The 70242-nt window shown below is 43.8% G+C and overlaps 7 protein-coding genes across 11 annotated transcripts; 2 read left to right on the forward strand and 5 right to left on the reverse strand.

Moving 5' to 3' along the window:
- Positions 1-3444: 3444 nt before the first annotated feature.
- LOC117149319 (UDP-glucuronosyltransferase 2B1) lies at positions 3445-4949 on the reverse strand. Its single transcript, XM_033316765.1, is given in 3 exon segments — positions 3445-4345; positions 4398-4760; positions 4762-4949. Coding segments are annotated over 3 exon segments (1437 nt in total). The 5' UTR covers positions 4935-4949.
- A 2979-nt stretch (positions 4950-7928) lies between these two features.
- On the reverse strand, positions 7929-13296 carry LOC117150510. The gene is made up of 6 exons (XM_033317417.1): positions 12683-13296; positions 10235-10547; positions 9741-9949; positions 9365-9620; positions 8764-9239; positions 7929-8539 (listed from the first exon to the last, which is right to left on the reverse strand). Exons 1-6 carry the CDS (start codon positions 12900-12902, stop codon positions 8331-8333), a joined length of 1683 nt encoding a protein of 560 aa, XP_033173308.1. The 5' UTR covers positions 12903-13296; the 3' UTR covers positions 7929-8330.
- Positions 13297-16257: 2961 nt separating this feature from the next.
- On the reverse strand, positions 16258-40377 carry LOC117150433 (calmodulin-lysine N-methyltransferase). 3 transcript variants are annotated; one of them, XM_033317314.1, is made up of 2 exons: positions 39944-40377; positions 16258-18500 (listed from the first exon to the last, which is right to left on the reverse strand). In XM_033317314.1, exon 2 carries the CDS (start codon positions 18437-18439, stop codon positions 17225-17227), a length of 1215 nt encoding a protein of 404 aa, XP_033173205.1. In that variant the 5' UTR covers positions 18440-18500; positions 39944-40377; the 3' UTR covers positions 16258-17224. The 3 variants fall into 3 exon arrangements, with proteins under 3 accessions (XP_033173205.1, XP_033173202.1, XP_033173204.1); XM_033317311.1 differs by lacking the exon at positions 39944-40377 and adding an exon at positions 30002-30187; XM_033317313.1 differs by lacking the exon at positions 39944-40377 and adding an exon at positions 29876-30187.
- A 377-nt stretch (positions 40378-40754) lies between these two features.
- LOC117140109 (transcription factor Adf-1) lies at positions 40755-42416 on the reverse strand. Its single transcript, XM_033302875.1, has 2 exons — positions 41786-42416; positions 40755-41728 (listed from the first exon to the last, which is right to left on the reverse strand). The coding sequence occupies exons 1-2, from the start codon at positions 42324-42326 to the stop codon at positions 40890-40892; spliced, it is 1380 nt and encodes a 459-aa protein (XP_033158766.1). The 5' UTR covers positions 42327-42416; the 3' UTR covers positions 40755-40889.
- A 304-nt stretch (positions 42417-42720) lies between these two features.
- Positions 42721-48111, forward strand: LOC117140119 (actin-related protein 2/3 complex subunit 2). The gene is made up of 8 exons (XM_033302886.1): positions 42721-43305; positions 45827-45920; positions 45992-46091; positions 46150-46336; positions 46400-46620; positions 47671-47762; positions 47822-47931; positions 47989-48111. Exons 1-8 carry the CDS (start codon positions 43232-43234, stop codon positions 48014-48016), a joined length of 906 nt encoding a protein of 301 aa, XP_033158777.1. The 5' UTR covers positions 42721-43231; the 3' UTR covers positions 48017-48111.
- Positions 48112-48545: 434 nt separating this feature from the next.
- Positions 48546-50735, reverse strand: LOC117140126 (transmembrane inner ear expressed protein). Of its 3 annotated transcripts, none has more exons than XR_004459402.1 (4): positions 49968-50730; positions 49755-49907; positions 48863-48988; positions 48702-48791 (listed from the first exon to the last, which is right to left on the reverse strand). XR_004459402.1 is itself a non-coding variant. In XM_033302894.1 (3 exons), exons 1-3 carry the CDS (start codon positions 50077-50079, stop codon positions 48703-48705), a joined length of 354 nt encoding a protein of 117 aa, XP_033158785.1. In that variant the 5' UTR covers positions 50080-50735; the 3' UTR covers positions 48546-48702. The 3 variants fall into 3 exon arrangements, 1 of the variants encoding a protein (XP_033158785.1); XR_004459403.1 differs by having other exon boundaries at positions 48718-48808; positions 49968-50731; XM_033302894.1 differs by lacking the exon at positions 48863-48988 and having other exon boundaries at positions 48546-48791; positions 49968-50735.
- Positions 50736-57772: 7037 nt separating this feature from the next.
- LOC117150569 lies at positions 57773-68874 on the forward strand. The gene is given in 4 exon segments (XM_033317520.1): positions 57773-58023; positions 66461-66515; positions 66569-66650; positions 67079-68874. Coding segments are annotated over 4 exon segments (2130 nt in total). The 5' UTR covers positions 57773-57794; the 3' UTR covers positions 68843-68874.
- The last annotated feature ends 1368 nt before the right edge of the window (positions 68875-70242 follow it).

Consider the following 70242-nt stretch of genomic DNA (forward strand, 5'->3'; position numbering starts at 1 on the left):
CTGAGTAGTGCGAGGTGTAGAATTAAGTTAGTAAATCGTTGGCATTGTCTGCTGTCTCTTGACGTCTCTGTTCCATTCCCCCCGCCCTCCCTTTATGGTTAGTTTTTATGGATTTGAGGGCTTTCTGGGGTCAAGGCTCTCGAAAAAAATCAAACGCAGCGGGATACGGCCCAAAGATTTGATAGTGAAATTGTCCGACTTTATGGAGCATTGGTAGTGGGGGAGGTGGCATCGCCCTTCGGGAATGCAAAGTGAAAATTCCGGGAAGAGCCCAGCTTGGGAAAAGTTCGAATTAGTTTGCTCAAATAGCGGTCATAAATGGTGTGGTTCTGGAGTTCGTGTTGGTGCTAAAATGGAATACTTCCATGGTGGGAAAACACCAAATGACCTTTGATGAAAAGGGTCAGAATTGGAATAAATTATTTGATCATTTTAAAAGCTTTAAAACGGAGGGGAAGTATCATTAGTATGATTTAAGTGCCTTTAGAAGTCATTTAAAAAAGGTATTTGCACTTTCAATTTTTATGCAGGAAAGCTTGGCAGTTTAATATCTCTAAGATATTAAATTCTCTATTTAAAGTAAAAACTAAATTATTGAGTTATTAAAATGTAGTTATAGAGACAATGGAAAGTGAAATTCTTAAGTGTAATCGCTTTTTATTAGAAATTCACTCAAGTCGTAGATGCTGAATTCCCTTGCGCGACCGTCACTTTAGTGAATCCGAAATCAGCCCTCTTGGATTTGATCTACTCAAACTCAGGCAATGTTAATTGTGCAGCTTTCGGCGATTATCTTCGGATGGCTCTCACAGAGACCCATTAGGCTATATGTATAGCCTGGTTTATAGAAATCCGGCGAGTGAGGAAAGCAACAAAGCGGCCGAAATGAGTTTCATCGGGCCGCAGATTTAATGGCCCAAACCCATTTAAGGTGGCTTACTACACTTTCGCCCTGCGCCCAATTCCGTTTATTTTGTTAGCTGCTTTTTCGCAATTATTTCGAGAAAGAGTTGGAAATTGCAAGCAAATAAAAATTAGCAAAACCTGGCAGAGTAAATAAACCAAGCAGAGAAGTGCGCGGTTGAAGCCCAAGTGGAGGAGCAATTGTGTGGGAATCTGGAGCAGATTCAATGGGAAAATGACTTAATGCGGAGTGGAGTGTGGTGTCGGGTACAGGGAATACACATAGCCACGAAATGGCACATAGATCTCCCACAATCTGCACAACTCTCTGGTCCGGAGGCCCTGCATCCGAGGAACCTACTTTATGGAGTGCCGGCAATAATATGCCACAACTAACGGGTGTCGCATAAAATCGCAATCAACGCAAGTCCCCCGGAAGATAACTTCTTGTTCATTACCCCCTTTTGGATAGTCACTTTCCGCCCCCACAGCACTGAGAGAAATAGTAGGAAACATATTCAATAAATATATTCTATAAATAATATAATTTATTGAAAACAATCATATAATAAGAATTAATGCACGCAATTTATACGCGTATTATAACATATAACTTACTAGTAAAAATTCAGAATTTCCCGCAGTGCACCACGTCTGGTCCACTCCATTTGGTGTGTGTATATTTTTTTTGACTTTTGCCAACGGTAAATTGAAATACGCAGTTGATTAGCAGGGGGCGGGACCGGGGGGCGTGGCTAGTTGGTTTCTTCTGGCCGTGACCGCCACCGTTGTCACTCAGAATGGGCCAAAACGCACGATGGAATTGGCCAGGCCAGCTAATTTCAAAGGTAAGCGCGTCAAGAACAGTTATGAGCTCCGAGCCGAAATGGAATGGCCATTCTGGGGAACGGGAAATGGGTATGGGGATTGGGATTGGGCCTGGGTTTGGGTTTGGGAATCGGTTGGCCATGGCCGTGGTCGTGGCCGAGAATGGGCCGAGATGGGTTTTGGTGAACTGGGATGGAGTGATGGACCGATGGACCGCCTTGGGATGCCGCCAGCCACTCGCAAAACGAGACGAACCGAAGGAAGAGACCTAAAAATGTGCTTAGAAATGCGCGATGGCCAAGAGCGACGCGTTCTGAAGAAAAACACGACTTGAAACTGGTATTTAAACTAATGGCCTGAAGTGCATAATCGTAGCGGTGCGATTTTCGCATTTCAACATATTACTAAGAAATTTAATTATAAAATTTGTGATATTTTCAGCAGTTAGTACAGATTCATATGATTGCTTATGTGATATTAAATTTATATCTTTAAGTTTAAGTTAAGTTAAGTTAAGTTTAAGTTTAATTTTCAGATATTAAACGAAGTAGTATATCAACAAATTCAAATCAAATTGTAACTACTAATAATTTCAAGTACTTATCTATTCTGTCATTCCCAGTTTTATACGGTATTTATGGGCAGTACAAAGAAGAGACAAAGTTACGCGTGCAACGCATTGCGACACCGAGAATGTTATTCGGGCTGGGATTGAGTTGCGAATGGGCTGGTTACGGTTGCAAAGTTGCTGCTAAAGTGGCTGCCGCAAGTTGCACGTTGCAGGTTGCTGTTGCAGATGTACTTGTACTTGCACTTGCAGTTGCTGCGGCAACCGATGCGCTTCAACTGCGTCCATGCATCAAGTTGGCTGCGAATTCTGCACGCCGCGGCGTCAGATACAAATACTAAACCTGATAGAGACATAACTTGCATGCAGCGATGCAGGAAATCAGCGGAAGGCAACAACAGCAGGTGCATATATCTTGGTGCACTGAAAGGTCATGGGAATAGTTCTAGTAAAATTATTGTTAAGTACCTACAACTTTTGAATCTTTATATTCAGTGTGCCTTGTTTCCATATCTTATATTATGTTTTTATATGTTCTAAATTGTTTTGGGTGCTTTTTGGAAAGTGTCACACTGTTTCTCGCAGTGCAAGGCCATAACCAGACTTGCGTCTTAACTTTGTGGTCATAGCCCAGGCCTTTGGATCTGGGCATGGCACTTCCACTTGTTATTCCACTGCGGTTCTCCTGCGCGCGGTGCGTGAGGGGAATCTCGTCGGGAAATGGAAAAGAAAATTAACCAAACATCAGGTTTTTATTTACGCTAAATTATGTTCGAAGCATCTGTAGTTACACTTTATATAGTCACCGCATAATGGTTATGGCCATGACGACTCACTGCGACTTTGTCGTTCTCGAATTAAAAGGGCATTTCGCCGGTGATGTAATTAAGGAATCACAGAGCTAAAGACCCGTTTTGGTAGAGTAGGTCTGCACATACCCATAACCATTCGGAGTTTATTCGCTTGAACCCGTTTGAACTTGTGGGAGAGGCACGATAATCCAGGATTGTAACTATGAATTTCTCGAACTTGAGCTTATTTTTCTCATTAATTTATATCTAGCTAGTATGTATCTTGAACCATTACTATTAACTAACTCTATATCGAGGAATACTTTTCAGTAGGTAACGATATTATATGTAGTATCATTGTATCTTATCCTTATTTAAATTTGTTCTAAGCCTTCCGCAAATGATTTTAAGTAGTTTCTGCAATATTAATAAAATACCAACTAAAATAGCCCCGATCAAGGCATATATATCCAGGTTATTGGCGGCTATGAAGTCCGTGTGCACCAAGGGACTCTGGAGATGCGCTGCTCCATGGTGCCGAATCACATACTCCGTCCAGAAGATCAACGAATCCCGGGCACTTGCTGGGCGATCTCGATAGAGCGAGGAGAACTTGACCACTTGTTCACTGTATTTTGGGTTTGACAAGATCTCCTGAACGGCAGCTCTAAAGGGTTTCTCCTCCAAGGTGAGTAGGCTGAGTGTGAGGCCGAAGCCACTTTTCACCATGGCATGAGCATTGCCAGGCTGGTCTCCAAAAACCGGCAACGAGAGCATGGGCTTTCCGTGGTACTGAGCCTCTGTAATACCTCCTTTTCCGGCGTGATTTATAAATAGCTTGACGCTCGGATGGGCCAGTATGTCGTCCTGTGGCAGCCAACGGGAGTAGAGAATATTGTCGGACTTTCCGGGCGTCTGATCGAGATCCTCCCACTTCCAGATGACCCGCTGCTTCAGATTCGAGAGAACGCTGAAAATCATTTTCACTGTATCCGGCTTGATGTGGCTCCCCTGAACATTGGAACCCAGACTGAGGAGAATGGCTCCATGGGTAGCATTGCCAAGGAACTCCTCCAGGTTCTTTGGCAGGGGATCCGGCTTATCCTTGATCTGAATGCCACCAATCTCAATGGCAGCTGGCACACTAGGCCGAATGGGTCCCTCGCTGGCTGCATGGGAACAGAAGAAAACTAATGATGTATTCCTAAGGATGTCCGTGTACTCCGGCATGGTGGGGTCATCACCAAAAATCTCCCTGAGAAGCAAATCATTTAGACTATATGGGATTCAACTATAAATCTACTTACTTGTAGTATTGGCGATTTCGCTGGTCGATTTGGCGCATAAATATTCCGTACAAAAGACTGTTTATATAGCTATCCAAACGCTGTCCAAAGGTCATGCCTTTCTCCTTCTCCACTTTATCATGGGGATTGCCAATCAGAGAGTTCAGCATCTGGCTGGGTGGACTGGGGGCCAGGACAACGACCGGAGCACTTACCTTTCTAGCGAATCCAAGTTGGTAGTCGTTCATGAAATAGCCCGATATCACCAAATCGAAGTGGTTGCCTTTGTTTAAATACAGCTCCTTTACTCGTTGGTCCTTCAGGACATCTGACATCTTCCTCAGCATGGAGTCCATTTGACCTGACATGTTAAGAATGGAGAGCATTGGAACTTGTATTCTTCTGTTTGGCGCCAATTGTTTCGCTCCTTTGCTTTATTTCCTCCTTGGTCATTGGCACTGCAACCAGGTTTATATTCTTGTGGTTAATTGTGGGCTCCAAAACCGTAACCACCGTCACATTGTGTCCCTGCTCTGCCAAAATCTTGGCCACTGACATCGAAATGATCAGATGCGAGGGACTTAGGCTAGGAAAGAGTCCTAGGATATTGGCTCCTTGAGCTCCGTAGATCAACGAAGTAAGTGCTAGGATAATCACAAAATAACTTTCCGTACGCCCAACCATTTTGATCGTCGATTTATAATTGACTGCCAGTGAAAATGAACAACAGGTCTGTATATGGGATTATGGGATTGAAATGACACACCACTAAGTACTTTGTAGTGCTAGGTTGCGATAACCCAAGTGCTAATAAAATAGCATCCATGGGAGTTCCTGAAACCTTTCATTATACACGTATTGATAGCACTTGCACTATCGCCTTTAATATATTTTTAATCTTTGGTGCTTTAGGAAGAACAAGTAGAATTCCCATACTAATCTTATCAACAAATTGGTTGACCGAGAATTTTTGTTTTATTCGTAAAATGTACGTCATTTATCAAAAGATTGCAGAGTTATCAATGAATATTAGTAGGATTTATCATGCCAAAGACTTCCAAATCCCAAACTCATCAAATTAAATCTGTCGACGAACTTTGGCCAAAACTGTCTTTAACCTCATAACCGCGAAAATTCACCCATTTTGAGCCGCAAACAATTCCCCAATTCGACACCGATTTCTAGCCCCCTTCAGCCGGATCCCCTCGGAAAACCACACATAATTCATAATAACAATCATTAAAAAGTGCGACTGTCATTAGCCCAGAATCTGGGTTCGGAAACAAAACAGAAACACCAGCACAAATGATGGCTAAAAACAATGAGCCGCTCGAGCCGGCGACTGTTCCATTTTTGTGGTTCTGCCAGATCACGATTGCCCAAAAGATAACCCAGATGTTGGCTAGTTGTTTTGGGCCAAAAAGGGGAGGGCACCAGCATTTGGGTGCAATTTGCCGGCAGAATGCAGATCTGGGGATCTGACACGAATATCGGGTTCAGATCGGAGATAATTAGACGTAAGCTGGAGAAGGAGGTGGCCCAGTAATTACCCCTGGAAAACGAGCCCCTGCTGCGTTCGAACGTTAATAATCCCGGCCAGAAAAATAAAACAAGAAAAATGATCTCTATATTTGGCAAGAAATGGAAACTTTCTCGGGGCAGTTTTACTTTCGTCTTCGTCAGCTGCTCGCATTCTAATCCAAGACAGCGGCGGCTCATTAACTGGTTCGGTTGGCTTCTTGGCCAAGATCGTTGGCCTCATTATGCACGGCTCCACAACTCCACTCGACTCCCCGGCGGCTCCTCAATCGGTGAATGCACCACCACGTCATGCTCGGCCGCCATCTGGAGATCTCGAGATCTGGAGAGTGCGTTCGAAAAGGGAAACGGAAGCCCAATCCCACAGATTTATGTGTGCCACATGCTAATCAACGTCAAAGCGACAGGCCCCACTGTGGGTGAAATTTGAAATTTGAGCAGCCGCCGGTGGTTGCGGTGGTGCAGCTCCAGCACCACAGGCCCATTGAAATGGGTGAAGGTGAAGGCAAGCGCTCGGACTTATCGCGGATTCTTTCAGCCTCAGCCCGCACTTGAAAAAATAAGCAAGTAAGTTATGAGCATTGTCGAGTACCTCAACTATCAGATACCCGTTACTCAGCTGGTGGGAGTTTGACGGTGTTTGGGGCGGTTTGTGGGCGTTATAGTGGGCGTGTCGGTCTTTTGAGCTCCGCCTGCTAAGTCTTAACTTTCTAGCTTTTATGGTTCCCGAGAATTCAGAAGGACACAATAGTGACCCTAATAAATAGTATAAATATTTTAGAGAGTCGAACCGCTTCCCTCTACCTGTTACTTATGAACGACCCTTTAAAATTTTTATTGCCACTAAATAAAAAAATAATAATAATTTAAACTTATATATGTTTTTATACCAATTTTAATTTTATGAACTATTTTCCCAGTGCATTCAAGCTTGCAGATGAGAAAGTTTGTTTATCTAGTATTTTATAGTTTTCCATTTTATTTCTTCGGCTTTTGCGCGCGCGATCTTAACGCTCACTTGGTTTTTGTGTTCTAATAATGCAAACAAAAGGCCAGACGAACCTTTTGTATCTGATGGCGATGATGATGAAAAGCCGAACCTAATGGCTTTTCTATGCAAAATCCGGCGATCCCCAAGTCCAGGCACTTCAATCAGAAAGTTAGCAGAACGCCTTTCGCCGCAGTCTCATCGCGGGCAAGTCCCACCGATTTGGGGTTTTTGTTTTCTGGACTCGGCTTGAACTTGGTATTTGACCGAGCTGGAGTCTTCCCTCCACCGAGTCAACAATAACCAGACGAGCCCGAGCCCACGACTGCAGTTTATGTCTTTTGTCGGTTGCCTTGTTTCATGTTTTATATTTGCCGGCTTCCGTTTGAGCCGGAGAAGCCGCTGAAGTGGAGAACCAAGTGGAGAACTTTGGGTACGTGGAATAACCAAGAACGTGCGGAGTTGACAACACTTTGTGTGCCACTTTCATGCAAATCGCCGTCTGACGAGCCAACATCTTAACATAATTTCGTAATTTTGTTTTACGACCAGAAGCCCAGACACATAACACGTTCGTAACCCTTGATGAAGTCGGTTAGAACGTACTTCCGAAATTATAGTCTGATGATGATGACAGTGGGAACCCACATTTCGACTAGCTGCTTGGGCAGAAGTGGGAACCTCGTGGAGGAGTGCTTCTATATCGGGAATCAACCTATTGACTGACTTTCATTTCCGTAGAATACAAGTCAAATGCTTTGGGAAAGATTCGTTAGCGGAGATCATTCTGGGCCATGTATTTTTATGTATCTCGCTAAACGGCCATTTTCTCTTAACTATCCTATTATTTATAACTCGGCAGTGTCTGGTTGGCCTCCGTTTTTATGAGTCCCATTTGAAATTGTAGGTCAGGTTTCCAATTTGAAGTAGCTTGTATGTAATATGCAGTTAATCATCTTTTGCATTCAGTTGGCTTCTAACACCCCTTCTAATCCGATACAAATGTAATAAAATAAACAATAAAATTTAGTAGCTATAATATGTATGTATTCTCGGGGCATAAATAATTTATACAAAATCTTACATCTAGGAGTCTACAGACTAATCTCGCTCTATGAGAAGAGCCATGCCCGCTCGTCCTCCTCGCGATCGCAGTTAAAGCTTGGCCAGAGCCGAGTCGAGCTTATAATTATGTAAATCGGAGGATGCTTAAACCACTGGCGGATGATGGGGCTTGATTCGGAATCCGTTCTTCCAGGGGTCGGATGGGGCTGGGGGCGTGGCTATGCGCAGTCATCTTCAGCTAAATGCAGTTTTCTTCCTCTCAAAACTTTGACATTCAGCAAGACAAGTGGGCATAGCTGAGTAGCTGGCGGAGGAAGGCGGAGGACGTGGCGGGGCAGTCGGTGGAGCTGGGGCAGGGGCACCTACAAGGTGCACTGGTACTGCTGCTGCTGCAGAGCACGCGGCAGCGTCTTGTGCGGCAGGTGGGCGGCCAGGCAGGGGGAGGGGCTGCGGGGCGGCGAGCGGATCCGCTGGCGCTGCAGCAGAACGATGCAAATGCTGATGATTATCACAGATAGCGAGACGGTTACCAGCACGCTGCTCAGATGAGAGCCAATATAACGCAGAACGGCTGCACAGGAAGAAAAAGGGATATGGAAAAATCTATAGAAATATTTAATTTATTTGTGTCCTTAATATTAATAAAATAGCAATTGCTTTGACCATCAATTAGAGGCTCTAATCTAACAAGAAATTTTAAGAAAGTTATTCCTATAAATCAAAATATATTTTTCTTAATTTTTCAAAAATTTATGGGCATTTAGGAATCACGATTGTCGCTGACAGGCCACTTACCTTCATTCTCGTCGCTACCACCTGGTGGCGAGCCCACCTCCAACGGCATCCAGGAGCTGTGGCTCTGGTCGACAACCAGTTTGGCGTACTTGGTGCCCACCACAGGCTCCAAGTGATGTTCCTCCGCCGGCTCATCCGCCAAGCTGTTGACCTCGTTGAGGTTCAGAGCTCTGCCCTGACCTCTGGGCTGAGACGCCTGCTCGGTGGTGGGCGTCGGGGCCTGCTCCACCACCGCAGCCTGTTCAACGGACTCCGAATCGGATTGGGACTCCCGCAGGGAGTCCGATTCGCGTAGCACCAGCTCCGTCTTGTTGACGTAGCGCATCTGTCGGAGTTCCCTGCCCAGGCGCTGATCCTCGTCTGGCTCAAAGGGGTCGTTGGGCTCGTAGGCGGCGGCCACCCCGTTCTTACCGGGTACAGTGAAGCTTGCGCGGACCGTCTGCATGCCCGAGTGGTAGCTGCAGACCACCACAAAGCTAGGATTTAAACAGGGGTTTGATAAAAATTATAAACCTCTTTAAAGGTGCCACGCTGTACTACATATGTATTATTTGTAGATATTTGTAGAAGAATAATAAATAATGGAGTATGTGTGTATTACCGTCTTGTGCTGTGGGTAAATATGCCAAGGTTTTCCTGAACCGTGATGAAGGTCTCCACCGTGTTGGTCTCCGGTTTCACCAAGCTTCCACACTCTTTGTGATCGATCCTCATCGTGTACTTGTCCGCCGCATCGCTGGCATCGCCCTTGATCCCACAGTTTCCTCCATCCACGACGATGCGTCCTCCGAAGTACGGACCCGTCTCCACCTCGATCTCTGAGGCATGCGGCAAGCATTGGGTGGCATGTGCGGTGACTGGTAGTGTTGGAAAATATATACGTTTTGAATAAGTACTAAGCATGACGTTTTCTGTCCTTCAGCTTTTTACAAGCGTAAGTTGGCTGTAGACTTAAATAATACTTGGAAAGCACTTACAGCCCTTGGTGGGTATGACGATGCTCTGGCCCGCCAGGTGTCCGGATCCACTCTCGATCTCATTCTCATCGTGGAAGTCAGCCCGGGCATTGGAGCTGCGAGTTCTGCCCGCCTGGAAGCGCTTTTGAGCCGCCGGACGAACGTGGAAACTGTATTTGGTGGCCATGCGCAAGTTGTCCACAGCAGCAGCAAAGTGGTGCACCTGGGATCTACAAAGGCATTGAGTAAATGGTCGTAACTTAACTTAATCGTATTCAGCTTTGCACTAAAAATGTGATCAACTATTTCAAGTTGTGCGGATGAATTAGAATTATATCTCTTTTATTACTTTTATTTCATTTAATATTAAGCGAAAGTATTTGTATTTTTAGATATTTGCCTGAAGATATTTTCATTTTCTACTGCTCGTTAAAGGTAAATCCAATTAAATTTCGAATTTAAAGTGCATCAACATTCTTAAGAGCTTGCATTCCCTAAATGGCAGAACCACTTACCCTGAGGGTTCGTGCTCCTCCTGCTGATCCGTCGCCTTCTCACTCTCCTCCTGGGACACCTCGGCGGTGGTGCCATTCACCAATTTGACGCGACACCGCTGTGGGCCGTAGTTCTGCATCTCGCAGTAGAATATCTGGAATGCCAGATCCCGGGGCGGTTCCACATAGCCGCTCATATTTGTCGCGTTCACCTGGTCCGCTCTGGAGCTGGAGTTGGGGCTCGAATCTGTGTCATGGGCCGACGGCACGAATTCAACTTCCCAGGTCAGATTCACCGATTTGTAATTTGGTTCACCGGCAACGCCGCGTATCTCTATCGAAGGTTACAAAAGCATGAGCATGGGCAGCAACGGGAAAACGGGGTTACAGCCAAGATTCGTGGCAGTGGCAATGGCAGTTGGTAGTTGGCAGTTGGTAGCTGTTGGTCTTGCATGCAAATCAGCCACCATGGTTACTGCAAGAGCATAGGTTCGGGGCAAGGAACTCGTTTTCCGCCGCCTGAGTTTCAGACACGCTTTTGGATTAGTTCTGTTTCATTCGGTTGGTTTTTTGTGGACCCCACTAAGTGCTTGTTCCCACTGGCAGATCTGCAGAAGAAGATCTGAAGTGTGCTGCCAGTTGGAGTCCCCAGCTCTGCACTTCCACTCCAACTGCGAGTGATGGAGGATCTGGCTCGGAGTGTGACGTGAATTAGCCAAGGGGGGCAGGCAGTTAAGACGGAATAAGAACTAGACCTGACGATGATGATGCTGGATGTTGCGGCTAAAGGGATGGGGCAACTTGGTACTTGGGCTTTAAAAGCTTTGGTTGAGAGAGCTATAATGTAGTATTAAATTTTCGAATCGCATTGATTCTGCACATTCTAATAAGAACAGAGATTATAGCTTAGTATTAAAAGTCAGCACCACAGCATAAAAGCTGAGAAAATAATGCACTTTACAAATTTAGTTTGCAAAAAACGCTTCCTCGAGATTCGTAACAATAAATCCCTGATCAATTATCCATTAATCACAACGTCGAGTCCCGGTAAATTTCCAATTTTCCGTGCCCACTTAGCCCCGATTTCCAGGCGATTTCCCAAGCCCGCCAGCTTGGGGACTTCTTCTGAGCCAGAACCTTGCATAATCTGCAATTAGAAATGCCAGTTGCCGAAGCTAGCTTGTTTGTGTTTGGCCATGTAGCGAAGTTGCCAATGTTGCAGTTGTTGCAGCTTCGGGTGGCTGTCTTTACCATGCTTTTCCCATGTTGAAATCATTGACACCGATTTTGTGTGTGGCTGTGCATGGCAGCAGCAGCATTTTTAGGCGAATTTCGCACAGAGAACATGGAAAAGTGAAAAGTCTGCGATGGCACAAATTCTGAAATCGGGGCTACGACTAGATGCCATTGCTGAGCCAAAATCCAGCAGAAAATTAATAAAAATGCCACGCAGCAATGACAGACACTTCAATTGCAGCATCGCAATGATTAATGGTGCTCTTCGATCTTGGGAATTCTACTATCTGTGACGGTGCACAAATTTTCGGTTAGGCCATATTTTCGTAAGCCGTCACTGCAGTGTTATGCAAGCCAGGAAGTGGAAGTGCCGATGAGACCCGACCAGAGATTCATTAATTTTCCATTGGCCATTGGCCACAGCCAGCGGGAAGTTCTGTAATAAAAGATCGTCGGACAAATTGCCTTCTATCATCTGGCCAGATCAATCTTGATCTGTCACCGTATGGCGGGTAATTGCACCGCTTTAGCTAATTCGATTAGAGAGAGAACGGCCGAAACGTGTGTTTTGTGGCCAACAATTACTGGCATTTTGTCCCGGCCTAATGACACTTTTGCTCTCCATTGAAAATCTCTTTGCGATTTCCGCTCTGCGGCTCTGGGCGTGGCAGCCGCCCTCATTTGGCGGCCAAAAGGAAATGTCGACACATTTCCCGCGTGCCCACATGATTGGCGCACGGTGCAGAAAAAGCTGGCCGCCGGGCAAGTTCGTTGTCTGAGTCTTTCGTTCGCCACCAAGGGCAGACGTAGGGAAAATACCACAAGGAACCTAACTAGGTTCAGGGAAAAAAGCGCTTGATCGTGACCAAGTGCAATTAGCCAACATTCGACAGAATAGGCAAACAGGAAAATCAACACGGTAAACAATATTATGTTCCAGTTGAAACTTAAAAGGGGTATTTGGAAAAATGTTTATGATTCTAAATAACATTCCACATCAGTTGGGGTTTGCACGTAAGAAATCATATATTTCGTAAAACATAGGAGATTTCTAATTTACCTGATGCTTATGTGGATATATATACCCTTTTGCTAAAAGGCAAATGAGTAACTAATATTTCAAGTTATTTTTTCGTGTGTAGCTGACATGCCTGCAACCGCAGACTTTTAGTAGCTGCAACTTTAACTGGCCCTGCGATTGTCTGAATTTATTCCTCGGCTCATAGGACTCACCATATTTGCTACCAGCCTTGGCATTGGCATTGCGGATTGCAGCAGTTGTTGCTGCTGTTGCGGTTGATTCGGTTGCTGCGGTCGCTGCTGTTGCTGCTGCTGTTGCATTGTTGCTGCTGCTTTTGGGCAAGCGGACGGGGGAGACCGACGGCAGCAGGAGCAGAAGACACAGCAGCAACATGTTGCAGCTGCCGTGGGCTGCCATTGATTTCGTTGACATTATTTTCGGTTGATTTTTTTAAGTTTGCTGTTTGTTCTCATCAAATGTGTGTCAGCCGGGAGTTATATTGGGTGATTGGTCGTGAGGGAAAATGCAAGTGTTGCCAGGGGACCCAAATGTTTGACTTCAGATACTTTATTTACCAGTACCCGTTAACGTATTTTGTATTTATTTTATTTTATTTTATGCACTATTTGGTAGCCAGAACGTACGGCTCTCACAGAACAATACCAGCTGATTGCCAAAAACCACTTTTGTCCGCAAATAAATCGCATTTGTCACAGCACAAAAAATCATAAATAGTCCAAAAGCCGCAGCGCCTGTAGTTTTGTTTACCGAATGTTGCGACACAAGAACCGCTCGCGTTAACCTGTGCGGCACAACTGAATCAGCGGCCCAAAGGCAGCCCAACATCTGGCCAATTCGGATCAGCTGTTGGCCATAAACGAAGCCGAAGTCGTAGTTTAAAAGCGAACCAATGCCAAGGCCGAAAAGAAAAGCTTTCGCCGAAGCTTTCCGCTCTCTAGCGCTCTCTCTCCTAAGAGAGATGGAAAATGTGAAAATGGCTTTTCCCTTATCAGCGGCCGCTTATCAGTTGACAAACAGCCAATTTTGCTGCTGTGCTTTCTTTTGTTACCAAAAGGCTATGTTTAAAACTCATGCATTGGGCCAAGCTTTTTCCATAATTAAGCCAGCCGCGTTCCATAAATTTCATCGGACCGAGATCATCACTTTCCCTTTTCTCCGACTCCCATTGTGGCCCATTGTCTTGTGGCTTTAGTTTGGCGTCTTTGTTGTTGCTTTGCCCAGCTGGCGGCTTTGATTAATGCTTAATCAGCAATATTATTGTTATTAGGTTTCTATAGCGGGCCAGGCAGCATTTTCATAAATAATTTGCCAGTTACTTTGTGCCGAGCGCAGTCAATTATAAGCTCGAACAAAAAGTTTCTCTGCCACAAAAGATGCCACAAAATAAATGAAAAGTGTGTACGCAACGAGTGGCATAATGAAAATATATAATTAATTGCTGGCACTCATTGCATAATTGAGGTCTTTTGATGAAGTCAACAGAAACTTTTAAAGCTATCTACTTTTGTCTTTCAGGTAATTATACAAATAAGGGTTGATCTCTTAAATAATATTATATATGCTCTGAAATGGAAATCATATTGTACTGTAGTTCTGTTGTGGTTGTTTTTACTTAGAACTTCTTTGGAGTATTGTGTATTACAGTAATTTGTCCTTCAAAAAAACACAGAAATCAACATCTTTATTAGAGGTAATTTGCTGCTTATCGCTTGAGCTTTACCCTCACGATAAGGTTAACCATTTTATATGGCATAATTTCCACCGCTTCAGAAAAAGGTTTTAACCCAGCGACACGCATGGTAATTTCCTGTAATATATGTATATAAGACCTTTGGTCCCTGGCCACCCATTAGTATGATAATTATCATTAATTATAATTAGACAGGTTAATATATGCGATGTGACATAAAGCCAGTACGTCTATTTTTAGGATGTCAAGGTTTCGTGGTTTTGGTCCTATATAAAAATGTCCTGGGCACTTGTAACGTCATGCTTCTCTAGGGCGACACGAAGAGGTAGGTATTCCAGGAGCACACTTACCGGACATAAATAATAAAACGGAACGCCCCAAAGCCACCAGAATGCCTCGAGTCCGTCACAGGAGTCGGAATCCCTCGACATTCGTGCGCACTTGGCAACACACATTCCACTAATTCCGTTAATTAAAAATTTAATGAGGCTCTCCGATCTAAATATACCGCCGACACGAAGCCCAAACAATTGGAACACCTGTTGGCCACGTAAAATCCCTTGACGTGTTTCCCATGGGCAAAGGATTTCACCGAGGCATCGGAAAAGGGATTTTGGGTCTCAAACTGAAATGTGTTTTCCATAAAATCAGTTAATCTGCTATCCCCTGGGAAAAATGGGTATCCGAAAATCGAAAGCGTTTTCCTCACACCTTTCATTTCGTTTTTTTATCGTGTGCCTGAAAGTAGGCAGCGAAAGTCTTTCCTGCGCGGCGCATAATTGAGTGGCGGCCATCATTGTCGTCGCCACAGTAAACTGATTTGCATACCGCCGCCGAGTCCAAGTCCCGTTCTCGGATCCATTCTGGCACTCGCTTGGCATGGGGCTCATGTCATTAGGAGTCTTCAAATGGCAGGACGAGAAGCTCGCAGGCCGCTGAATTTTACATGCCAGCGCGTGACACACGCGGCGTATGCGCAACGCCTTTCGCGGCTGGGGGGACAAGAGCTGCCCTTTTGACCTTGTTCGGGTATGTTTGCACTTCCTGGAAGGGACATTCTACACGGATATCGTTTCTCGTGCTGCTTATCAGTTAATTCATTGCACTGTGCTATGAAAAGCGGTTTGGCATATACACCTAAAAGTAAGTTTATATTGCAAATTCTGATTTTATTGTGTGTTGATGTCGTTTGACCCCACTCCCCCCTCTGGAAGCCAATGCCAAATATATTTTACTTTGGAGTCAGCCACTCTTCTGATTCCTACTCAATGTTATGGACCGCCTTTCCAAGTCTTTTTTGGCAGCACTGGTGTCGCCAAGTCCCGTCTTTCCGATTCCTGTCCGACTGCGTTTGTGTGACTTCCCCGCCCATGTCCTGCTGCCCCGCTGCCCGGATTACATGTCTGGGGCACATCAAACAAGCTTACTTACCAATGACCTCGTTAATGACGAACACACACTGCCACACACGCACAAAAAGACTGGCAGGCATTCGCACGAACACACTCGCGCAATCCTCAAAAGCCAAAAGGCAACTTTGTGTGCGCTCGCCATGCTGTTGAGTTTACTTTGTAATTTTCGCTTATCAGATTTATTTTTATTTTTACTTTTGATTTTTTGTCAGCTGCCGCGCAACCCAATTTGGGTTGTGGAAGACTCGTTTCTGATCAACTTTTGGATGCCCTGTAAATGTAATTGTTAAGGACTCTACTCACTTTTAGCTGCTAGTGTTTTACACTTTTGAAATAAAAATCATGCTGAGGGTGTAAAGTATCCCCCTTTCTTTCAGGGTATCATCGGTGGGTACCACCGTCTCATTGCTGACGTGATCCCCTAATTTCTGGACCCCTACACAGTTAAAGTAATTGCCTAGCCACTGTGGCAGTCGCAATAAAAAAGCGCCTGATTGCCGCCGGTTTCCTTGGCTGCCTCCTCGATCCCAAACCACATCGGTTTAATCGGTTTAATGAACAGCTAGCTAATAACGCTGACAATATGTTTGCGGATGACGATTGCCATTGACATCATTGCAATGCGCCATTGCCAGGCCCTTCCGAGGCAGTAAAACAGGGCGCATATGTGGCATTTCGATACTGTATTTATCTCATCATCATCATATAACCATTAGCACATGCTCTAGGTAATTACAGTACACTAAGTTTAGTTAACTATTAATTAATTGGTCGAGCGCTGCTGCTTTGTGTGCGGTTTCCGGGAACCGACGTCCGTTTTCCTTTTTCCAGTTGACGGTGCTCTCTGCCCTTCTACGAAAGCAGCCAAAAAGTATGCTATTCAGCGTACACGTTAAATTTAAATAATACTTGTGTGTGGGTGTGGGTGTGGGTGGTGGGTGGAGGGTGTTGGGTGTGTAACATACATAGAGGTAACTACATATACATAACGAGGAGTATTTGTAAAAAAAACGTTACAAAACTTGTGGAATCAGCGGAAATCAAATTAACATATCAAAGGAATTTTTTGTTACACAACTTAACAGTGAACTACGAGCTAAAGGTGATCACTAGACTGGTGCTTTTAAGCGGTGAATATGTACCATTGTATTCATTAACATTCACATTGAGTATTTTAGATATGGTTGCAGAAGTCCCAAGAGGACTTTCAAACGAACAAGGGATTCACATACGCCCTCAACGAGTGAGTTACAAACAAAACATATTTCAGTAATTAAGAATTATTCATTTTTACGTTGATTAATTTACTTTACTCTCGCAAATAGAAATTAAACTCTTTGTTTGAAAGCTATTGTGTTCATTAAACCGAATACATTTATAATCATATAGATTTTTTCATATATTTCTAGCACCAGTCTAACGAGTTCGACTTGCTACATTTTTCTTCAGTGTGGAAGGAATTTCTTTTTGTCCGGCGAGACCAGCGGTGAATTTCGATTCCCGCTGCTGGCCTCATCATTGTTTAAGGTGTAAACTGGAATTTGCTTGCTATCAACTAAAACATTGACTAAGTATAATTGCACCTACTGCAGCCAAGTGGCTTCCCATTAAGTCCTAACCCCTTCGATCTCCTAGCTGTGGCTCTTGCGCAGCCGCAGGAGCAACGGGTAGTGGAGGTCCTCGTCGTAGAGGGCGGAGTCCGCCTTCAGCTGGAGATGCCGCTGCCAGATGGTCTCGTTATAGCGAGTGGCCAACTCCACGCGGAAGCCCCTGGCCACGCACTCGTCCTGGAAAACGCTCAAGGTGCGCCCGCGACGAGGAGCCATGATCAGGGCCGATCCCTCGGGCGCCAGATAGTACCAGATGGTGTCCACCAGGGCGGATCGGGCCTCGTCGAAGAACAGGCAGTCGGCGCACAGGATGAAGTCGAACTTGGCCTGCTCTGCTGGCGATCGGGCAGACTTTTCCTGCCATTTCAGAACCGAGCACTTGGTATAGCAGCTCAGCTCATTGAGGCAAACGGTTTTCCGCACGTTCTCCACCGATATCTCATTGCCATCGGTCAGGTGAACGGCATACGGAGTGGCATACTTGGCCAGCATGAGGCCAGCCAGGGAGGTGAATCCGCCACCGAGTTCCAGGATCCACTTGCCTCGATATGAAGCCACCTCCGAGAGGACCAGCGCGGTCAACGCCTCCTCCGAGGGCCAAACGCATATGTTGCCCGTGTTATTGAAGCCCATCAGATCACTGGCGGTCAGCTGGCGCTCCATGTGGTGGATGTTCACCGAGTACTCCGACTCGTTCTCCAGCTGCATGCGGTACTTGTACCAGTTCTCCGTCTTGCCCAAGCACTTCAGACTCACGTGATCCTCGAAGCTGTCCTGGCGGAGCAGATCGAAGCTCTTGAAGCGCCGCACGGATGCAGTTTGCTCCTCGGCGAACTCATCGCTGGACGAGGACACCGTCTCCTCGGAGTCCTTGCGCAGCACCTTGGCCAGGATCTTCCAGCGCTTCTGGGCAGTGCTCTGCAGGTTGGGCGTCGCCGGCGGAGTGGGCGGCATGAAGCCGTTCTCGCCGCTCTTGAGACGCAGAACCTCCTCCAGTTCGGTCTGCTCCGGCAGATTCCGGTTGATGTCCTTGTCCTGGTTATTGTTGACTGCGGCGGCCACCTCGCCGCCCAATCGAGCGTCCAGCGTCATCTTCTTGTGCTCCTTGAGCGCATTCAGTGTGTTGTCAATGTCGTACTGCAGTAGCAACGATATGGTTGCCAACTGTGCCACACCCACTTCCGGTGACTGATCGAGTTGAGTTTCCGTCGCCTTCTGTACTAAAGCTGCTGACATCTTACTTCGGGCCTTGTTTGATTCACTCTCGCTGTCACTTCTCAGTTTTCCATTTTCCGCCCTGCAATAGGCAAAGATAAAAGGGAGACAGAGTAACGAAATTAGTCCAAGTTTTCAAAAAGTTTTCCCCCCTCCATTCGATTTTCCACTCTGCTTCGGACCGCCCTCTTTCAGGCCCATTATTTTCCAATTATGAGTTTTTAATGGCATTAAAAATGCAAATTATCCGACCATAAAAATAAAACAAATTATACCTAGCGCGAAAATCCAAAGCAAAATCTTTGCCCACACTGATGTCGGCAAGAAGTCTGTCAGTATATGTATACTTTTGCCAGCACATATATATTTTATGAACAATATTTTTCGTAAAAAAGCAAGGTTTCGACTTTGTTTCACTGTGTTATTATTGGGCAATTTGCAGATGTAGTGCAAAAATATTAGAAGCCAAACGAATTTGCAGGTATTTGTATAAAATTCAGTTAGTTAAATCAGCAACTATATTCATTTAAAATAAAGTTTGTTAGAGTATTAGAACAATATTCAATTACCCTGTCTTTATATAACAATTCCCAAAGTTTCAGATAATACCCAGTATTTTTGCGTATGGGCTGTCTCGGCCTTTATTGCTTTGATTGCTGCACATTTTCACTGTGTGTATTTTAGAATTTTCTGATTGGCCTTGTGTGTATGAATTCACAGAGCTTGGAAAAATTTACAGCCCGTAGAAAATTGTTAATTATGCTGACGTTAAAGTGCAGAACTGACCAGCTGGGAGTTTTTCCAGCAAAAATGGCCAGCGCATCACCCATTTCCCATCTCCCACTTTCCACTTCCCACGGGCATATGGTGTTTATCGGTGATAAGAGAAGGCGTTCGGCTTCCATTCTCCCGCACACCTGGCCATTGGGTTATGGGTTATGGGTGGGTGGTTCTCGCCTGACCAATGACACCTGCCCCGGAATTTATCGTAATCACTGGCTGAGCAACGGGAATTCAAAGAATCTTCGTGTTTGTCTATGGCATTTTGGGGTAATTGGGGTGCAATGGATTCTCCGAAAGAGTCTGGGGTTAAAATCCAGCTATGCGTAAACAAACACAAATTGTATGTGTAGGTCGTTGGCAAACGGAATTAATTGATAAACAGCTTAAACACACATAAGTATGACAGATTGCCGCTATGTGTGTGTTTTTACTTATGCATCCGATTGTAATGGCTAATAATTATTAGCCGCGGGCACTCGCATTAATAATACGCACTGTGTGCCGTGGCTGGCTTTGCCCTGAGCTGTTTCAGAAATTCATTTATTCTGCTGCCACCGCAAAATGCGTTAATAATTGCGAATCCAAATATTGACAGCTTGACAAGTTGATACGCCGGTTGCAGGTGGACAAATACTCGGCGTTTATGTTTCAATTTTAATCAAAATGCACTAGCAGTGCAGCTAATGAGTTTTGTGTGTTTAAATCTCATTTAGGGAGTAAATCATGGGGCGGACTAAAAAAAAAACGTTTTTTAAATACTTTTTTAGTGAAAGGTATATCGTGCTTATTATCCTTTTTTTGTTAGGTTATGAATAATTGATTAAGTAATAATATTGTATAAACTTAAATTTATAAATTTAAGCAAAAATTATCAAATCATGCTATTAATATATTCTAAAATTTAAAATAAAACCACCAAAACGATTCAAATTCCCAAATCCTTGCCATTTCACCCAGTGTTCTGCATTCATTCCTTATCAAACATTAGCAACTTTGAAGAAGTTGCCCCAAACTACAGAGAACCCTTCCGCCAGAAACCTGATTGCTGGCCCAATAAAACTTTTCCGGGCTTAAGAAGTATTGATTTGCATTTGCCGAAAGGGTGGAACATGAATATTGAACAGCATCCATTACAGACATAAGCCCGCATCTTCGCCTATGGCCAAAAGTTTTCCGCTAAAACTCCCAGCGAACTTTAAAGTCCGGCGATAAAAGCCGACAATGTTTACATAATGCTCAAAAACCAAGCTGCCTGGAAAACTTCACACGAGGCTCGCCAGCGATAAGCTTAACATTTTTCGAAATGGGAAAAATCACTTTTCCGTAGTTTAATTGCAAGCACAATATCGACAATGGCGGTTTCTTCAATCATTGTAAATTTAAAGTTTTTACTCTGGCAAATTTATCCAATCCAATTCAATTCAATCACTTGAGAACTGGCAAAAAGTTGACAGAACAATGAGCGAAGAAAAAGGTTTTTCACTTACCACTTGCAGTTGCAGGAGGGAAAAGGCGAGCAGTGGGTTGGAAAACTCGGAGAAACTCAGAAGTAAGCGGAATGACTGACGTGCGTGTTGGCAACGCTTGTGGCAGAAACCTGCGAAGGAGCTGCCCCTTTCCACGGCTGTTGTTCGCTTTTCCTCAGCTTTTCCTCAGCCCCTCCCCCCTGAATTTCCAACAATGTGGCGGATCACGCGAGACCTTATTGGACACACTGCCGTGGTATATAGCCGCATCCATGTGATGGATACGCGACGCTCGCCGCGCTCATTGCTCGCATTAACTCCTATAATTTATTATTTATTGCAATCTACTGTCACCGAAATTTGCTCAGCGTCTCATTTTATGTTCTTGTGCGGGTATTTTTTATGATTATTATTTCGACTCTGACCTTGGGAAGAAGTGTCAACAGACACATGACTTCTGGGCACACAGACAAATAGACAAACAAACGCTCGACAAAGAGCCCAGCTGTGAAAAAAAGAGTTAACAGATAGCACAGTCAAATTAAATTGTGACTGACACCCGGAGAATTTAAAATATCAATTAAGATAAGAGGAATATTTTGTGAGCAGGTGATAAGGTATACTTAAAAGATTTCGTCCAACTGCCTAAATAGATTTTGATATTCATTAATGCAGAACTGAGCATTTCAAAGAGGCTATACATATGTATTGTGCAACTTTCGTTCTGGCCAACACAGCTATTAGCAAAAATCATAAATGAGAACTGCTTTTCAGTCGGCTAGCTCAACCATTAATCATCATCATTAATCCGCTCTGTACGCAGTAATTACCTTCGGCGCACAGGGCGTATGCGTAATCGTCGAAACTTTTCAAACGCCTGCTCCGCGCACATATATGTACATATTTTTCTCGAGCGTCTTAAACTTTTATTAGCGCACATAATCCCCACCGATTTACGAGCAACTAACTGTCTAGCTATCTCTGCTGATATATATGCCCCGATTTGTTTACTGTTTACAAGCGTAAGTTGATTTCGCCTGAGCTTTTTTCGATATTCTCCCAATTTTGACTGCAGGCCAATGCCAACGCATCTCAGCCAGTATGCATGTATGTACATCTTTGTATGCAAAGAGGTTGGGATTTAATTTACGTTCGCATCTGGTTTTATTGTGCACTTCTCCCCCATTCAATGCCCATTCCTCAGTCCCATTCAGAATCCTCGGGCGGGTTCAAGTAAGTGCAAAAATGTAAATAAAAATCCAATTTTCTTCCGCCCGGCCGGTTGTCGGGTGTCCGAATAAAATATTAATTAAATTATTTGCATAGCACACGGCTTCGGCCTTCGGTCCACCCGGCCACCCGGCCACCCCCCAAACCCGCACTCCTGGTGTCCAGAAACATTTCCGGCTCGGCCGGAAGTGGCCTGGCCGAGTGTCGCCTCCCATTTTTTTATTGCCTGTCACTCACTCGCTTTGCCGCTTTCTGGGGTTTGGCTAAAATAATATTTGACGCCGGGGAAAAGGTTGTCAGTGTTCAGTGGGTGGTAATGGCACTTTGGGAATCGGGGGTTCGAGGAGCTGGGAAAGCTGGGGAAACTGGCTGTCGAGGTGAGCGAACCGCACCGCCAGCTCGTGACATTCACGAAAAGTTCAAGGGGAATTCCCGATATGCTGCACTACACTGCACAAATAATGTGATTACGCCGGAAAGTAATGACTGGCTAACACTGTTCGGTGAGTTCCCAGAATGCCGCACCGTGTTTTGGTTGGGAAATTCGATCCAAGTGGTTTATTGATTCGATTTACTGGGAGTTTATGGTGAAATTCATTTAATTTTCCCCAGGACCTGACACAGAAAGGCTCTCGATAAGCCCCTGTATTGTACCTGAGTATATAAATCCTTTTAGAGAGCTAGCTTGGAATGAATAATCCAGCGAACGTATTTCATACTTATTATCCCTTCTTTCCTAAATTTAGGATTTTAGCATCTGGGATTGCCTTCCCGACATTTTTGATGTTTTTTTGAGTATTTGGCATTTTGCAAATTATTCGGAAATTGTGATAACAATTTAAGCCACGTACAGCTGGAAAATTTACATATTTTGCCAAGACCGTATGCTAACTCTCCCAAACCCGCTTTCCCCCTCATATGACAACACAATTTTCTTGTGTGCACATGCAAAAAGCGCAAATATGTAAAACATTTTGTAGAAGCAACCGAAAGGAAAGTCGCCAACTTGCAAATGGGCAAAAGGATCTTTGGAGGGTTCGACTTTCCCAGAGGAGGAAGCAGCCAGCCAGGGATCTGGCGAAAACTATATTATCTACTTGGGAAATTGACCCCCCCGGGGAGTCTGCTAGGGGGGTCAAGTCGATTTAATATCTCTCTCCTTTGTTTTCGGAGCAAGTGCCATAGATGTAATATTTTCCAGCACATTGCCAGGCTCTTAATCATCACAAGCGACGACAGACATTTTTGGCAGGCGCCACATTAAAAAAAAAAAAGAGGACCAACCAACGCCTTGATAACAAGCACCAGAAACAAGAAACAACCTTGTTATCAAGGACCAAGGACACAGTACATCGTTAGCAGCTGGCATTAACATAACAAATCCATGGAAAAATGTAAATGTAAAAGAAAAGACGACTGAGTTTCCAGTTAATCCAGCCAGAAAGGACACCCAAATGGGTAGAAGCCACTGGAGCAATTAGGGAACACAATTTAATAGCGAAAGACAGCAAATCATATTTAGCAAAAGCCCAAAACTGGAAAATTGAATTCCGCCAACGTCTTGTTTCATTCACAAACAAAAATAAATAGACGCATCAATAAATAAACAGACAAATAGTTTGCGCCATAAACATGCACACAAACAGGGCTCACATAAGTTGGCCAACACAGCGAGTACAAACAGACCGTGTATTCCATATGTGTGTATGCTTGTAGCTCTGGCTATATCCGCATGTACAGTGTGCACACATGGCTGTGTGGCAAACGTACACACATTGTCATGGAGACAACTCTCGCTTCAACTGGCAACTCAGTCAAATGTCTGGAGCTCCCTTCTCGCCAAAGGATGAGGCACAGAGATGGCTGGAGTTTGTGGAAGTTCAACTTAATAATAATAATAAGTTTAATCATTTTTTCATTGCATTAGTTAAATGGGATTATATTTTGAAAACACTCTGACTCAGTATGTTACAAATGCTCGATGGATATATATATGAATAATATCTCATTTGAATTGTTGTCAATATTAATCATTTACATGTTTGTATGAGCACTATTTTCGAACTCTAAGAACAGCATTTAAAACTCACACTTTTCTATTTTTTTACCAAATTAAATAAACATTCGGTATACCGATTGTTTTTCAAATAAACTATTACAAATTTTATCAATATTTCGTTGGCGAGTCTTGGCTATAAATCAGCTAAACAAACAACTGCCACGAGCACAGCGACATGGACGTGGCACATGCTAACATGGTACAGGACACTCTGCTCACTCTATAAATAGTTCCCAGAGGGGGCGTGGCTAGTGGGAGGGTTGCCCGCCAGGTATCTGCCTCAGGTGCATCATATGCCGGCAGCCAGGCAAAAATGTGACGTGTGTCTATGCTCAACTGGGGTTGGGAATCTGGTTAAAGTTCTGCATATGTATGTGTGTGTGGCCTGCTCCGAGGAACGGAGAGCATGCTCAGTGTCTGCTGGAAATGGTACCTTCCCTTAATGGGTCAAAGGTAAATACACTAATCACTGTGGACGACAGTCCTCGTAATGACGATTTGTTTACCTTGGAAAAGGAGCTCATTTTGGAGGACTAACTAAACAAGACATTTTAGGTTGACCCAAAAGCCGCAATTTGCTTCAAAATTAAGATTAACAAATCGAAGATTTTAGATATAATTTAAATTTAAATTCGGTTATAACGAAAATGAAAGTATGTTTACAATGAAATGATTAATGATAAACAATTGAAATCGTAAGAAACTTACATACTGGGTTATAAGATATAAGATAAGTTTGTGATAGTTTATTCATCATATTCGCCCATTGCTAGGTATCAGGCATTCGATACCCCATAATTTTGACCCCGCTTAATACTATACTGTCGCACTTGGGTAGGCCAAAGGATGCCAATGTTGAAGCGGGGACTTCCTCTGCGTGCCACATAAGTGGTCCTTTGCCGAATAAAGCTGTGTTTCGACGAGGACCAAGAGCAGCGGCAGGGATGTGTCTGGCGGGGAATGGGAGTGGGAGCATGTGGTAGTGTGTTAGCGAGGCAACCAGAGCCTGCCTAAATGCTTTCATCGCTCAGCTGGAAAGGCACGCACGCTCCACTGGCCGCACGCACAGCCTCCACGAGGAGTGCTCCGCCGTGGAGTGGAATCCGGGGAATTGGCCAAAGTAAACGTCGAACGAGGGGTCGCATTCAGATAACCAATTGACCACTGGAGTGGCATAAACTGTTACTTTAACTGAAAATATGTTTGCCAAGCAAACCTGCTGCTGCTCCGGTTTATTGACAAATGATTGACTGGCCGGGCTTATCTCTGCTGTGAGTGACAGTCAAGTTGGTTAACTCAGTTAACTCATATGTTATGAATGAGTCTTCAATTCGGCTGATTCTGACTTCCATGCTGACATTGTAATTCATTTGCTGGTGGCAGTAATATAAATCACGAAAATTGTCTATTAATAGAAAATCACTTCTGCTGTCAGCGATAATTTGAAGGTAATCGGCTGGCTTAATGGTGATATTAACCATAAATTATTTCTATTGGTTTAGCCTTAATAAGGCAACTGCTTCTACAGACTGGAATAAAATACAGAATTGATTCAAATGACCTTTTTAAAGACGTAAGCACGATCTTTAATTTGTTTAATATTTTCTCTTTGTTAAAAAGGACAAGGTAAAATCAATCATGGTAAGGCAATCATAATGGGTATCTGTATTAGTTCAAATAGTCATCCATCTATGCAGCTTTACGTATTCCATCGGACAAACAACCAACATTGGCCCCTTTTGCCATAAATCTCTCAATTGGAAAAACATATAGGTATTATATATGTGTACATATATATGTGCTGGCAAAAACAAAAGTAAGTGCCTTTTTCATAAATCAAATCACAATTCAGAATCTCTGCCCATTGAGGTTGGCTGCTGAGCCCTTTCATTGCACAATTTCAATTCAATTTATATTCTGCCCGCCTGTTTTTTGTTGTGCAAAATACGTGTAGAATGAAAAATATGAAAATGCATATAAGCGCAGGATGTTTTCTAATGAACTTTGACACATGAGAGTCGGGTGCCCATGCGAAGCCCTGAATCGCGTGTCCATGTCAAAAGTCGCGGGGGGCAGCTGGAAAACACAATGCCCCTAGCTGCAATGAATGAAAAATCAGCTTGACGCATGCAACTTTTTTTTGAATTTGTTTTCTCCGTTTTTTGCCAAGTGCCCTCAGGGCAAAACTTAACTGACTGATGGGTTGACTAACTGAGGGACAAACTGAAGGACTGACGGACTGACAGACTGCTGCATACCCCGAGTCACTCCAAAAGCTAATTCCGACTGAATCGAAGTCCTACTGCTATCTAAATCACTTTCATCTCAGCCTCTCGAGGCTCAAGAAATTTATTTACTCTGCGATTTTCGCCAGATATGTTGATGACACTCTCTTGAGTATGCAAACTCGAGTGGCTCCGCATCGAAAATTGAAAAATATGCATAAGTTCGAGTGGTGGCATCAGAGATTCTGTTTTCCCAAAATGGAAGAATATTTTTCTTTCACCTTTTTTGGTAAGTGAAAATAAGGTTTATGTATTTATAGCAATCTTCGGTGTTCATATTATTTGCTAACAAGCGTTATTTGCTCTTACTATACTTAGTTATACATATGAGCAAAATCTTAGGCTGCAGCTTAAACGTTAACCAATATTTTCTTTATGAATAGAATTTTATGCCAAACTATTACCTGCCTAATATGCCCGTTTCGGCGGAAAGGGTAGCCGCAGAAAAGCGAGCTTATCGCCAAATCACGGCCAACTGCAGCGAAAATAGTTGGTTAGTTCGTTAGTTGATTATTACACGTCCTGCCACCGCTGCGCTCCCCTTTGGCCAGCCCCTCATATTTTTCTGTATTTTTTGTTTTGCGGTCGCCACTGCAGTTGCAGTTGCAGTTGCTGTTGTGGCAGTTGCTTATCACAGCTTAATGGGTCACTGCATTGGGGGAAATTTTCGTGCTGACGCGGCGTGTGCGTAATGCCGCAGGATTACGTATCCGCCAGATTCTCCGGATGTCGGGGCCCTCACGCAGAGAGGCTCACATTATGCAAACTTGGCAATAAAAATTCAATTAAGCTGCAAGGACGCGCTGTCAAGTGGGAAGCGGGTAGGGGAAGGAGGAGGATTGGGCAATAGGGGGGGACTTTTCCGAATTTGCCGATAAATCACAAAATTTTCTAAAAGCCCTGCGGCTGCAACAATAACAAATTGTGACATGCTGTGCTGCCGCTCACGACTTTGATGCACGTTTTAATTATAATTTTGACGCCAACTGTTTAAACACAGCAACTCACACACGCAACGATAACAGCGCAACAACAATCCGCACTAATTGTTTGCCTTCGAATGGCAGGGAGGGGGATGGGTGCGGGGTTGGGGGCTAGGAAAAGCCAAGGGAAACGCAAAGCCCCACATGTGTGCTGCGGCACGGAGGAGGTGGGAGGCAGCCACACAAAGGACTCGTGAGGCAGGACCGTCAGGACAATGGCCAGCTCACATGCACAGACGCTCTCACTCCGCTCAGAAGCGAAACATGGTCAGCCCAAGTCACGAAACCATCTGCCCCAGGCATCGAGCCAAGAAAATGCACTGGGAAATTCCAGGAAATTCGGATTTCAGATGGTAGCCAAACACAAAGTCCGAGTTCATCAGATGAGCCCTTTGGTGCCTCGGAGGGTATGAAGGTTATGATTGTTAGCATTATAAAGTCTTATAGATTTGTTATTGCAATGCAGGCATCATTCATGTATAGTAATATTTAATTTATGAATAGTATTATAATTAAATAATATATGTAACAATTACTCAAAAATGTTTATCGTATGGAAGTGATAAAAATTATGTTTTTGGATACATGACGCACCGAAATCACAAAGGTCAAAATCATTGAATATTATCAAACGCAGAAGATAACCATTTACACGTATGCGATAAAGATTTCGGTTCCACAAAAACAATAGAACTTTGCCAATGAGCCATGTAAAAAAGCACATATACAATCTCTTTAATCGGAAATGTTATGAAAATGCGGTCAGTAGGCATGATAAACCCTTTTTGAACTGCTCACTCGAATGGTTCACTAACTGATTATGTACAAATCGAACAAGTCAGCTCGATAGTGCTTAATTAAAAAGGCAAGCGATTTTTAGTGTAGATAAAATTATGAAGTCCACTTCGATCAAAACGGAGCTTATATAACGTATGCTCTAGAATTTAAGGGCATGAAATTAGTTGGACTTAAAAGTAGGTAAGCCAAAAATTGTGCTATGTTGCGAGTTTGTAGTTCAAATAAATAAATTCTCATTTCTAGACACTAACTTGCTGTGCTACATTTTTTCGCTCAGTGCACTTCGGCGAAAGGCGCAACTTTCGACATGTGACCGTGTGCCATCTGTGTATAAATGAGAGTGTTTTTGGCGACTGCGGCGGCTCTGCCTTGTGCCCCAATCCGTGGACAGGAGTGATGCAGGGGCATCGGGTGTGTGTTAGATTTATGGCCACGAGGCGATGGATACTGGCTACTGTGCCACAAGCCGTGTGTGCGAGTGTGTATAAGCGCTACTCAATTAATACTCATCAGCGTGACATTAGTGCCGTTTGCAGATGAGTGGGAGGATGCAGGATGGCCAAGGCACAAGGACGAGGTATGAGCACGTGCATGTGGATCGGCCCAATTGTTTGGCATTCTGGCAGGACCCTGTCACCCCCTCCCCCATTCAGTCGATTCAGCTCTCAATCACGGCTCATTTGCCAATATCATCATCAATAAATCGGGGCCATAAATCTACTTCAAGTGTTCGCCTCATCGTCAACAGACATTTTTTATGTCGCTCCCGAACTTTAAAGCGAATAAATATCAAACGCTGTCGCATCCCAGCAGCGTTTTTATGGCAAACAGAAAATTTAATGCGACTTTGACTTTAATTAGGCCATAAAGTGGGGAACTACAGACGCAACGCGTGGCCAAACTCAAGTTCAAGGAGTACATAAAGCAAGTAGCCCAGAAAGCGACGGAAAATGGAAAAGCCGAGGAGTTTCAGGGGAAAACTTGACCGAATGGGAAATGCCGGCGAGTCACTGGGCGTAAATTAAATGTAATTGAAAGCGATTGACAAATAGAATTGCGGATTGGCAAGGCGAAAGGGAATTGCAATTGGGATTGATCTAAGCTCAATTAAACTCTGAACCAGCTTAGAATTATTTTCTGAGTATTGCAAACGAATTGAGCGGAAAACATACACTTTTCGGAATTTTGTCATTACCTTTTCTACGAATATAAATTTAATAATACTCAAAACTGATTAAAAACGGAAACAGAAAACTACTCGTGTCCTTTATGAACCTTTTGTCCAAGGTATTAGGGCTTTGCAAAAATATCCTTTCCGCTTTGCTGCTTTTCAATAGCCCCAGAGATCCCTCTCGAAATTCATTTGACTGGCAAGCTCTGACGAAACGAACTTTTGGATGCAACTTTTGGCAAGTATTAACCCTAGCGTTGACCTTTGCGAGGACTTCGGCTAACAGTCAGCAAAACAAAGGCTGGCTAGTTTCCACTTCCGGCAGCTGAGAACTTTGCAGAGAAATAATATTTACTTTTACCACGGCGACCTTCTGTGCAGCTTAGTCAAAAGTCAACGGGCGTTAGATAAGTTATACTATGTTTGGCTTGCGATTGATAGCAGGGCGGAATGCGTGCGATTGAGATAAGATCCAACTTATCTTCGGAAATATTCAAAAATCAAAATCCATTTTTTCGGTTGCCAGGCAGAGAGATTTTTTGCTTTTTCGTTTGTGTATACACATCAAAACAAATCAACTTGCAGTTCGTAAAATATCGAAAACTGAATGAACAACAAAACGCACCGAAACTTACATTTGCATTGAAAAATGTTTACAAAAAAGATTTCAAAAGTCATTTACCAGTCAAAACGCTCTCGGCGAGGCAGTTGAGTCGATGCAAACCTCCAAGTGCTTAAGATATGTGTTCTCTTGATACATTTATTTAATACTCGTCACTTAACACATATTTAATCATTTCTGTTGTACCTTTTCATTCACAAAATGCTTGGCATTTTAGCTATTTTCCTTTGATGATTTCTTCCAACAATATTAAAAGCCACACACAAATATTTTCCCGCAGCACTCGCCGCGAAAGTAGCAACAAACTCAATGAAATTCAATTAAACTCGTGTTTTCCGCCCGGCCAACGTTGCGTATGAGCGACGACGACAAACTGAGCCCAAAATCCATGTCCGAAAATCCAAGTAGCTCGGTCGCATCGAACATGTTCGAGTTGGCTGGCATGACGAATCTCATCGAACGTGTTGCGAGTGTGGGTGGTGGGTGGTGTGTGGATGGGGTGACGGCCTTCAAGGGGAGCGGGAGGTTCCGCTGGCTTATCACTAAAAATTAAGACAAAGATGTAACGCGCTATAAGCGAAATAAAACAAGCAAACAGCCGGGGGTTAAGAGGTTAAGGGGGTCGACGCGGTTACAGCCACGGTGCATGCCATTACAAAGGCTTATAAAACTATTTAAGCCACACACTTGCGGTTGCGACCAGGACTTTGTCTATTTTTCAGCAAATTATAAGAATTAATTTTGGGTAGAAAGTAAACGAAAGCAGAGGATTATAATTTGTAATTTGGGAATTTAATTTTTTTAAACGCTGAAGATAAATTTATCCAAATCAGCTGTGAAACCGTATCATTTTAATTCTGGTTCGGTTCGGGGTTCGAACGTTAACGATTGAAGGATTTCCGGTTTGCGAACCGGTTCGCCAACACGCTTTAAAAAGGGTTTGGTTCGCACCAGGGTCTTTTTTTAAATAACAATAAATCCCTAGTTATTCTCATTCTTCATAATAAGATATAACGTTTATAAGATATTCTAACAGAAGTGTACATAATAATTGCGTTCTATGAAAAGAGAAAAATTAAATTATTTGACTCTTATTCGCTTGTGTTTCTTTAATAAATTTTAATGTACTTAATGCTGTACTTTAATGCTTTAAATTTATTTTCTTTAGCATTCCGCACGCATGTCATTCATAATATAAGTAAATATGGGTGCATTAATTGTACACTGTCAAAAGAGATGGAAGATGTCTACGATAAGGATAAGATATTATTGGTTAAACTTGGGCAAATGAACAGGATTATTAAATGAGCAATAAATATGACCCTTTGCTTAAACAATACAAGATTATATTTTCTTCTCTAAGCAGATTTGCGCTAAATGTTATAGATACACATTACCCAAAATATTTCGAGTTTGTCAACACTAAACAAATAGTTACATAATTTCTTGAACAGAATCCTATTTATTGAAGGACCGGGTTCGGTTCCTATAAACGATCCTATTTGTTTTCTCAACAAATCCGAATCACTCCGGTTAGAAGTGGGTCACCGAACTGGGCTTATTTTCTCTGGTTAATATTTATGTATTTCAAACATATCTCAAACAACTAAGTCGCAGCTCAGCTCTTGGAAAATCAGCTTTTACTTAACCTCATTCCCGCGAAATCCACAGAATCGAGGCTGAAACTGTAGTGATGCACATCTTGTTACCAATTCTAGCTTATCTGCTAATGGCTGTGAGAAAGGCCGGCTCAAATTAGGGAAATGGAAAAGCGAAAGGGGTGGGTCGAGATTGCGTGGGCTTCTTCTGACGTGTTGACGTCTCTCTTTCTTGGCCAAATTCTTGCGCGTTACTTGGCTTTTGTTGCCTTTAAATGATTTTCCATTTGCACATTTCACGCGTCCAAACGGTTGGCTTGTTTTTGTTCTTGCCGCTGGCTAGAAAATTCGCGTTCATTCATAAAAAAGAAGGTGAACACGCTTGTGGGCGTCGGGAAAGCGTCGAGCGATGAGCGTGGAAAACGGAAAACAATAAAACGCCAGGCAGCGACGCGACGCCGACGCCGGCAGACCAGACAACCAGGCGTGCTAAGTGAAAATCGAGGGGGTGCGGAAAAGCGCGGGGATGTGGGCGGAAAATCTTGTGGGTGGCCGAAAGGCATGGCGGAGGGAGGGAGGCACCCAAGTTTTTTGGTCGTTCGCAATTTTCGCTCTCTTTGTTGTTGCGTCTCTTACTTTTCGCTTTATTTATATTAATACACATCGCATTCGTATCAATGAGTGTGTTTGGGCTGGGAAATCTTTGTCTCTGTGTGCGTCTTATTTTTATTTATTTTCTTTTTACCCAACGCGCCTGAAAACAGAAACACGAAGCGAGCAAAAAATGAATGCCGCATATTTGTTACTTTTTACTACAAACACAAACGAGGGAACAAAAAGAAATTTTCAAACAACGGAACCGGAAAAAGGAACAAAACTTCGAACACTGCGGGAAAACTGTTATCTGCACTGCGAGAAATTGTATTTCAATACGATAAGGTACTTTTTCTTGATAAACTATTAGAAACTAGTAGACTTCATAAACAAATATAAACTGTTATTACTAATAACAAGAAATTGTTACATTAGCTCCTGAATAAAAACCACATAATAGTTTTTCCAATCCTTACAGACTGAACTCTTCTTTTTTAATCTGGTATGAATTGATTTCGAAAGAAGTGCAATGTTTTCTTTTGTGTGTTCACCTAAAGCAGGGAAAACCTCCGAGCTCCCATACTCTGGCATTTGATTTTTTTCCGTTTCTGCCAGCAGGAAAAATAAAACAGAAATAAACGGAAAATGTCAACCCAAACAAGACAAAGAACGAGCTGCTAGTCGATAAGGTCGTCCAAATCAAAACACACACAGAATCGGGTTAGGATTGGTTCGAGCACAAAAAGGAAAAAAAGGACATGAATTGGAGGAGGCTGGTAGTGCAGGATAAGCCCTAATTCCTGGTAGGATCTTCTTTCCTTCCTTTCGTTTCGCCGAAACTCTGCATACCAATGCCATGATTTATTGTTCTCATTAGCGGCTTTTGGCGGCTTGCTGCTCCCCAAGGATCATTATTGATAAGGGTCGGATTAGCGTCATCAGAGCTCAAATTTCAGGGGTGACAGAGCGGGGACTTTACATTGGATAACTTGTTGTCGTTCGCTTACGTAATCCAATTTTCGCCATTTGCCTGATGCCAAAAACCTGCGTTTATTTTTAAAAGCAAAGCAGCGAAGAAACCCGCAATTACACTTATCTGTGTGCTGTGCAAATAACTCACGGCTCATTTGCAGCTGCACCTGAAGGCTTATTAAGACCTGGCACAGGAACCCTCCCTCAGTCGGAACCCAAAACACCAACCCATGTGCCACGCTAGCCGAGTTATGAGAACTGCCAGCCGAGTTAAGTCACAAGGGGCCAAATGAAATAATGATACTCGTACACAGCGCACACAGTTGGCATTTTCGATTTGCGTCAACGTCGTCGGCCGCTGTCAGTGTCCGGAACATGGACGAACCCAGTCCGCAGAAGCCCCAATCCCCATGCCCATGCCCACATCCCGACCCTCGCGGCTGAAGGGAAGCTGCCTGCTCATGTAAAATTGATGTACAAGCGGTCCCGTCTGGTCTGCATTCGAAATAATTATTAATAAAAATAATGTGCCATGAAATGTTTTCGTTGTCGTCCTCGCCGATGCACTTCCGCCTCGGCCCCATCTCTCTTCCTCAGCTGGTGGTAATTAACACTCAGCGGGAAAGTTCAGTCAGCTGAAAGACTGATCCGGGACCCATTCTGCAGGCCAAGCTGGGTTTTATGGTTCCTGAGATGTCGCGTGGAGTTTTGCTAAATGGGTTACTTAAAAGTTGAAATGAAGAAAGTGTTGAAAATGCATTGGGATGTCGGGGTATAAACACAAAACATCACAATGTGCCACAAGTTGGGTAATACTTTAAGGTTGCAAGAATGAGTAATACGCATTGCCAGAGAGATTGTTTTGTTAGCATAAAAAAAGTAAATAAAAACCATATTATTATTAGCGTTAATTAACTGCACAGCTATTATTCACGCTAAAGGAAGTACTAATTAGCAATTATCAAGCAGCGCTGAACAAGAAGCGGACATCCTTCTTGAATTGAAATCCAGGTTTACACTTTGCAAAGTTGGTGAGGCACTCGGGTTGCCCTCTTGTTAGCCGTTGCTTTGTCGTACTGTGCCTTTTGCTAATTACGGCATTTTTCTTGCTAACAATTACTGCCAAATGGCTGAGAGCACATTGGGCATTAAGTAGCTGATTACCCAACAACGGCAGACGCCATCGGTTTGCGATTCGCACAGCGCTTTCAATTAGCCGCGGATCCAATTTTGAATTTAATTAAATCGATTATTTTTAAACGGGCAGTATAATTACATTTTATTTTGCATTAATTGCCGCCGCCTTCTGCCGTTCGCCTAGGCAAACATTTCGCTTTCGCATATAACCTTTATTTATATTTGAAAACTTGGCACACACCGTGCCACACAATGTGCAGTGGATGACGCAAGACGTATATTTTCTGCTTTTGGCAGCCGACTGACTGGTAAGCCCAACGCGATTTCAGCTGCATTCAACATAAGATATTCGCTCTTGTTTGCATTGGCATTGCAGTAACTCGCAGGCATTTTAATTACTTTCAAATTAATGGCACATATGCTAGGCGCAGTCGAAGTCCGCGTTGCGCATACGCCGCGTTGCCCGCCCGCAATATTGACACATTAAAGCAGAACAAGCCACAATTATGCGAATGTGGTTCACGAATTTCCCCCTTAGCCATAGGAAAATGGGAAGGCAGAGGTGCACAGCCATTTGTCGTGTGCTCATTGAAAAATACATCACCGAGTATCTTTGCCGCGAACAGGCGATAAATAGATAGATAGATAGAAACCTGAATGACAAAGTCAGAGCAGGGCATTTGAAACGATTTCATTGCACAGAAAATTACACTTTACCATTTCTTAAGTAGTTTATTTTTCATTTAACTAGATAGTTTAGTGACAGATTTGGTATAATAATGACTACTCAATTTAGTAACACAGCTAGCAAATCAGAGCTACTTGATTGTTTCAAATTCGGTCCCCAATCATCGTTATAAATTCGCCTATTCACAATTTTCCCATTTCCGCACCCAGACGCATAAAATAAATAATATAAATGCGCAAAATGGGCGGCGAATCGGCAAATATGTAAAAAATGCTGAGCGCGGCAAGCGGCGGCGGAAAATTAGTGAGCCAGGGGCACTCGAACGCGCACCCAGCGATGCCATCATTTCGATGCCCAGAAAGTTGGCAACAAATTCGCGCGCCGTTCCTCAAGTGCTGTTCGCCGCCACGCCCACCGCCCCGGCCACGCCCACAGTCGCCCCCAGGAGAAGTGAAGTGCTCGAGTGCGGCTCGCACTCTAGAACATTTTGTTGGCGCTGAGCGCCCCATTGAAACTGTTCATGCCATAAACTTTTGCAGCTCGAGTTTTCGCGCACATTTTCCCCTCCAGATTTTTCACTGGTGTGCTGGGCATTGGGCCATTGCATTGTGAAATATTCAATAATAATAATAATAATGGGGGAAATGTTTGCCAAAATATGCGCAGAATAAATAAAGTCTAAAGTAAACATTTGGCAATGTTCCGCGCATTTCCACACTTGAATTACACATGAAACATTCATTTTTATTTCGTTCCCATGTCAGTTTTTAAATTTGTTGCAGCAAGTTTCATTTAGTCTATGTTTTGAGCGAAAGATAAGCATTAATCAAACTCTTTAACAAACTTCTGATTACTTTTCTTCATTGGAAATGAATTGGCAGAACTTAAAACATTAAATTATACACCCATCCAAGTTCATTGGCTTATTTCGGAAAAGTTTCGCCATCAGAATGCAAACACATTTTTGGCTTTTGTTGTCTGCACGAAATTGATTAATTTATTTTTATGTTTATAAGTCCGTGTGGGCCCCTTGTTATCCATTTGCCATTAGCGCCATTGTCAGCGCACTCGAAATGCTTTGTGATATATACTTTTTATATCAGCCAGACAGCATCTAGCCGTGGATTTATGTATCCTCTATTTTCCATCTATACTGTATACATTATTTCGAGATCTCTGGGCCAGCGGACAGTTGGCCATTAAATGGCAGACCCGGGTTCATCATGTTTCATTTTTCTCGGTTTACATTCAATTTGCTTTCGACATTCGCTCGCAATGGTGTTTGAGCCAAAACATTTGGTTTCACTTTGCGCATAATTAACTTTTGCAGTGGCCGCCTGGCGAGCAATTTGCTTATTTATGTACACTTTCGACGATTATGAATTCAGGAACTTTGCTCTCGATTTGGCAATTTACGGGGATTAGAAAAGAGGAAAGAAAGCCTGGGATTATTATGCATAAATAACTTGAATAAATAAATAACAAATTTAATCGCAGCCGTAAATATTAATCACCTAATGTTGCGCAAATGCTAAAGTTCAAACTTACTTATACCGCTCAAAATTTACATCAAATGTGTGAAAATCAGTTTATTTTAACACAGCATAAATTTGGCAATTTGGTGTTTCGCCTGAAATTCAACTTTTGTACGGTTCCCTTCTCCCAAGTGCCACGTTGCGTATGAGTAATGAGCACAAGCATTCGATTTCGCGCTCTTGGAACGATGCCAAGCGTGCTCAGACAATGGACCATCGAGCGGAAAACTGGGCAGGGAAATGGGAGAGGTGTGGGAAAATGGAGCGGGGAAAAGCGGTCGGAGGAGTGAGCAGCGCAGCCAGACACAGACGCAGCGACGGCGAGGAACAAAAGCCATTGCCAAAATAGCCAAGTAATTGCAAATCGCCAAACTCGTGCAGTCAGTGCGAAGGAATGTGAGTACGTGTATAAATAATTCGGGACCTCCTGGCCGAGATGAGTTTCTGGTGCTATTTATATTCGCACGCAGCTTGATATGGCTGCGCCCTATGCTGTCGGTGCTCTTTGATTACGCATACGCCCCGTTCCCCCGGCGGACTTCATTTGTGCACGCGTGTGCGCTTAATTGTCAGCAAAGTGCACTCCACCTTTCACTTGCGTACTTAAATGTAATTGCACACAAGTGCAATTAAACAGCTTGACGCATGCGGCGCGAATTTCCACGCTTGGCAAGCCGCCTCGGAAAACTCCAACTCCCAGCGAGCTGTCAGCTGTCCGTTGCCAGGAGCAACTTAGCTGCCAATTCCATGAGGGAGTATGCTGGCTAATTAGCTTATGAGGGCTTTCTAAATTTGAACTCTTTAAAAGACATCCCTTCGCTGCTTCTTTGCTCAAATTGGGTGTCAGATTATAAGTCTAGCTTTTTTAAATGAAGTAAGAATTATGCCTTTTTGAATTAATCTCCAGCTTTAAAAATTATCTTATGCTGCATAAGTTTACATATAGTCATCTTTTTTATTCGACTCCATAAAGCCGGCATCCTTTTCTTTCGCTTTTCCTTTAACAATTGATTGGCATCGCCCGTAGAATCACCACCTCCTCCTTGGCCATTTCTGCAGTTTGTCTTCATTCATCTCGGGCAGCATCGCCTGAAAAGTCGTAAATTTTAAGTGCTTTTGTAGGTCATTGCTGCCGCGGTGGCAAAGTCCAGGCAATGAGCATTCAAACGAGGCGAAGACGAAAGTTCCAGCTGAACCTGTGCCAAGCGGGTCTTTTGAACTGCAGCCTCTCGGCTTTCCTCCAGCTCACTTTTCCTCTCAGTCGAAAGACGAAGGAAAATTTATGCGCCTCGCTGCGTCGGTCAGCGAAATGGCGCCAAGGTTCAAAGCTCCAAGCAAAGGTTGAGCCAAAGGGGGAGGGGGGCAGGGCCAGTAAGTGGCCCCCTCCACTGGCCACATGATTGGGTTTTGGCCACCGTTGTTCCCTTTCTCGCCGCTCTGCCTTCGCTGGCTTTCTGCATTCAGTTTTATGGCAAATTGTTTGCAACACTGTTTGAACTTTTATTCGGGGCCCTGTTCACTTGTTTTTTCGGCCATGCAAAACATGTCGCAACAGCCGGGGAAAAATTGTAGCTGCACTGCAGCCTACCGAAGGACAAGGGATACGCATAGGCAGGGAAATGGGGGAGGGTCGGAAAAGTGTTGGCCCATCACGTATACGTAATGTGTTACGTTCAAGTAACAACAACGAGGGTTGTGCGAGAAGTACTCAAGCGGAAGTTGGTACAATAGCATGGCTTCATTGATAACAAATTTAGAGTTAGTTAGTTGAAATGAATAAGTGAATGCTTCACTTTAATAATCATCAATATATGTTGATATACTATGTAATTACTACAACTAATCCAATAATATTCAAATATGTATATATTCAATAAAAACACGCTAACTTCTTCAATGAATATTCCCGAATATATCAGTCCAATGAGCCGCCCGTTCTGAGTTCCAATCACTTTATAGCCATCGAGGAGCGGGCTAACAAATACACAGGCACTTATTGCAATTTCAGCCACATACATACATATACATATACATATACTTATACACATGCACAGAGCCAAGGCAAAACTCGCAAATTCGCAGACAACTCAGAAACTCGGTGCTCCAAAGTGCAAAGCGGCGCAAATGTTCAGTTTGGATTTATTGTTATGCGATTCTCTCTAGTCTATATATATAAATACATGCTGTATATATGTATGTGTGTGTATCTGTGTGTGCATGGCACTGCGGCGAAATGTATTACAATTAATTTGGCACACACGGCGTATGCTGAATATTATTTGGTCTCTGCAATCGAGCAAATCCGCGGCAATTGGCAATTACACAAATTCTCTTCGCAGACAATCGCAACTGCGAAGCACACAGCAGACGGGCGGGTGGCGCGGGAGGGGGCGTGGCAAGTCCACCCACGGCCATGGTGATTGATGATTCGACCTCCGATGATGTGACAAAGTGGCAGTTCTGTACACGGTGCCACCCACGATGCCCGAGGTGATGCGAGGTCGGGTCAAAGGTCTGCGGCTGATTTGAACTTTGAATGTTGCAGCGACATTTGCATTTGGTCTTTAAAAATATCACGCACGTGCAGTATGGCTGCACATGCATTAGTAGTTCACTGAGAGAAGGTATTTAACCACGCCAGTTCACTCAGTTATGAATATAGTAAGCTGAATTCATCCAAGATCCTTATATTTTGCATGTATTTGCACTTAATGCCTTAGTTTCCATATTAAGATTTATTTTTATTCCTGTAACTCGTTGAAAAGTGTGTAACAGGCAGAACGAAGCGTTTCCGACCATATAAGGTATATATTATATATATATTCTTAGTCAGGATTAATAGCCGAAACGATCTGACCATGTCTATCTGTCCGTCCGTGTGAACATCGAGATCTCAGGAACTTATAAAAGCTAGAAGCTTGAGATTCAGCATACAGATTCTGGAAACAAAGACGCAGCGCAAGTTTGTTGACCCATGTTGCCACGCCCACAAATCGCACAAAATTGACACATCCCCAAAAATGATTTGATATTTTTTCATATTTTTATTAGTCTTGTAAATTCTATTAATTATTAATGATACAAAAAAACTTTTTGCCCATTTTTTCTCCTTTTATTTTCATTGTCCCAAATATCTGTCGATATTCCAAAAAAAATTATGAAATTTCGCTTTCTCACTTCCAGTAGCTCAGTAACCAGTATCTGATAATCGGGGAAGTATACTATATACATATAGTACTATAGACTATAGCATTCTTTCTAGTTTCGCTTGAATTCTTAGGAAATGAAAAGGAAATCAAGAATTGTCAAGTCGACTATCGACTATCAGATACCTATACTTACATATGAGAGCAAGATAGAGATATTTGAAAATGGAAGAAGACATTCTTTTGCCATATTTCGAAGAAGAATTGGAATTCGTATGCTTAACTAGGATCTGCATGTTTAATCTTAACCTTCTATCTTTTATAGTTCCAGAGATCTTGACTTTTATACGGACAGATAAACGGACTGACGTAACATTCTTTTTAATCTAGTTTACCCTGTAACTCAACAGGTAGTACGAGTAGATTCCAACTAAATCAACTTGTCTGGATGCACTTACCTGTGTGTCAACAAAGAATGTATCTAGTGCGTCTAGAAGCAGTCAAAGGACCACCTGGGTGCGCCTCCAATGCCGATGATCGAGCTAATGGCCCCCAAGGCATGAAGCGGTGATATGGGGTTCGGGCTAACGATGAGGAGGATGGACGGCAGGTGTCGCAGCGACGGGCGCACACTCTTCATCCATCCGCTTGGCCGCACACTCGACGCGGGGAATCCGGGTCCCGGCCAGAACTTCAAACGCTCGCCGGGCACTTCGTTTATTTACACAAGAAACAAGTTTATGCCGAGAAGAACCATTCGCAGGCACTTAGCAGGCGCTCGCGTTTATTATCTTAATAATTTTCAGAGTTCAGGCGGCGCTCTTTGACGCACAACTAGGGATTCCTGCTCGCATGAGAATGGGATTCGGATCGGTGTCTCTGGGTCCCGACCAACTGCACCGTGCGAACCGGAGGCGGCAACTAAGCGAGTCGAGATTCTGTTGGCACTCGCACTTCCCAAGAGGCAAGTGCACGCCGAGCGATTTGTTTATCCATCTGCTGCGTACGCGCGAATTTGTTCGTTATTAATTGCAATAAATGGTGTCGGCGTGGGCGCTTTCATTTATTTATTTTTCCTTTTTTTTTTAGGTATAAAATGTTTGTTTCTAATTTTGACTGCGCGTAACCGAAATATTTGAATAATTCAGCGCCATCTGGCGGCGGGTAGCACTTGATGGCGATGGTTGCTGTTACGCATTTCAGTGCTTTTCAGCACTGGCAATTCAAACGAATATCTACAAATATTCAAACATTTTGTTTTCATTTGTTTTCATGCCTCTTGAGCCGCAACATTTAATTAGTTTCTTTATTTACAGATATTTTCATGCTTACACTTATGTAATAACCCTTCCTCGTAATACTTTTGCAGCTTACCTACATGTTAATATCTACAACATTCTAATGTCAGTTAATAACCTGACAAGGTGCCACATCCTCGATCTCCTCACCATCGAGGGCTTTGATTTGGCACTGGCACAGGAACTGCACGATCTTCCGCTCGGCATTCGCCCGCTCCAACGGACTCAGGCCGTCCAGCAGCATCTGAGCCTTGGCAAGCAGGCTGTTGGCAGGCGGTGTAGTTCGCTTTTCTCGCTCCTGCTCCTGTTCGTGGTGAATCTGGGCCTGGAGCTCCCGCGATTGCTGAAGCACGGTCTCCATGTTGGCAATCACGGTGGTCAAAAGTTTGTCGGAGATTGCGGCAGGCGGTAAAGAGTCCCCAGTGAGAGAGGTGGACTCCTCTACGACGGGATTTACCCTGTCGATTGTGTGAATTATTTCCTCACTGGTGGCCGGCGTGGTGGTGGTCACCTGGAGCTGCTGTGGTGGCTCCAAGTCCTGCGGTGCCGTCGCTTCGCTGAGGATGAAGTCGTAGGGCGTTGCCTGCTCCGCCTCCGATAGGATCTCAATCTCTTCATCGTAGGCCAACTCGAGATCATCCTCCAGCTCGTCGTTGTCCGTGCTGTAGGGGTAATCAGCGCCCCAGATTTGCTCCCCACTGGAGATCACCATTCCCTCCGGCTGCTTGCTGGACTTTCCCGAAGGATTTCCTGCCTTTGGTGGTCGTCCACGACGCTTGATGTTCTCCAAAACCAGGGGCACTCCTTTGCGGAAGTGGCGGCCCAGAAAGAGAAGCTCGTTAAAGTACCTCCACGTGATGGTCGTGGACTGGTTGATCTGATGACTGCGGTATTCACGCGCGAAACGATCACGCAGCTTCTTCCAGCGGTTGTAGCAAAGTTCCTCTATTCAAAATTATGCACATTAAGGGCTGCAGATCAAGAGGGTAACCCCGAGCTCACCCGACACATTTAGGTTTTCAGAGATTTCTCGCCAGGCTTCGTTCTTCGCTGCTAGGTTCTTTGAGACTCTGATCTTGTGACGATCATACAGCACGGGATGAGACTTGACCAGCTCAATGAGCTGCTCGTTCAGCAGGTCATCCTGGGAGTCCTCCTCCTCCTCGTCCTTTCTACGCCTCTCCTGGTCAATGTCCACTTTTGTGCGCTTTTTCCGCTCCCTAGGCTCAAAACGCATCCCGTCGAGGCTCTCGTTCCTAGCCAGTCCCTGTTTGTAGTGATCCTTGAGGAAGAGCAGTCGCGGAAACATGTCCCAGTAGGTGGGTTCATCCGGACGCTCCTGGAAACGGCGAAACTCCTTACCGAAACGATCGCGAATGCTCTTCCAGCGCGTAATGCACGCCCGTTCCGAGGCTCCCAACTTCTGGGAGATAGCCTTCCAGGCCGCGTCCTTTTGCGCAGCATTCTTCACGCTCCTCGCGCAGTCCTTGTCGTACAGGATCGGGTGGTTCTCTATCAATTTAATCAGCTCACCGTCGTCCATTGATTTTCGCTATTATTTGTTTTTATTTATTCTAGACGATCCGGCAGCCTGGCGGGAAATATTGATAGTCGATAGACGAAGGACCTTCGCAAAAAAAGGGCTGCCAGGTTATTCTGTTTAAAAAGTGTGCCACTCTGTTTTATAGCACCGTTATTATTACAATGTTAAAAAACATATTTATGTGTTTGCTTATTTAAGGGATTTTTGCAAATGTCTTAATACATTTTTATAATTTGTACCCACTTCGTTTAAAATATATTTTATTTGATATATTTTAACGAAAATTCACTTTATGTTCGTCCAAAGCAGTTGGTATGAATATCTGTGTAACCTGATAACATTGGTGGTCGATAGCTCGATACTTTAATATTTCCATCGGTGAGTCTGCCCCATCTCTATTGTGCTACCTGGCAACGCTGTGAGCAAGGAAAATACGGCAGCGTGCTCCCCGTTTACCACCCACGTTTTGTTATAATTTAATAAGTATTACGGTCTGAGACCAACTTAGCACTGCATCGGCATCGCTGCAAGTACTGGGCTATTGGAAATTGGAGGTGCGAAAAGAGGATAAGGCGAATTTTCTTTCAACTGCGATTGCGGCTGTGTGCGTGAGCATTGGAATTCGACCGTGTGTGTGGCGAGAGTGCGTCCGTGTGTGTGTGACGGACCAAAAAAGCCGACATCAGCGCCCATTTTTTGTTGTTGATTCATTAATACGCCCGTCATGCACCAGTATTGGTGAGTTGGAGCAGCGCACCGTCTTACTCGCACTCAGCGGAGCGCAGAAAGAGCGCAGGGAGCGGCAGAAGAAGAAGCAGCAAGCAGCAGCACCATTAGCGGCAGTCAACGTCATATAATTTGTCATCGAAATTGGCACACTAAAATAACAGTTAACTTCAGCCGCCATGATCCTGCTGGAAATCAATAATCGGATTATCGAGGAGACGCTGCTGGTCAAATACCGTAATGCCCAGGCTGGGTAAGTCAATGCCTTCCAGTCCCGTTTCCCCAATTTCCATTCCACCATTTTGATTTCTATGCTGCATTCCCCACCGTTCTGTTATCACCAGTCGGCTTTGTTATCAGTTTCGTTGCCCCCTCTCGCTCTCTCTTTCCTCGGGAATAAATTTGGGTGTAGTTCCAGCCTTGGAACACTCATCGCTGCAGCTCTCTCCCTCCCACACACGTACCCAAGTACAGTGCAGCCCCCTTACGTCGACAGCGCATTAGTTAATTCATTACAACTCGCTATTCGCATTATCTGTGCTGAATATCTACAAAACTGACTCATCCATTGACTTGCATTCAAATGCATACGCATCTGATGATCGAAAATATTAGTATTTACTTGTTCTTAATCCTAAAAATGGATATCATTATTGAAGAAACATTATCGAATGAGTCGTGTTTTCTTGTTTAAGCTAAACGCTTTACAAAAAGAATAGGCAAGGCTTTACATTTTTTTAAATTCTTTACATACTAACAAAATTACTTAGTAAAATAGCTTATTGTACGTACTAACAGCACTAACAGCAGAATGAGGTATTTGTGTTTGATAGTGAATGACTAAGATCTCTCATAAATAAATGTTTTTATATACTAATAGTTATTATGCCATTAGTGCATTTCCGATTAGGTGCAAGAAATTAAGACAAGAAGTTATAAATTATGGAACCAAAGTGGCATACTTAGAAAAAATCTCCTCTTGTGTCTCAAATGTTCCAAAATAAACCAAAAAGACGAACGGCATCCTGAATAATTTATCATATTATAGCAGATGACTTGTGTTCGTATACATTTGCCATGCAATCTTGTACTCTTTCTATATTTTGGAGTCAAAGTGGCACATTTTGCGATCTTCCTGTAACTTGTGTCTCAAATGCTCCAATATCAACATAAAGGACGAACGGCATCCTGAATAATCAATCATATTAAAGCAGATGACTTGTGTTCGTATACATTTGCCATGCAATCTTGTACTCTTTCTATATTCTGGAGTCAAAGTGGCACATTTTGCGATCTTCCTGTAACTTGTGTCTCAAATGCTCCAATATCAACATAAAGGACGAACGGCATCCTGAATAATCAATCATATTATAGCAGATGACTTGTGTTCGTGTACATAAGAACTAATAGTTTCAATATTACTCCTTATATCTGAATTCCGCGGAGACAAAGTTTACATGCTAAAGATTCTTAATTTTCCAGTAAGTCTTTGGGAGACAAAGTTTACATGTTAAATATGATGTGGTTCCTTTTTCGTGTCTACAATGCTCAAAAATAAACTGTTCGTTTTAATCGTCTTGTTCGATTTATTTTATTGCCTAGGATGGTTGTCAACTGCACAATAACTAATTAAATATTCGGCTGGAGTTAAAGTGGCATATTTTATAACTTTCCTTTGATCTGTGTCTCTATCGCTCCAATATCAACTTGATAGGCGAACGGCATCCTGTTTAATTACTAATATTAAGGCAGACGACTTGTGTTCGTGCACAACTTCAAAATGCTTCGATAGTTATATGGAGAAAAAGTTTACATGCCAAAGTATTTTTCTTTTCCGTGTCTACAATGCTCCGATATTAATTGAACGTCTAAATCATCTTGGATATAATTATATTTCCACAGATAAATACATTCGTTCACAATGCTCATATGGAAATGGATTGGAGTCAAAGTGGCACACTTAAGCACTTTTTATTTGTGTCTCAAATGCTCCAATATTAAATGCAAAGACGAACGGCATCCTGAATAATTATGTATATTATAACAGATGACTTGTGTTCGTCTACAATAGCTCCTGATAGCTTTACACTCTTTTATAGAACTCCCGTGTCCGGAGACAAAGTTTACATGCTAAGGATAAGATCTTTTTCGTGTCTACAATGCTCCAAGAGCAAATGTTCGTATAAATCATCCTTCGCATTCGACATTTTTGCTGTGGATGCATTTAATTCGTGCACATAACTAAATTTATGTATGTCGTGGAGGTAAAGTGGCATTCTCAGGATATTTAAACCTGCCTGTGTCTCAAACACTCCCAAATCAACTAGGTTGGCGAACGGCATCCTGAGTAATTAATAATATTACATCAGATGACTTGAGTTCGTGCACAAGCCCTTTAAAATCGCAAACTACGAGTTGGGAGCCAAAGTGGCATATTTTGAAACATTGATCAAATTTGTGTCTCTAATGCTCCGATACTAACTATACAGACGAACGGCATCCTGTTTGATCCTTCATATCACAACAGACGACTTGAGTTCGTGTACATTATTCAGAAATTCAGAAAATGAGATATCGGGTTAGTGATCAAATATAGCTACATACGGATGTGTTCATTTATTCGAAAACGCAAAATATTATTTTATTCTTGCTGTTTCTTTTGGAAAAATAATCGGGTATAAACGAGTTTTTGTGATAAGATTCGGTGGAGTGTGGGGAGCATGACTAATAAGCAAGCAAATAAATGAGAATTTACTTTTGAATTCTCTTTCCAGACTGAAGCCTGAATCGATAGACATACGAATAGCAGACTTCGACGGCGTGCTTTATCACATTTCCAATGTGAATGGCGATAAAACAAAAGTTCGGGTGAGTGTACCTACTACTCATTTGGGATAAAACCGATATTAATGATTTCTCTCTCTTGTGCTGCAAAACAGATCAGCATATCGTTGAAGTTCTACAAACAGCTGCAAGAACATGGAGCCGACGAGTTGCTGAAGCGTGAATATGGCAGTCTGCTTACAGACACGGAAGAAGGTATGTTCGTGCCTAAGTGCGGCATTTAAAGAAGTTAATTACTCTCGTCTAATTGCAGGCTACAATGTTTCCGTACTTATCAACCTGGAGGAGATTCCCGAGGACTGCGAACAAATCGCAAAGAGAATCGGACTGCTGAAGCGCAACTGTTTCGCATCCGTTTTTGAGAAGTATTTCGACTATCAGGAGCAGGGCGAAGAGGGCCAAAAGCGTGCCGTAATTAACTACCGCAACGATGAGACTTTGTAAGTCTGAAAAATATGATTTCTGATTCGTCCAAGGGCTGACACTCTACATCCTTTTCGCAGATATGTGGAAGCCAAGCCTGATCGTGTCACCGTCGTCTTCAGTACCATTTTCCGGGACGAGGACGATGTCATTATCGGCAAAGTATTTATGCAGGAATTGAGGGAAGGTCGGCGTGCCTCGCACACCGCGCCACAAGTGCTCTTTTCGCACCGAGAACCGCCATTGGAATTGGCCAACACGGACGCCAGGGTGGGCGACAACATCGGCTATGTCACATTCGGTAGGTTAAAGGTTGAATGGTAAACCATGTGTTATGGAGCCAAAGTTTACATGTTAAAGTGCCTTTGTCTTCTCCATGTCTACAATGCTCCCATAAAAATAGTATCGTTAAAATCATCTTGGACATTATAGTATATAAATATATCCAATGATAAATACTTCCGTGCACAATAATGCATTAAAGTCACCTGTGGAGTCAAAGTGGCATGTTTTAAATTATAATTTGATTTGTGTCTCAAATGCTCCAATATCAACAAGATATCCGAACGGCATCCTGCATAATCATCATATTATAGCAGATGACTTGTGTTTGTGTACAGTAGAACACCAACCCAGAATACCCAAACTGAATTATTTGGTGGAGCCAAAGTTTACATGTTAACAATGATATCGTTTTTGTGTCTACAATTTGGAGCATTGTAGACACAAAAACGATAACAGACTTGTCCGATCCAATTATCCAAAGCAGTCTTATATTCCCTTGGAAGATTTCTTTCGTTACAATAATGTCAGTATATTTCGAATGGAGTTAAAGTGGCACATTTTTAATACTTACCCTAAATCTGTGTCTCTAAAGCTCCAATATTAATTAAGTAGACGAACGGCATCCTGAATAATCAATCATATTATAGCAGATGACTTGTGTTTGTGTACAGTAAAACAATATCTCAGACTGCCTTTTTAAATGGAGACAAAGTTTACATTTTAACAATGCTATCGTTTTCGTGTCTACAATGCTCCAAAATCAATATATCCGATCGAATCATCCGAAGCAGTCTTATATTTCCTTGGATGATTTCTTTGGTCCACATTGCACAGCTAATGTAATCCCAATGGAGTTAAAGTGGCATATTTTATATACCTTCCTTTAATCTGTGTCTCTAATGCTCCAATATTAATTAAGTAGACGAACGGCATCCTGAATAATCACTCATATTATAGCAGATGACTTGTGTTTGTGTACATCACTTCTTAAAATTGAACCTATGTTGCGCTTAGAAATATCCAAAAGAAACCCCAAATAGTAACGACTCACACTTGTTTTTTGCAGTACTCTTCCCTCGACATACCAACAAGGAAACAAGGGACAATACCATTAACTTAATTCACATGTTCCGAGATTACTTGCACTACCACATTAAGGTAAGTGTTGTATGCAGCTCAATCTCTGTCATGTATTTGAAGTATCCATTTTTGAGCAGTGTTCAAAGGCTTACATTCATTCGCGCATGCGGGCAAAAACCTCGGATTTCCTCAAGGTGCTAAATCGTGCAAGGCCCGAGCCCAAAAACACGGAGAAGAAAACTATAACGTGAGCATTGGACCTTCCATAATGATTTCTGTTTACTAACTCGTGCTCTTTTTGCAGGGGGAGAACTTTCAAGCGCATCGATTGATGTGTTCAGTATATTTAGTTGTTTTTATATAAATACAAAAAATAAATTGTGTATTAAAATTCGATATCCGAATGGAGAATCCAACATAAACTAAACCAGATTGCAAGACGAACCCAAGTATTCCAAACAGAACCGTAAGGCTAAATGTAAGCTCAGCAAAATAATGAACAAAGAATTAATAGTTACGCGTTAGTAAATGAATTGTGTGTGTTTGTGTCGAGTCATCGTCAAATCCGTGTCTCCGCCAATTTGTTACAGTCATAGGCCGAATCAGCGCCACAGCTGAGCCGCATTTTAAACCAATAAACGTAGACTTAAGTGCAACATGAGAACTAAAACTACCATGTCAAAGCGAGCAACACGACTAAGGGATGCCACCAACTTGTTATATAGTCGCAATGGAGGATTCATCCCCGCAATTAGCCTGTATGTGTAGAAAGCGCATTTAAAAACGTACTGCAAATATTAACAAACCTTTGATACTGCAATCGGAATTAATAAAAACGAGAAAATCAAACTGCAATGTAAAATACAAAGGGCACTCTTTTAATCTCTAGCTAGCTGCAGGCGCTCGAATACACTTTATTTTCTAGCTTATTAGCTTTTAATTGCATTAATTAAGACATTAGGTTACTAATATTTCGCTTAGGTATACCATCTCCGCTGCACAATACTATAACAGGCACTTAGATCTTAAACTTAACATTCTGCTTCGCGTTCATGCTCTCCATGCTGACCTGGAAGTTGAGATAGTCGCTCTGGATGCGGGCACACACTGAAAGAAAGGGTAAACTAAGTTGGGACTGAGGCGCGCTTCGAAAGTTACGATTGAGATGTGCTACTTACAGTGGCAGTGTTCATTGCGATAGAGAGTTTTCTGCTTAAGTACTTCCGATAGTTTGTACAGGGTGCGGGTGAATTTACAGAGCCCCTAGGGATCATCGTACTGTTCCAATTTGATATAAGCAAGTGCTGTGATAGAGAAGCGGCAGGGCGAGATGGATAGAATAAGTGAGTAATTCGCTTAACACTGGGAAAAATTCGTTCCAAGCCTGGGAACAGTTCTAATACATCTGCAACAAGTCCAAAACTCAAGAAGATACTGATTTGAAAAACCATATTAAACAATATTAAAAAGCTTTTCTGCCAAATTTTTTTTTTTATTACTTGTGTTGGCATAACTGAAGATTGAAGTCTTGTATCGCACAGTATTACTTTGAGCTTGTGTTATTTTAAAAACATGTTTTAAATCAAGATTGGAAAACTGAAAGGATTGGCATACAAGCGAGGTTTACCTGAGTACATATGTATAATCGGAAATTATCTTGAATAGTTGTGCTGCCATAAAATACTACAATTAACATATTATTTAGATACTTAAATTTTCAGCTGACTAGCACATCTCTGTAAGAAATCCCTGTACATTCAAGAACTATATTCCAGACTTCAGATACGATTTTTTCTCAGTGTGAGGTAACTAGCGTGCGACAAGAGGAGTCAGCTGGAGGAGTCGTTTATCATTTTGTATATATACAAATGCGTGAGCTCGTGTGGGAGGTGGGTGGTGGATGGGCGGGATGGTGAGGAAGGGAACGAGGAGCTCCAGACAGGAAAAGGGCTTGGCTCGCATTAGGGTGACAGCGAAAGTGGGGCAGTTGGTACACAGGTCTTCTACGCGGTGTGTATGTGTGTATGTATGTATGAGCGGGGTAATGAGATGGCGGAGCCACTTTCTCACCCTTCTGCAGGTCCATGTCGTCCATTTCGGAGTTCTTGATCTGCTGCAGCTTCTCGCGGAACTTCTTTGTGATCTGCTTGCGCTGGTAGTCCGCCTCGATTTCCTGCTTGGTGCGCGGAATACGGAAGCGAATGCAGCAGCACACCATAATCACTGTGCCAAAGATTCGATTAAACTGGGTCCAGACCGAAGCATCAGCTATGATGTACTCACTTATTAGGAGGAGGACACCCAGCACGGCGGCGATAATGTGCCACACTCGGAAGCCCGCTATGACCACACTTTCCAGCCACATTTCATCGAAGATATCCGAATCGTCATCCATTTTCCGCTTGATTTGTGAGCTCTGTCAGGTGCTGGAACCGCGGAGTTGCTCCCGAAACACGTCCGGCTGCCTGGCCAATCCAGTTCCTACTGCTGGCCCAGGAACTGGTCCGAACTGGCCTGGCCCACCAAATAAGTTGGTAAGGGAGGCGCGGCCCCACACACTCCCTTCTGGAAAAATAATTCGCGGGGTGTAGCCATGTGGCGGCAAAATGGCTAACTTGTAAAATAACAAACAAAGGAGCCATCCCCTCCCGTGGACAAATGAAGCCTGAAACTAGAAAAGGCAATGATAGATATTTTACTAGACACAGGGCAGGATTGCCTCCGATGAAGTAATCTGGAAAACCTTTGTGCTCAGCTACATTAGTTGAGAATCATTTAATGGTTGATCCTTAACAACATAGAATATCATATTCTAAAGAAAGTATATTAGAAAAAACGATGAAATCATTTCCCAATTTTCATAGTAAATTCGATTTTATAGTATAAGTAGTGTACTATTATGGTTTCTTCATATCTGTTAACTATATACAAACTCAACCTCCTTTGTAAAAATCCGTCCCTGGTTCATTGTGGATATGAATGCGAAAATGACAACAAACTCGACTCGAGTCCAAGAAACTGGGTGCGGTGCCGCATGCCTCAGGATAAAGACCCACTCACTTTACATACCGCAAGGATCGGGGGCGCAACTGCGGGGAATCGCGGGGCCAGGACAGTCCTCCCCCAACAAAGGACAACATGCAAGTGGTTAGTTAAACGGGCATGGTCACCTGCTGGTCACACCCAATTGGTTTGGTTACTTTCCCCGCTCGCTGAGATGCTAACTACTAAGGTCTGGGCGGGATTTTGAGGCCCCGGAATATGGCCTAATGACTGTGGAATGAAGGAAATGGCGTCCGGTCTTATGTGTGACTGCAATTACTCAATTATATTTAGGGGACGTGTTTCTTTAATCCCTTGCTATACGTCTTCCAGATAAAAATTGTTATGAAGCCATTGAGGAAAGTCCGCTGGTTTTGGGCATTGGGATCAGAAATTTGAATAATATTATTAAGTCTTAAGAGTAACCAACAATTAACCTAAACTTAAAGGGGATACAGCGATCAGCTAAATTGTTCATAATTTTACTGATCGGATAAAAAACGGAGTTCGATGGTGCCTCTAGATCCTTTAGCCACCTTACCAGTAATTCTACCACTTTTTCATTCACTGAATTAATGTATTTTTGGCTTGATCAAAACATATATTGAGAGTATATCCATAGAGATGTCAACTTAACCCATTAGCTACGTTTCGAAACTACGTACTTTGTTTAGAAAAACCGCGTCTTGCCTATCGAATGGTGGCGCCACCTGGAAGGACGAAATTCGCGATGGCAGTGGCCGAACCGTTCACAATGGACCCCAAAATGGCACTCGCTGGAATTGAGGCGCTTGCGCAGGAGCACTCAGTGTCGCCCCAGCGAGTTGGGGCAGCACTCATTCACCTACTCATTCAACAAAATGTGTGCTGTGTGCTATCCCGAATCAGTTTCAGTTCAGGCTCTCGTTCGGTGGCACATCGGTGGCGCTCGTCGCAGAAAAGGCATGCAGAGAAAATCTAGAAAGTAGTTGCTGAAAAAAGCAGAGCGCAGCCAACCCAAGCAGAGGAACACTGGGGGAAAATCGAAACCGAGGGGCGATTATATTGCGAATCGGATGGAGCATATATCCCCGCTGTGGCATTATCCTTCGGATCGAATCGAGGCGAAATCGAATTGAGTCGGGCTCGGGCCAGTGCCAGTGGTGCCAGAGTGTGTGTGCTAGTGAGTGCCAGTTCCGAGTGTGTGTGAGTGTGCGGAGTACATATGTAATAGGGCCATGAAGTTTTATTGAAAAACGAGGCAGAGACAAGGCGAAAGGCCATAAGAATTGGGCCCGCAGCCCCCCGGAAGACCCCGACACGCCCCTTCGCAAGGAGTCGCTGTGTAGCTGTGAAAAAGCATGCCCCATGCAGCAGAACTGTGCCCATGTGGCTCCGAATGGGAGGAGTCGCCCATTTGGTAACGGTAACGTCGTGCAGCTGAAAAATTCCCAATCAGAAATCTGTTGAGCGAAAATCGAAGAGGGTCGAGTAAAAACCTATATGTACATATATGCAAATGCATATGCATATGCACCTCCAATAGTCGCGTATAAAATAAAGCAGAAAGTACAACAAATTGCTCAACTTGCTGTGTGCGAAAAATCGGGCCAAAATGTGCGAGCGTGAGCGTAAAGTGCGTGGGTGTGTGTGAAAGGTGTAAAAAATGTACATTCTGTGAATTGGCCACATAAAAAAAAGAGGAAAAAGGAAAGGAAAACGAAAACGAATACGAGTAACGAGTGTAACGACAGACGTTATATTCGGAGGCGATTCGTAGTTCTTGTTTTTGTTGCCACTTCGTTGTTTGCCCGCAAGAGGAAGGCAACAACTTAGGCCCCAAAATGCCCAGAGATCTCGACTCCGGCTCCAGTTCCAAGACCGATTCCATAACCGATTCCGTCTCCGCTTCCGGCTCCAACTCCGGCGATTCCGGGGTTGGCATTAGCTATATTCCCGGGCAGCAGCAGCAGCGTCAGCACCTCCACCAGCCTACTTCGCGCCCACCCACGCTGTGAATCTCCACAAATCTGACTCAGATTCAGATTCAGATAGAGATTCAGATTCAGATACAGATTCAGACAAAGATCAAAGAGCAAAGATCTCCAGCACCTGCAAGCGCCACTGCAATTAGACGCATATTATCCACAAATCAATATTAATCACCAAATCAGCAAAGTAAGCACCGCTTTTCGTTTGTTCGAGCCACACACGCCAAACATAAAGCCAATCAAAACCCATAGAATGCACACTCCAGCGCTTTTGTTTTGACCGCCAAACGTTGCACGCCTATCGCCGCCAAATAATCGATATTCGATTGGCAGCGCTTAGAAGGGGTGCAATTGGGTTTCCTCCTCGGGAGGCCTAATTATAGAGTATTCACCTATATTTAAGTTTTATTGTTTGAATTTTTCTTGATTTAATGTGCATTGCAAAATTATCGCAAAGTCCGCGATAGTTTCGATAGGTTTTTGTTTATCAGAAGGCCAACAGACTTCGATTTAACCATCAGAACTCTCTTTTTCCTTTGTGAATTATAATTTATTATATAAATACTGTCGTTCAGGAATATAATATATAATATCCAAGTTCTCTATTTGAAAGTAAACTTACATGCGCGTTTTAAAATAGAAAACTAAACCCAAATTTAAATTAGAAAAATTATGGCACGTTTTTGTTGTTAAAGATTTCTTATTTTGTGCATTAAAATAAACTTTTAACTTTTATAATTAGTATTAACTAAAGAATAAAGTAGTAAAAATAAAAAATTTTATATTTCATTAATTCTGAAGTCGGTATTTCAATAATGTCACCTACGCTCTTTTCAACTAGGAATTACTTAAGAATGTTAAATTATTTGTTTAACTCGTTATATTCCAAGTGTTTTTGGGTTGTCACTTTGGGTTTCTGATGAAAGTTTGACTTGTTGAGCCATTTCCTTGGCCTAATGGACTTTGGTGTAAATAATGTGTTTTTTAAGTATTGCTCTTGATTAAACGATTTTTAATTCTTTTAAATTATCCGAGGTCTATTGCAACTTAACATAAAAATAAAAAATATTGCTTCAATTCCACTAGTCAAACAGTTGATTTTTTGCTTGATCTTATATGTACTTTAGCTTAATAGCACGCCATTTTACGACTACTTTTGGATGGTATCCACTTTAATTTGAAATACATTTCGGCGGCAGTAACAAGTTTAAAATAGGCGCCCGACTAAGGGCAATTTTCTCTGTAGCTCGGACTTTTCGCAGAGTGTCGTCGAACCAAAAAGGCTGTTCGAGTAAAGTTTGAATGAAAAACGTGAATGTACTCTTCGCTTGTGTTGGTGTCTACGAATGGGGAACGTGTGTGTATGGGTTGACGTCGAACTGAGAGGCGCGACGTGACGTCACATTAGCAAAAGAAAATTACTGTAAAAATTTCGTGTTTAGGCATAAAAACAAAATATTAAAAAAAATCCATAATCTTCTAATTATAATCATTATTATGCAAATTATCTTTGAAATTAAAACAATTTCTGAAAATTAAATAATTTACGAGAACTACGCCCCAATAATTCCTAATTCAAGTTAGTTTGCCGTTAAGTTTAGTTACAAAACTTTAGCTAATTAAAAATACTGCACGGCTAACGATGTTTAAATTAAATACCGAAAATACTGTGAAAAGCGCGCGAAGGTGAATTTCGTGCTACGGGCCCTATATCTGTGCTCCTCTAGCGCAAGCGCCGCTTGCGGACGACCCAAACGAGCAGCATCGTGCCGTTGCCTCGCACACTTCACCTCGGGATCCAATCAGATGTTCAGTGCCAACTCAAACGAACACGTCGAACCAAAGTGACAGCGCACTGTGTTCGACGTCGAGTGTCGTGGGCTCTATAAAGTTTACTCTCCCCACAAGTCAGTGGATGCGGTTGAAATCAGTCGTAAAATACAACAAAGGCAGCGCAGCAGGCTCGGCAAATTAAATGTAATTAAGTGCATTTAAGTTTTATGCCTACGTGCTTCGATTCCCAATCTTCCGGTCAGCAAAGCGCCGAAAACCCCGAGCTTCCCGAATTCGCGGCTGTTCCTTTTGTTTTAGGCAATTTCGCGTGTGCTGTCATCGGAATATTCATTGTGTTGCGCGTGTGTTAGTGCGGAGAGCGTGGTAGAAGCTCCACCACCACATTTGTTATGTCAATAATTAGCAGCCCCAAAAACGAAGCCAGAAATGCGTTGAGGTCGAGGTGTTGATCAAATGGGAAGCACTCCCTTTTCCCGCTCTGTGAATCGCCAAAAAACTGCGCTTGGCCATCACGTGGGGAATTGATTTTTTGCCAAAAACGCGAGCACTTCATGTGTTCTTTCTTTCCTTCTGTTGGGAAATCCAACGGGAGAGCGGCTCTGTTTGCCTGTCCAATTGGATTATGCCCGGCCGGGCTTTGTCCAATTGCCAGATTCTTGTTGGCGCTGCTGTCTCCTCTTTTTGAATTACATTAAATATTTAAAGCATATGCAAATTTGAACAGTGGCCCCGTAAAAGGAATAAAGGACCTTTACCTGGCCGCGTCCTCAACGCGCATCCCCTCCCGTGGTTGTTGTTCTTGTTCCTCGGCTCCTCCTGTATCTGTAGTTGTTGTGGTTGTTTTAGTTGCTACTGTGAACCAGATGACACGCCTTCCGTTTCCCAGTTCACTGTTCGGTCTGCCAGAGATGAGAGCGAACTAATCTCTTTCCGAATATATTCCGGGAACATTTTGGACCCAGAACATAAACCCCCTTTCTATTTAAGAGAGTAACTGTAGTTTCTATCTTTTATTCTTAAATATCAAAACAGCCATATGTTGTGCATTTTAACCAATAGTTTATTTGCGAAACGTGTTGTTTTCAGTTGATATTTTAAGTAAATTCAAATCAAGGCATCTGAAACAACCAATGCCACATGTGTTCTCTTGGATCTACACTTATAGAAACCAAATCTTTTAAGAAAATTCTGAAGAATGTCTGTCCAATCCCGATATGGTAACAACTTGGCTTCGCCCGGGGCTCATCTCTATTTGGCGGCTTTTCTTCGGGCTTCCAGCGCCTTTAGTGTCGTGCAAATCGTTTTTGTGGCGAGGGTTACCCCTTCTTTTTTGGGGGTCTGTGGGCCTGGCCTTTTCTTTTTGCACTTCCTCGTTTTTAGTGTTTTACTGCTTACCCAAATGCCGACACCCGAAATCACTCACACTCGTCGTGGTTTTCTTTGCAGCAGCTGTGGCTTCCATCTCCGTGCTCCCATTTTCCACGCCTTCCCCGTTTTCCCCGATTCAAATGCATTTCGATTGCTTCGTTATGTGAGTGCACTCAACTTGGGAGCTGCGTGTGTGTAAGTGAGTGCGAGTGAGTGTGTGTGTGTGTGGAGGAAGAGGGATTCTTAAACAGCGTTTTCCTTGATGCCATGTGTCTGTAATGCAACGGTTGTCTATCCTGCGCCGTCTCGTGTCTTTTCCTAGCTGCTGTTTCCATTTCGCACGAACGCTTTCCCGGCCCAACAGTCCCATGTCCTTGTCACCCCCCAAAAGCCGACCAACCACCCATTCACCCAACTGGCCCTTGCCCCGCCCCCTTTTGGCCCACTTGGGCGACACGTGCTCATTATGCCGCTTCAAATTTTACTCCACTTTCCGACTGCCGCTGCCATGCGACTCCTTTTGCGGAGGTTCCTTGAAACAACAGTTTGCCTTAACTATATGATCCAAAATCAAAAGGGAGAATTTTTACACTACCTACATTTATCCTTGATACGGATATCAACAGTCGATATAGCCATGTCCACCTGTTGTCCGGCCGCCAGTTTCTACACAATCTAGTCTCTCACTTAAAAAATCTCTCGGTTAAAATTATTACCTTACATTAGTATGTATATAAACGTGTATATAGGTGTATATAAATCACTCATCTTGCACAAAATCCCAGCCAAACCAACCAGCCAGTTGGAGCAATCCAATCGAAGCACACTATTATGGCCCGTGACCAAATGTTTGAAGGGTCACCTCTACTACCTCTGGCTCATTGATAACCATAACAATCTTGTTTGCTGTTTGCACTTGGCAATTAAAAACTTGTTGATTGTGGGCGCTCCAGTGCTCGTACTCTGGGTTTTCAGTGCCCCCAGTGGCAACTACCTACTATAGGATGGGATGATTCCACACAGCCAAACTGCAGCAGCCGCCCAAACACTAATATTTGATTTATGTGAGCTAGTCAGGGTCTGTGGAGCCATAAAAGGTTGTTTAGGGAGAGATCGCACTTGGGGCTGACTGGTCAGTAAAGACCACTTCCATTTAGTTGCTCATTAACGCTTGGATGCTTACCACTTATGATTAATAGAACTTGTCCACGATTAATTTATTTTGATTTCTCATCCCTTTTCTGTACTTAAAATAGCTTCATTACTTAGTATAAGTATTATCTGATACCTGACCAATACCACAGTACAATATCTAACCAATAGTTCTCTATGTCTCTCTCTTTTCTTTTGCAGTTGCTGATAACGTATACAAGTGGCAATAACAGAATAAATTAAGCCGGAAAAAAGGTCGAAAGGCCAAAAGTGAAATCCAATCCGGAGTGAAAACCAGTGCAAAAGTCAACAACTTGTGGGAGTCGAGCGCTCGTCCTCGAGTCCTTGAATCCTGCCAGTGGGCTCAGTGCTTTAAGTGTGCCAAGTGTGCGTCTGCGTGTGCGTGAGCGTGAGCCTGTGAGTGCGTCCGGGTAGCGGAGAAGCCACAACGTCGTCCACAAAACCATCGACGTCCACAGCCGCCGCCGCCGCTGCTGCTGCTGCCGCCGCTGCAGGATCGGGATCGGGACAAGGATCGGGAGCGGGAGCGGGCGCGGTATCAGGAACTGCTCCAGGCCACCAAAGGAGCGGCGGACGAAGCGGCCAGCGACGTCGCAGTAGCAGCAGTAATCCACACGCCGGCACAACGAAAGCGACCAGTGGCAGCGGTGGAGCTGGCAGCGCCAGCGGAGGAGGAGGCGGCGGCGGCGGCAGCGGTGGAGGCGGGGTCAAGCAGAGCGTCAGCCGGAACAGCAACATCCGGAGCAGCAGCTCCAACAGCACCATGGCCTCTGCCAACCATCGCGGTGGCGGCGGACGTGGTGGAGGTGGCGCTGTCGCCGGTGCCGGAGCGGATGGCAATGCGATCGTGGGGCTGCAGATCGGCTCCGCCTGGTTTCAGCGCAAGATCAACCTGAGGCCGCAGCACCGCGGCGTCCACCTGGTCACCGAGGAGATACTCCGACAGATGCCGGAGCTGGCGCACTTCTCAGTGGGATTGTGTCACATGCAAAGTGAGTAACATTAATGAAAATTAATAACCTGATCTTAAGTTCTATTACCTCATTGCTTTCGAAATGTTTGAGCTAATTATATTTGGGGCACTGCCCCAAAATTCCATCCAAAATCATATCGGTTACCAAGTTTTCGCTGATAGGGTTCCTCTTTGGCCATTTAGCACATCCTGGCACCTTTCTGGCGGCCCTCCCAAGTGATTATCCGGAATCCAAGGCTCAAATGTCAGTTAATCGTGGGGTGGCAGCTGGAAAAGCGCTCTTCAATATTTTTAGCCACCCCCTCATTTCCATCGCATCCATCTTATTCCTTATATTCGATTCATACACTTCGAAAAGTGATTCACAACTAGGAAGCAGAGTTGGAGGGAGTATGGTACTTTAATCCCGCAGAAAAAGCCACCCACCCATAAGGGTTTTCCGACTCTGGCAATGGAAAAGTTTCCTGACATTACATTTTCTTGTGCGGATTGTATTTCTCGGGGGGAATCTGGCTATGGCCAAGGCGTTTGCATTTAGCTGAAAGTTCAGTTTGACAAATAGCGAAATGTAGAACTTGCATACCAAATCAGCACAAATTGTCGTTGGATTCGGCAGAGGAGATGCCGAAACTTGCAGGATGGCAGCATTTGAATGGGCGGCTGCTCCTGCTAATTTGTACTAGTCAGTAACTGGGTTAAACTACCCAGATAAACTGACTGACTTGGCCCGGTCACTGCTTTGTGTCCTTCGCTGGAATCCCGAAAATTGCGATTGACATTCGAATATAGTCCGACTTTTGGGTGACCAAAACGTGTGGCTCTGCCTATGACCCACATCCAGGAGGACTTGCCAATTTAATGTGCTTGAATAAATTTTAATTCTGAAATGTCTTGTAGAAGAAATTAGTTATAAAGGAATCAATTGAGATGTTTGTCCTAAAACAATGATTAAAAGTGCGATTGCGATGTCCGTAAATCAACGGCATCTTTAAGCCTCGGACCTCAAGTGCAATATCTCGCTCGGCAGGATGTCTTCACACATCAGACGCCAAGCGATTTGAGTCCCTGTTCAAGTTTTATATTCCACTCCTCGGAATGCACTCGCAATAATCTCCGGATTGCAGTTCTGCAAAGTATTTCTTTTCCTGCGCGGCCGTGGCTGCTCTTCGCACACTAATTCTCGCATGGAATCCCCGCCTTCATCCTCTGCGGACAGCAAATACACTGGAAATAACTATGCATGCTTTGAAATTATCGTACATAATGACTTGCGAAATAGTATTACTAGTGAAATAGAGGGGTATCTCAGAGCTGAAATGTATAAAACAGGTGGAAGATAACGCAGCCGACCCGATTAGATATATATATTCGTATCTGTTTGAATGTCGAAATCTCGAATACCATCTGAGTTAGAAAGTTTGGAGTAAGCACGGTGACTCCTACGCAACCCAGGTGTGTTTAAAATCATCGCAACGCCTAATTAAACTCCCATTAACTTCAAAAGCTTTCACATTAGCACTGCTTCAGTTTTAAACTGAAATTAATTTTACCAAACCGAATGCCAAAATCATGTTGGCCACAACTTAAATCAGCTTGGTGTTGATCGAATTATTAAAAACAACATGGAACGATAAAGCCGATTTGCTCGACTATTATGTACTCAGTGTTGGACAAATTTCTTAGTATTGTCTCTAAAATAGCCATTCTTAAACCTGAACTTTCAAGCTTTTATAGTTCTCCAGATTTCGATGTTCATAAGGACAAACGGACAAGGCCAGATCGAATCGAAATATATGTTTTATTGGTTCGAAAGCGCTTTCTTCCACATAATCTACTATATAGGCATCGTATCCGCTTTTCTGCTTGCATATCTCCATCCCCTTCGCCCTTTAGCTGAGTAGCGGGTATCTGGTAGTCGAGGCACTCGATAATACCCTTTTTGTCCAGTTCTTATTTCAAGCAGTTTCTTCTAAAGGGTTCTTGGGGTATACAAAATATCTTCCTTTTGACCACATTATCAATAACCTTTTCAAAATTTTTGGGGTTCTAAAAAGTTCAAATACATTTGAATTGTTTTTCGCACAGTGTACGCCAGTATAGCACTAAGACGATGAGCAGGCAGTGCAAACAGAGAAACAACCTCCGTAGTTGGCTGCCTTGGAGGCAGCTTCTTGTTGACAGTTCGCATTACAATGCCAGGACGCGCTCCGTTCCTCCATCCTGTGGCTTTCTGTCTCCCTCTCTCTCTGGCCGTCTCGTTTTGGCCTGGGCAAATAAATAAAATCGTATCATAAAGCGCTGGCTGCGAGGGGAAGAGGAGAGGGTTTTAGCCGGGAGTTGGCCTGACTAAAGTGAAAAGCAATCGTCGTCTTAGTCGCAGTCGTCGCTCATGTCTGCATGTCATGGTCTGTGGCTATGGCGTGTGAGTGCTCGAGGCAAACTTTTTTAGCCCCTCCTCACTGCGATTTGCTACCTCAATGCCAGCCTCCAGTTCCATGCCTGTGCACGGGTAGAAATATTTTTTCTTCAATTTCAAAGAGTTAGATATGATGCCTTATTATGTTTTGTATAAAATGCTATGCTAAATACTCGTAGAGTAAAAGGGTATGCTAAATTCGTTGAATAGTGTGTTAGAGGTAAATGTAACGCATATACGTCCTTGATCAGGATCACTAGCCGAGTAGAACTGACCATTTCCGTCTGTTGTCCGTTTGTCCGTCTGCATGTCCTTATAAACGCTGGGAGCTCCACCTATCGGGGGTTTTAAAATTAATTGACAGATTCAAACATCTCTATTTGAGCACTTCCTCTTCTACATCTTTTGGCATGAAAGACTGTTTTTGACTGTTGTAGGCATTTATAATTTATTACTTTATATATTTTCTAAAAGTGGATGCAGTATGGATGTTTTAAGGATTTGTTTATTTGTATATTAAGATAAGGTCAACTGTTACGGTTTCGACGAATCACTAAATGTTTGTCTACTTGCGATTACTTAGCCAAATAGATTGTTTGTAAAAATTATATTTAAATAGTAATGCTTGTTTTAAAGCCAGAGGATTAAAACTATTGTGTATCAGCTGCAACAATTTCTTTCAGTGTGGCTCACACAAATCGTCTTAGCCAGCACATTGCAGGCAGGCCTTTATTATTACGAACCTTCGCTCTCGCTCGCTCGTGCTCTCTCCTTTTTTATATTTCTTTTTCCAAATCAGAAGCACGTGTGTCCCTGCCCCTATCCCCTTGCCCCTTCCCCAGCCAACCCCCCTCGCCGCCCATGCTGTGTGCGTGTTTGTTGTCTGGGGTGCTCACTGTACGTGTATTGTTTTGTGAACTGTAAGCGGAATCTAATTGAGGTCAAGACATGTTTATTGATTTTCTTAAAAGGACTTCCTAATTAGACACACTTTACTGAGGGAAGCCCGAGAACCCCTCCCCTCCCCCCTCTGCGCACCGATTTAATGCAAAAGAGTAGGAAAATGCAAGCAAAAGGGAGGCAGCTCCTCTTCTCTTCAGCTTTTCGGTCCCAAGGAAGGCAGCAAAAAAGTTAATTTCGAGGTAAAAAAAGGGAAAATAATTTCAAAGCAACCTTGCCATATGTTGTTGTCTTTTACTATTGACCTCAATAGCCCCCATTTCCCGCCGCCCCACCCCCCGTTGTTTCTATGGGGAAAAGCACAAACAACAGACAAGATGACACACAAATCACAAATACACAAAAGTGTAAGCCAAATGTAAAGGTAACTTGTTAAACACAACAAAGAGTAATGGAATGCAGGGAAACGCTAAAAATGATATATCCACCCGGGCACCGACTTTTCCACCTGAGCCGGGCAAATATTTCCCCTCCGTAGCCTGGTTCCTTTTCCCGTTTCCCTTTTTATTAATATTCATATGTGCGGCAGGAAAGGAAGGTCGTCCGCTTATAGAACCGAACCCCACTGACCGCAGAGTGCCCCAATGGGGCTACCGTAACCCCAATGTGGAGGAGACCTCGGAGTCACCATGGCGGTATGTGTATTTATACTTCTGGCCTGGGGCAAGCTAATTGCCTAGGGGCAGTTGATGATTTGTTTGGGGTTCGCCCGATCCCACACTTACGGACTGGACTGGATTCGCAGGAAGTCCACGGTGATACAATACAAAATAGATAAGGTTAAGGGCCAATTTCGGCACCTATTTAACTGGATAAGTCTTGCAGATCCTTCTGTTTTTCAGTTTAATGAAGAAATCCCTTAAATTCCAAATTCCTTAAAACAAGAGAAACATTTGTATTTTACGGAGCACGCCCATTAAGCGTGAACTTAAAGATCTTTACGATGATTCCATCCATGGACGACTTGGTGGAGCCGCAGGACTAGTCGATTTCAGTGGGGGAAGGAGGAGAAGGACACTCTATAGCAATTTGCTGCATAATCGCAGGATCATATAAATGGCTCAACTTCAATTTATAACCCGAGCATATTTTTCAGCCAACCGAAAGAGCTGCAGGAACACGACACGAGGGAAAGGACTCGTCGGAGTGTCCTTTGCGGGGGAGCAACACCAAATAAATCAACAGCCAGCGAAAGCGAAACCACTTGGGGTGGGGCACTCGGAGTTGGAGCTGGGAGTTTTGGGAGCCTCCAGCATGGGGGATATGTTTCTGTGTGGGCGTGCTCGGTCATTTCTCTTTGCGCTTTCGTGACGACAGGGAAACTGCGAACGAGGAAAAACAAAACGTGGAAAACGGCGAAAATGGGAAAAGTGGAAAGGAAAACAAATCGTGCCATGTGTGTGTCATACTTTGGGCTTCCGCTTATTCTTTATTCTTATTCCGTTATTCCACCATTTCGGCTCCTTTGGCATTAAAATTGCCCGCTTATGAACCGCAAAATGCTGCGCTACCCAATAAATCAATATTATTTATGCAAAACGAGCACGCCAAAGGTTTTCCCTGCCGGTGCTCCTGTGGCCCGCTTTTCCCATTTTTCCAATCGTATCGCTATGTGCTTGAACTAGTTTCACTCGGTTTCTTTCCGGTTCTCCAGCACCTGGCATTGAAAGCAGCCCCGATTTCTCTCAGTGATCGTTGATTTTTGGCTTGGAGTCTCGGGATAAGCGCAAAACTCAACGGCTATGGAAAAGAAGGTTGATGAATTTAGGCATTTCCTTCAGCATTACATTATGTAATACACATACCCAACCATCACGTGATATTCGAAGGCGTACTGTGCACTATGGGACTGATTACCACTTTTGTTGGCTAAAACTGTTAACTCAGCCAGCTTGAAAGATATCGACATCAATCTTTTTATGGGTTTTAAGGCCACAATACCAGAAGACGACAGGAATTTCCTTTTTCCACCTTTCTTTCTAAACGATAATTTATAAAACTTAAAAATGTATTTATTTATTTAATACTATAATGGGAGAATTATAATTACATATAATTATGTACATAATTACATATGTAGGAGTGTTTTGCATTCATATTTCAAAATGTTTATATTTTTGCTTAATTGTATTTTTAATCACTTGAAAACTGAAATAAAAACTTTAAAATTCAGACCGGATATCTTAATAATGGCGCCCTCTATCGGAATTCTATAAACGTTCCATTGAAGATTGGTCTTCTGTTGGCAAATTCTTCAATTCTTCAAATTCAATAGCTTTCCAAAGTAGCTTTTTCTCTTTTAAAGATCTAGCCAGTACAAGTGTGAAATGTATGAAGAACTCCCTTAAATATGATATAACCACATGGACCTCTAGTATATGTTGAATCCGTCCAAGTATGGTCTCCAATCCCAGCAAATGTATCCTCCTGAAGTTACCAGCGAAACGCTTCTCGCAGCCTGTAGTCTTCTAGGACCTTTTTGATTATCCTCAGTGGGGGCAGGACGTCGTCCGCTGCTGTGCGGGGTGTTTGAGTGTGGGTGCGTGTTTGCATGAATATATGAATGAACACAGCCAGCTGAGCTGAGCTGAGGCAAGTCGAGTTGTGTTGAGTCCATTGTTAAACACTGGGGTACTCCTCGCTGGTGTGTGTCCGTTGCGGTTGTGTGTGTGTGCAGTTGGGCGGAGGGGGTGGTGGTGTGTGCCCCAGCTTGTGTGTGCCGTCAGAATGTTTGACTTTGTATAATAAAAAGGCCTCTTTAAAAACATTAACAACTTTTGTAGTGCCTAAACGCCTGCTACATGTGGCCAGGACACGGGCACTGCTCCGCCCACTAAAAGCCACCCAATGCCACCCACTCCCGCTCTCAGCCACACACACAGGCAACTAAACATCTAAACAGGCGGCCAAAACGATGCCACCTGCTACTTAAATATGCGTGCTGCACTGAGAGAAATGATAGTGATTGTAACAAATATGTATTGATACATACAGAATAGCTAGCAAATTGAAGTACTCATACTATGACCCACACTTTTAGTTGGTTTAAAATTTATAGTTTTTCATTTCCAACTTGAAGTGATGCATTTTTTGCAGTGCAGAACGTTTATTAGCGCTCTGGGCTCGTTGGCAATGGGAGTCGTAGGCCAACCCCTGGAAGCCACCTCCTCCCATTCGTCCTGTTGGCGACCACAAAGCCCATGGCTAAATCATATTAGAGGCGTCCTCCGGTTGGCCACCGGCTTAACGCTCCGGAGGAGCCTTTTTAACGCCTCCTGCCCGCGTTCCATTGAAAAAAGGGTGTGTGGTGCATGGTGCATGGTGTATGTGCTGTGCTTGGCGCAATGGGAAAAGTGTCAGTCGAGTATTCCAGGCGGATGCGCCAGTTGAGGTGGAGCTGGAGCGGGTAGAAGGAGCTGGGGACGCGGCACAAATGTCCACGGAATGCGGGCAAAGAAAGAGAGGGCTGGCGGGGCGGTGACAGAGACAGGTAGAACTCCAAATGCCACTCAAAAGCTGCATTGCATTGCAGACATTCACAATTATGCTTGGACCATTAGCATATTTAAAGCGGCGAAAGTTAAGGGCACTTGGAGAAAAGCCTGAGCAATGCTCGTGGCAAATAAATATTTAATAGATATATATATATGAGGAGTAAACAAACCAAATCATCAAGTTACTATACTAATTAAGAAAGGATTTTCTTCCACATGCATATGTGTTTTTGCCATGCTTGATTCATGGACATCCTGGCATCCTTGGTTGGCCAACTTGGTGATAAGTGAACTTTTTCCTTCATGCCTGCTGCTCCTAATCGATGGATGTTTTCAGGCCAACCAAGTGGGGCAGTCTAGATTCGCTCCTCGCCATCGCCATCGTGCTCGTCCTCGTCCTCGTCCTCGGCCCATTTCCATCCTCATTCCCAATCAAATCCCATCCCGCAATCAATTTGCAAATTTGCTGTGCCCTCCCCGCGTCAAATGTCAGTTTGGTTTCAGTTTCATTTTCATTTTCATTTGCATTGTCCGAAATTTTGTTTGTGGGTAATGTTTAAATTCCTGATGCCATTTACACATGTTCAACATGACATAATCGCCTCGGAAATTATTTAGAAAGAAAGTGGGCTGGGTGTTGCGTTTCCCCATCCCTCGCCATGGCCCCCTCGAAATCGGAACTTGGACATGTGTGTCCATATCCACATATATTCACTTTGTAAGTCTCTGCTCGGGGCCGGAAAATTACATCTCTGGGATTTGATAATAAACTAATTTTCGCTCGGCTTCTCCAGCTGCCAGCAGCTTTCTCTTTTATTCATGAATACGCAATTAGTGTGCAAATGCGAGTGTTTCTCGTGTCGCCGGGCTATTTGTATTTACATACACCTATCTATTATTGAAACTAAATTCATTTGGAGTTAAATATTCAATTTGAGTCGGGTTTCATTGCATTGGCAGCTGGCCAATTGCGAGCCGCCGAAAATGCAGGCAATTATTGTTCAATTTTCGACTCCAAACATGCTCGTGTTTCGTACCGGGTGCTATCATAAATTTTTGTCAACGAATTCCGTTTCAAAATGGCAAAACAAATCTATTTTGGGAGTGGAAAAACTGCGATTGTATAATCTTTTTTAGCTTGCCGTTGATGTATGTCAAGAATTTAATTTTGGTGATAATTAGGCCATTTTATTAGGATTTAAAGAGTAGAAACTAATTAATTATTATATAATTATGACATATTAAATGTGGCTATTAGGCGATATGCTTGGGAATATGCTTCCCAAAAGCATTGGCTTTTCCACTCCAGCTGATGGAAAATCCTGCCCGGTTAAATTGGCCGCATCATATCATGTCTAGTCACATAACTCCAGATGAATTCATGATGCCCCATCATAGTGGCATACCCAAACACGACGCCTATACATTTTGACTAATTGGCGTTACAACTCAATTGAAAATGCATGGAGCGGAGGAGCCAACGCCTCGTCGTGATGGTCTAATAACTGGGGCTAATCATCATAAAGATTATTATTAATCCCACAGAAAACTAATTGCCTTTGTATCTGCGCTTGTTGTGCTTTCAGTTCTTCACACCTCGGCGAGTTTAGCGCTAAACGAAAGCTGGGATCCAGACGTCAGGTGAGTGAGTGAACATGGCGATGATGCATCCCATCTGAACTATTGTCTTGCAGAGACGACATGGAGATGATGTTGAATAAAATAGTTCCCGAAGGTTTGCCCTACAGGCATTCGTGCGAGGGACCCGACGATATGGTGAGTATATCTATGCCGGACACAGCAGTACTCCTTCTGAGACCTTAATCACTAGAAATCAATTTAATTTTGAAATTAGAAATGCCAATAGGCTAGCAACAATTTATTCTTGGTCAGGATCACTAATCGCGTCAATCTAGCCTTGTCAGTCAGTTTTGTCCGTATGCCTGTCCGTATAAACGTTGAGTTCCTGGAAGCTATATCGGCTAGATAGTTGGAGAAAAGTAATCTCTCCCAGTAAATTCTGTACATTTTTAAATTTTTCTTTGTGTTGCTTGTTGCATAGGATAGCAACTGATAATAAGTTTCAATCCATCTCGGTAAAAGTTTATCTGCTGCCGCTGTGAATTAGGGCGTATCTGATAGTCGAGACCCTTGTTCTCTGTTTTGCTTTGAGTACGGCAATAACCAATCCATTATCCTTTCAGCCCGCGCACGTGAAGGCCTGCTTCCTGGGCAGCTCCCTGACAATCCCGATCACCGACGGCAAGCTGTCGCTGGGAACGTGGCAGGGCGTTTGGCTGTGCGAGCACCGCGACCAGGCCGGATCCCGGAAGCTGGTGATCACGCTGACCGGATGTCCGCGCGAACAGGCGCGCAGCCCGCTGTCACCCGTCTCGCCGATCGCCAGCACGTCCAGTTAGGGGCGGCCTCGCTCCACCCGCGACAGCCGGTAATCGCGGGGGAGCGACAATAATGCCATCATTTCGTCGAGGCGGCTGATACTGCAGAAGAACTTGGCTAAGGCGAACCTGGCGCAGCAGCGGGCGGCAGCGGTGATTGCCGCCGGTCGGGGGGGCTTGGGCGGTGGTCACCAGGATGCCCTGGCGCCGCCCAATATCCCCGGAGTGGAGACTAAGACCGGCCGCCTGCTGCTCCGCCAGCAGCTGTACCTCAATCTCAATCTGAATGTGCAGGAAACGTTGCGCGATGGCGTCGATATCGATGATGTGGACGAGGATGTCGACGAGGACGAGGACCTAGACCTAGACCTAGAAACCGTCACAACAGTGCCTCTTAACAATGAACAACTTAATGCTAAGGTCACCACCACAACATCCAGTTCATCAGCAGCGAGCAGTGCATTAGCTAAATTCAATCGCATCATAGACTCCACTTTGGAGCGACCACCAGTGGCCGTAGACTACTCCGGACTGCCCCAGCTGAGCAGTGCCACACTGCAGCAGCGCTTCAACCTGGCCTATCCGGAGTTGGTGAACCAACAGCAGCAGCAGCATCAACAGCAGCAGTTGCAGCTGCAACAGCACCAGCAGCAACATGATGCGACCAAGCAGATCAGCAGCCTCCAGGGGAACCCCCGATTGGATCGTGGAACGGACGCCGTTGCCAGCACTCCATTAACACTTCAAGCACCCAGAACTCCAGCAACGGCGACGGAGCAGCAACTTGATTCGGGGCATCCCCATGACGACGCACACGTCGTCGACCACGATGATCATCCCCACCACGACGAGGATAATCAAACGAAACGAAATGATGTGCATTATTTGTTGAAACAGTTGAATAGTTTTAGTGATATAGAAGAAATAGAAATTGTTGATATGAAGCAAAGAGGTCAGCGGCCGCCGATGGCGTCCAGTTCGTTGGCCACCATGATGCCGCCGCCCTCGCCAGCACCGCCGGCCTCGCCATCCACGCAGTCACATCGACTGGGTCCGCGGTTCGCCTCCTCCGGCGACAGTTCGCTGGTCCTGCCGCAGCACCAGTTCGACGACTACCTGTTCGAGTCCTGCCACTACCTGGAGACAAACTACTTTGCCGCCACATACCGCACTGCCATGGTCGAGAGCAGCTCCCACGAGTTCCGGCCCTCGACCAACAGCAGCTCGAACAGCTTCGAGCTGCACGAGATGGAGCCGCCCAGTGTCATCTGCAAGGCGGGCGTGCCGCCTCCACTGGTTGCCAGTCACCCTGGTCATCCGCCGCCGCGGTACCAATTCGAGTACCAGGCGGAGACCCGGCTGACCACCAGTGGGGTGCAGACGGAGCTCACCGTCGAATCGCTGGCCAAGATGAGCAACTGCAGCGGGAGCAGCTCCTCCTCGGCGACGAGGGCGCCTCCCTTCTTCCGGTGCTGCTACACGCCCATCGATCGCTGGCGGGAGAGGAGGCAGCAGCAGAAGAGCTCCTCCGCCTCCTCGTCCGCCGCACAGCCGCCCAAGAACGTCTGACACTGGGCGTGGCAGTCCACTTGGAGACCCAACATGTGCCTGGCTAACTTAGATCAGGGATGCAAGCCAAGGGGAATCGGGATGGGTTCGGAACTCACAATCATGGTTCGGTTCAGTTGGTCACGTGAATGATATCAGAAGCATGTGGGGATTGGAATTCATATCCACAAGACAGTTTTTCCAAATGATTTCAAGTTCGAAATAATTGCATTAAAACTTTTGTATCTAAATTCTGGTTTCTAAGAAGAAATTTCACATTTTCCGAACCACTAGCCTTACGAAATATGATATGATATAATCTCGAGCGGCTTGCATCCCTGTTATTTTTTGGTCGCTGTTCTCATTTGCGATATCAACAAGAGATTCCATTTCGATCGACAGTCGATACACGAGTCATGAATCATGAATCATAACGAATCCCTATCATTCGGTGGAAGTTCATAATGTACAATTTATATATGCTTAAACGTAAACCAGAAATGTTAGTAAACAATTTTTATACACACACCAGCCACACACAGACATTCGCACATTTTTGCAATACACCAAAGTAAATGATTTGGAAGTTTGTATAATTACCTAAGAGTTGTTACATGCTCAGCAGAAAACCAGGATAGCCACAACTACTGGTTCCCATTGAACTTCACCGGCTTTTCCCTCCCAGCATCCCAGCATCCCGGCATCCCAGCATTTCCCCGTTGAGCTAGCCAGGTTTTCCGCTGGGCATCTACCTGAGCTGAACCCAACTTAGGCCTAAAGTTGTATTCGAAGGACGAAGATATTGTTAAAAATGATTAAAGCCGAGAGGGGAGGGGAGGGGAGGCGAGAGCTTGTATAGTAAGTTGACAATTAAATAGCATTATGGGAATCACGTTGAAGGTGGCCCGATCAGGAGGACGAAGGCACTTTTGTTTTAAGCCCTAGTCTGAAGACTCTAGATTCTAAACTCTAGATTCCGATTCTCTCGGCTAACCAAGTCCAAGGCAACTTGGGCAGATATCAGCGAGCGCCTGGGGAACCGAAGGGGAAACGGACACAAAGCAATTGTTACATCAATTAGACACTATATTCTGTTGACCTATCGTTTAACTCGATTATTGTTTCGGAAGATACGCTTCTAAGGAATTGTTGTTGTTAGAGCACAAGAGATACAGATACAGATACGGATACAGATACAGATACTGGCTATGCGAGCAACCGAATAGGAAGGACACAATTCAACTCTAAGCCAACCAAGAGCAATATTAGTTCTAAAATCAGTTCGGATTCGTCAATTGTGTTGATAGCATATGCAAGTAACTGGCATAACTAGCATACATCAAATATATCACTACCTTGAATAAGCCTCGAGATCACGCTTCGGTTTTTCGCAAAATAAATACACATATATGTGCAATGTA

Source organism: Drosophila mauritiana, chromosome 2L (assembly GCF_004382145.1).
Source record: "Drosophila mauritiana strain mau12 chromosome 2L, ASM438214v1, whole genome shotgun sequence".
Lineage (NCBI taxonomy): Eukaryota > Metazoa > Arthropoda > Insecta > Diptera > Drosophilidae > Drosophila > Drosophila mauritiana.

What these genes read in the sequence shown, in the direction of transcription:
- LOC117140109 (XM_033302875.1), bottom strand. Translation starts at nt 42,326, where the DNA reads ATGGACGACGGTGAGCTGATTAAATTGATAGAGAACCACCCGATCCTG. An exon ending in TGAAAACCTAAATGTGTCGG is followed by an intron (nt 41,729 to 41,785) that starts GTGAGCTCGGGG and finishes AATTTTGAATAG; the next exon opens with AGGAACTTTGCTACAACCGC.
- LOC117150510 (XM_033317417.1), bottom strand. Translation starts at nt 12,902, where the DNA reads ATGTCAACGAAATCAATGGCAGCCCACGGCAGCTGCAACATGTTGCTG. An exon ending in CAAGGCTGGTAGCAAATATG is followed by an intron (nt 10,548 to 12,682) that starts GTGAGTCCTATG and finishes AACCTTCGATAG; the next exon opens with AGATACGCGGCGTTGCCGGT. An exon ending in CGTCATACCCACCAAGGGCT is followed by an intron (nt 9,621 to 9,740) that starts GTAAGTGCTTTC and finishes CAACACTACCAG; the next exon opens with TCACCGCACATGCCACCCAA.
- LOC117140119 (XM_033302886.1), top strand. Translation starts at nt 43,232, where the DNA reads ATGATCCTGCTGGAAATCAATAATCGGATTATCGAGGAGACGCTGCTG. An exon ending in GCGATAAAACAAAAGTTCGG is followed by an intron (nt 45,921 to 45,991) that starts GTGAGTGTACCT and finishes GCTGCAAAACAG; the next exon opens with ATCAGCATATCGTTGAAGTT. An exon ending in ACTTGCACTACCACATTAAG is followed by an intron (nt 47,763 to 47,821) that starts GTAAGTGTTGTA and finishes ATTTTTGAGCAG; the next exon opens with TGTTCAAAGGCTTACATTCA.
- LOC117140126 (XM_033302894.1), bottom strand. Translation starts at nt 50,079, where the DNA reads ATGGATGACGATTCGGATATCTTCGATGAAATGTGGCTGGAAAGTGTG. An exon ending in GGGTGTCCTCCTCCTAATAA is followed by an intron (nt 49,908 to 49,967) that starts GTGAGTACATCA and finishes TCTTTGGCACAG; the next exon opens with TGATTATGGTGTGCTGCTGC. An exon ending in CGACATGGACCTGCAGAAGG is followed by an intron (nt 48,792 to 49,754) that starts GTGAGAAAGTGG and finishes CCTTTCTTTCAG; the next exon opens with TGTGTGCCCGCATCCAGAGC.